The 60,948-nt window shown below is 41.6% G+C and overlaps 2 protein-coding genes, 2 non-coding genes and 1 pseudogene across 13 annotated transcripts; 3 read left to right on the top strand and 2 right to left on the bottom strand.

The window, feature by feature from the left end:
• Positions 1-1,822: 1,822 nt before the first annotated feature.
• ZHX1 (zinc fingers and homeoboxes 1) lies at positions 1,823-27,981 on the top strand. Of its 5 annotated transcripts, none has more exons than XM_063816026.1 (5): positions 1,823-2,550; positions 6,056-6,148; positions 9,299-9,412; positions 20,531-23,380; positions 26,400-27,981. In XM_063816026.1, exon 4 carries the CDS (start codon positions 20,756-20,758, stop codon positions 23,375-23,377), a length of 2,622 nt encoding a protein of 873 aa, XP_063672096.1. In that variant the 5' UTR covers positions 1,823-2,550; positions 6,056-6,148; positions 9,299-9,412; positions 20,531-20,755; the 3' UTR covers positions 23,378-23,380; positions 26,400-27,981.
• Positions 9,941-10,044, top strand: LOC112204306 (small nucleolar RNA U13). The gene has a single exon (XR_002937876.1). It is a non-coding gene; the product is annotated as a small nucleolar RNA U13 (small nucleolar RNA).
• LOC112204245 (U6 spliceosomal RNA) lies at positions 13,743-13,849 on the bottom strand. The gene has a single exon (XR_002937822.1). It is a non-coding gene; the product is annotated as a U6 spliceosomal RNA (small nuclear RNA).
• A 7,310-nt stretch (positions 27,982-35,291) lies between the features above and the next one.
• C8H8orf76 (chromosome 8 C8orf76 homolog) lies at positions 35,292-58,091 on the top strand. 6 transcript variants are annotated; one of them, XM_519936.8, is made up of 6 exons: positions 35,292-35,464; positions 38,741-38,836; positions 39,959-40,102; positions 46,280-46,737; positions 51,436-51,568; positions 57,781-58,091. In XM_519936.8, exons 1-6 carry the CDS (start codon positions 35,348-35,350, stop codon positions 57,973-57,975), a joined length of 1,143 nt encoding a protein of 380 aa, XP_519936.2. In that variant the 5' UTR covers positions 35,292-35,347; the 3' UTR covers positions 57,976-58,091. The 6 variants fall into 6 exon arrangements, 4 of the variants coding, with proteins under 4 accessions (XP_519936.2, XP_009454142.1, XP_009454140.1 ...); XR_001720402.4 differs by having other exon boundaries at positions 35,312-35,464; positions 51,374-51,568; XR_001720403.4 differs by lacking the exon at positions 57,781-58,091 and adding an exon at positions 51,650-51,757 and having other exon boundaries at positions 35,312-35,464; positions 51,374-51,568.
• LOC104007743 (ubiquitin-ribosomal protein eL40 fusion protein-like) lies at positions 40,599-41,053 on the bottom strand (annotated as a pseudogene).
• Positions 58,092-60,948: the final 2,857 nt, after the last annotated feature.

The following is a 60,948-nucleotide window of genomic DNA, read 5'->3' as shown; positions in this document are numbered from 1 at the left end:
GTGTGGTGGCTCACACCTGTAATGCCAGAACTTTGGGAGGCCAAGGAGGGCGGATCACGAGGTTAGGAGTTTGCAACCAGCCTGACCAACATGGTGAAACCCCGTTTGTACTAAAAATACAAAAATTAGCTGGGTGTGGTGGCACGCGCCTGTAATCCCACCTACTCAAGAGGCTGAGGCAGAAGAGTGACTTGAACCCAGGAGGCAGAGGTTGCAGTGAGCCGAAATCGCACCATTTCACTCCAGCCTGGGCAACAGAGTGAGACTCCGTCTCAAAAACAACAACAACAACAACAACAACAAAAGAAAACTTGTCATTAACTGTGTAGACAAAAGAATGAATTTCTCTATTTGAAGCATTTCCAGACCTCTTCCTCGGTCTAAAGAGGTTCCCAGCGAGGGCACTACTGCCCCTCAGGGGCATACTGAAATTTTGCCGGGACAGTTTTTGTTTTGCATTCTATTGGTGGCAGAGTATTTACATTGTGAAAACTCTGTTATTTTAAAATTTTTCTTGATATTAGTACATACAGTATTTTATTATGAACTACTTTCTCCTTTTTCACCTTTATTAGAACATTACATTGGTTTCTTGAAATTATTTGTAGAGATAGTTTGCATTAGGAATTTAACTCCAGAAGAGTAAAGCAGTGTTATATTTTTTGTTGTAAATACAGGGCATTGAATGTGGCAGGGTTGAATACCTTTGCTTATAAGATTAAGCCTTATCCTACACAAGTTTTAGGATTCCAGGATGAAACCTACAAATAAAAAGAATATTGTAGAACACTGATTTCAACGATCAGATTCCACGGCCAGGCGCGGTGGCTCACTCCTGTAATCCCAATACTTTGGGAGGCCGAGGCTGGCGGATCACTTGAGTTCAGGAGTTCAAGGCCAGCCTGGCCAACATGGCGAAACCCTGTCTCTATCAAAAATACAAAAATTACCCCGGCGTCAGGTGACGGGCCCCTGTAATCCCAACTACTCGGGAGGCTGAGGCAGGAGAATCGCTTGAACCCGGGAGGCAGAGGTTGCAGTGAGCAGAGATCGCGCCATTTCACTTCAGCCTAAGCGACAACGCGAGACTCCGTCTCAAAAAAAAAAAAAAAAAATCAGACTTCCACTTGAAGCAACTGCATCTTTTAGGATTAATGTGGCTCAGCGGAGCTCTGCTGTGCTTTTAGGATTACTGTGGCTCAGCGGAGCTCTGCACAAAGGGTCCGCGACTGGGATGGGGGTGGGGAGTGAACGTCAAGGGGCCCAGGAGCGCTCCAGCGTCCAAGGCCCGGCGTGTGGAGCGGCTGGAGGGTGAGTCGCCGCTCTCCGCTTTGGTTCTGTTCCTCCACGTTCTGACCGCGGTGCGGGGGAAAGGGAAAGTGACTGGGGAGGGGCGGCGACGCCGGGCAGTGTTCCCGAAACCCCTGGCCCTCGCTGGCCCCGCTGCGGGGCTGGTTCCCTGAAAGCCGACGGGATGTGATGCCCTCGACTCGGACAGAAGCCTCTGGAAGAGCGAGTGGCGGTTCGCAGGGAGGAGGGCGGCTGAGGGGCAGAGGGCGGCTCCGCCTTGCCTGGCGGTTCTGAGTGCAGCTGAACTGAACTTTCGGTGTCAGCGGGTGGAGCTGCGGCCCGCGGAGGAGCGGGGTCCGAAGCGAGGAGAGGTGGAGCTGCCGCTGACAAGGGGCGCGGCGACTTCTGTCAGGGCGCCGGGCTCCCGGCCGGACTCGCAGCAGCCCCCCGAGGGGCGGGGCTTCCGCCCAAAGGGGCGGGGCCTGGGTCGTGTCGCCCCAGGGGATGGGCGTGTGATGACAAGGGGCGTTTCAGTAGAAGCCAGCATGCTTACCTCTCACGATCCAGCAGTGACATTAGGAAGGCGGAGCGCAAGGAAGGCGGGGCTGCCTTCTGTGCTGACCCGAGAGAAGACCAGGCTTCAGTCGACAGCGGGCGGAGCGGTCGCAGGCAAAGGGCGGGGCCATTTCGAGCCCTGGGAAGGCGGGGCTTCTCCTGACAGGGGGCGGAGCTTCCGCAGTCTGGGGCGGGGCTTCTGTTGACAGGGGGGCGGGGCGCCTCCCTACCTCCCGCGGTACGCCAATCCCCGGACTAGGGGCCGGGGTCGGACCCCAGAGGAGTAGCAGGGTCTGGGCGTGGAGAGCTCGGCGCCGCACGGGGTGGGGGCGCGCGGAGGACGCGCGCGCGGGAGGGCCCCGCCTTGGCCGGCTCTCTCCCTTCCCCCTCCGCCCCCGGACGGCCGCTGGGGCGCGCGCCTCTCCTCGCACCCCCACCCTGAGTCCCCACACTCCGCGGGGCCACCGAGCTGCTGAGGCCCCTTTGCGGGCCCGCCGAGCGGTTCCGGGTTTAGGGTTCACAGGTCAGAGTTGACTCCCTGAAAAGTGCAGCCGGTTTGAAATGCAAGATGGCGGCGGCGTGGCGCTGAGAGGCGCGGCGGCCCCTGCAGGTAGTGGCGCGAGCCGGCTCCGCGACCAGCGGGCCCGGAGACTCTGGGCTGCGGGTGGGAACTGGAGCGCAGAGTCCGCGGCCGGCACGGGAAAGGCGAGTAGCGCGGGGCCTGGCGGGAGGAGGGCAGCCTCACAGCAGAGACCCCTGGGGCTGAGCCCGCTCGCGGCGGCGGGTGGCGGGGTGGACCCGGCGTGGGGCGTCCGAGGGGGAGGGACGGGGCCTGCCTCGCGGCTGGGTAGTCGCCGCAGAGGGACAGACAGACCCACAGCCTCCCTCGCTCTTTTTGGGTGTCTCCGCCACCGAAAGAGCTTGGGGGCGGGGGGCTCTCTGGAGGGCACATCTCAGCCCCCTGCCTTGGTGAGGACCCAGCAACTTAGGATTGTTGAGAGGAGTGAAGACTGCGTATTCCCAGCGGAGGGCGCCGCCGGAGGGAGCACCCCAGTAATGTTGGGAGTCCTAGAGGAGGTCAGGAGCGCTGTCCTCCGGGGGCGTGTGGCTGCCTCGTGGGGGACCCAGTCTCCCTGAGAGTAAGGAGAGATTCTCTTGCTGGAGCTGAGCGCACTGACTGAGGTTGGAGCCCCAGCAAACCCTTCAGGAGAAGTCTTTACCTCCAGTTCAAGGAAGGCTGTGCGCACCCGTTTCGGGGCCAGGCCATGTCCCAACTTTGGGAAAGACTGGGAGTTGAGTCCTTAAGAACCATATTACGATTGTGAGGAAGCCCTGGGATTTAGGGAGAAGTTAATTAAAGAGGATGGTAGGGGCGTGGGGGTGTGGGGGCTGACCGATGGGAATCCTCCAAGCCTTAGGGCCCACAGTGAACAATCTACTAATACCTCAAGGGGTATAAAAGGCTGGGAAGGAGAGGTGTGAGAGGAACAAGGTCTAAGGGCAGGAAAGAAGAGCCCTGGCAGATCCCCTTTCCTTATATATTTACACCAAAGTTGGAGGTAAAGGGACTTGGCAATTCTTTGTTTTAGTACCTTTCCTGTCCTTTCTCCTCCGTGGGTAACTGTAAGGAAAGAGCATAGCCCCTGAGAAGGAAAAGATTCCATTTGATATCCTTAGCTTAGGTTAGTGAAGGATCCAGCAGCTGGGAAGGCGTCAATGAGAGACAGCAGGAGGGGGAATTAGAACAGAGACTAGGGATGAGAAAAGAGGAATACAGGGAAGATATCGGACAGAGCAGGAATTCCACAGCCCTTTTCTGTCAACTCAGCCCAGCTATTAGAAAAAAAAAAATGCGAAGAGCTAATATTTGAGAGAAAAATGTAAAGGCTGAGACAGAAGTCGTGATGTGATTAGGTTGGGATTCCATGTAACTTAAGCAATTCTCTTGGAGGTTAATGTGATAGCACAAAAAGGAAAATCACAAAATTGGAAAATATACAGCGGTTCACGGTTAGGGAGGAAGAAGCAGTCTCCCCCCAGGAACAGTGAATATTTGGTTTGGGGTGTGTGTGTGTGTTGTGTGTATACATATATAAGAGCACTTTAGATTTGCTGGTGTTGGTCATTGTTTCTCAGTCTTTGTCTGAAAGCTTTAATTTGTGTTATATGGTGCTACATTAATTATCTTTGTTTCTGAAAAATTATTCTGAAAAAGTCATTTGTTTTTATGTCGGGAGCGAAGGTGAGCAGGAGTTGGTTTTAACAGGGAAATTGGCCCTAGTATACCCATCGATTATTTTAATTTCTAAAGTAGCAATTCTGACTCCTGATTTTAAGCAAAAGAAATGTGAGTGCTGCCAATGACAATAATGCGGTAACAGGACATAAAAGAAAAAGGGCTTTCATGAATATTTTTTTCCTTTTAGCTTTTCTCTCCTTTCCCAAAGCATGTTAAGGCTAAGCAGACTAATTTTATACAAAGTAAAATGTATAATCGTGGACCTTTTCGATATAAAATGATAGCATTTCAGTTATCAATGAATCTTTTTTGTTGAAGTACCTCTTCAGATGCCTTATTTAACAATCAGGATTAAAATGAGAAAGAGTAATACTTGGGTAACTGATGATAGTGATGATTCATAGAGATTTCTTGAACCATTCTTGTATTTTCGAAAGAGCTTTAACGTCTTCAATGGAAATGTTTTAAAGATACAGTTCAAGTAGAAACTAGTTTAGAACTTTACATTTGGAACATTTTATGCATGTGTGCTGTTCTTTGGTTTCCTCAATGTTCATGTAGCTCTGGTTTTATATTAAATTCTGAACAGATTAGGCTGGGTGAACCAGAGAGGCATTAATGCCAGATGGTTTGAAAATATGCTAAATCCGAAAACATAAATGTGCCTGTGCTAGTGAACACTCATTAGTAGATTTCTTTCCTTTATAGCTAAGCTTATTATTTCACTGGATTTGGGGGGTAGTTCATGCATGATGTAGCAATTATTTCACCTTTAATGATAATTGTAAGTTCTTTTTTTTTCAATAATTGGGGACAAAGTTTTACAGTTATTAGCGAAATTAATAGCATAGGAGAGGTGGTTCATTTTGAAGATTTTTCTCCCTTTTGTATTATTATATTTTATATTAAGATGGAAAGGTTATATTATGATGTATTATATTTCTTTCTTATGCTAATTAAGCATAAAATGTGATACTTGAGACTTAGTTTGCTGTAAATTATAACTTAATACTTAAATGAAAATGCTTTTAAAATTATTAAAATGATCACAAATGTAGCTGAGGAAATAACCCTTTTATTTGTGTTGCAGCATTGTGGATTTGGGCCCAAAGACTTTACTTAAATAAACAGTGTTGAAAGTTCAGCACCTAGTTTTTAATCTAATATCATAGTCAATGCAATTATTCAGAGAGATTTTTGGAATTATCTATTGTACTGTTTATGGTGCTAGCCAGTAATACACATTTTTAAAATCATTATAAATATTTATTTATGTTGTGATAAGCACATTTACTGTTAAGACTAAATTTTTTGAACTTAAAATCCTTTTAAATAATCCTATGTAGTTTCAAAAGTAAGTTATATTTCTGTTTTTAAAACTGATACTATCTTTAGAATAAGAGCCAATGTTTCTATACTATTATTGATAAATTTTATTGTATCCTTGTTGCTCTGATATATTTTTAGTCATCAATAACCAGATTTGCATGACTGAAGTTGCTGACTTAGATTATTAATCAGAATATACATTTGAGTTTACATTTTGGAGATCTGCATTTTATACAGGATATTCTTAAAGTAAATATTAATATGTAACTTTGTATGTAGTTGCCAGGTTTTGATCTTAAAAGATACTTAATCTTGGCATTTTATACAATCAGTTTCCAACTTAAGAGGTAAGACTGTATACCTTTGGTCTAAACAAATGTGATGATATACTTTGTAAAATAAGTATATATGAGCAGTTTAAGAATTATGTTTATTCAAGGGAGCCAGTTGAATACATTTTTTTTTTTTTTGAGACAGGGTCTCATTCTGTGGCCCAGGCTGGAGTGCAGTGGCATGATCATGGCTCACTGCACCCTCAAACTCCTGTGCTCAAGCGATCCTCTCTCCTCAGCCTCTTGAGTAGCTAGGACTACAGTCATGTGTCACCCACGCCCGGCTAATTTTTAATTTTTTTTTTTGTAGAGATAGGGTCTTGCTGTGTTGCCCTAGCTGGTCTCAAACTCCTGGCCTCAAGCAATCCTTCTGCCTTGGCCTCCCAACATGCTGGAATTACAGGTGTGAGCCACTGCACTCAGCCAAATAAATCATTTTTAATGCAAGATTTTAATTTTCAGTTCTTAGTTTTAGATTTTAAAAAATATTATTATCAGAATTTATCTTAACAAAATTAAAATATCGAAGTCATAGCCATATCATATATTATTGTAAATAAAATAACTCTTTCATTAAATTTTGGTGATTTCCTATTTCTCAAGATTTCTAACTTCCTTTTTCCCCTTCTTAAAAGTCTTTTCCTTTTTTGTTTTTTAGTGAGAAATGAAAGAAGATAGGAGGTTCTGATATTTCTAAGCACTAAACTAATAATTATATTTTTCTTCTAAGTTTATTCTCTTTTACCATCAAATATTCTTAAAAAGAAGTTTGTTAAAACTTTGCTAGACATGGGCTATACTTGGGAGTGGGGAAGATCATGAGAACAATTTCTCCTCGTTACTATGATAAAATTACTTATATCAGATGTTTGCTAGTTCTATGAAATACCCCTTAAATATGTCATACAGTAATGATTCATTTTGAAGCTAAGGTCAGAAAAAGTTTGTGGGGGAGAGGTTAAATTTGATTGATTAATATCTGCCTTTTGAAGCCAACTTGTTCCAGCATGATTTAATATGCTCAGAGGTATGAAATGGCAAATAAATTTTGTTGGTTGGTTGTTACTCAGATTCTTAAAGTATTTTATCACTTGTCAACAGTTAGCAAATTTTAAACAAAGATTTCTTTGCTAACATTCATTGTGTTCTGAGTACCAAGGAATATTCCAGAAACTTCACACGTGTTACCTATTCCAATCCTCACAACAACCCTATTAAGTAAATAGTATCCTATTAATATTACCAGTCCCATTTATAGATGATGGGGCTGAGGCACAGATAGGCTAAGCCATTTTTCTAAAGTCACACAGCTAGTAAGTGGCATGCTGTATTTGAACCCACTCTGTTCCAAATTCCAAGCTCTCAGTCTTTTTTTGTAATCCATCTACTACCAGAACAGCTTGTTCTGTTTTATTATATAATGTACATAGCTGAGATGAGCTCTTTAATTTTTGGAATTCACTCATACTAAATTAAGAAAAATACTTTGAATTAGATAGAAATGTTCTAAAGTAATCCCAGTATCAGGAATTTAAATAACATCAGGCAACTAGGATTTTCATTCAAAAGCACTGATGAGCTCATTTTTGCTCCTCTGGTATCCTGGTGCCTTTACATGTCTTGGCAGCTCTTCTCAAGAGACTCATTCGGTAAAATATCTTGCAATTACTGTGTGATTTTAAGAATGGATTGAAGTAGGTTACCAGTTTCCTAAAGTATTAATAATTCATTTTGGAAAATAATCTTCCCTCTTTGGCAGCTGTTTCCTATCTTCTCTTTTAGTCCACATCCTGTAGATTGATGGCTAACGAGTGGCGAAATGAGGAGATACCAGGAAATGAAATTGTAGAGTCCCAGGCTACAGAGATAATAAGATGCTCCACTGGGCCTACCAGGAAAATGCTCTTTTGCTTTTCGTGAAAATAGTGTACTTATTCAGCCTAAGTTTTAACTTAACCTAGAGGTATTTTACTAAAGGACTGGTGTATTTACATTGTTTCTTGATGTGAGAAGTTTCTTCATAAACTTGTATGTAATAGTAGCAGGAATCAAAAAATAAGGTTAATTGGGAAAATACTCTTCCTTAATATTTATTCATTATAGTTTACAGAGAATAGTGCTTAAAGAATACAACAAAAGGCCGGTTAGGGATCATGCCTGTAATCCCAGCACTTTGGGAGGCCAAGGCGGGCAGATCACTTGAGCTCAGGAGATAGAGACCATCCTGGCCAACATGGTGAAACCCTGTCTCTACTAAAAATACAAAAATTAGTTGGGTGTGGTGGTGTGTGCCTGTAATCCCAGCTACTTGGGAGGCTGAGGCAGGAGAATCGCTTGAACCAGGGAGTCGGAGATTGCAGTGATTCGAGATTGCGCCACTGCACTCCAGCCGGGCGACACAGTGAGACTCCATCTCAAAAAAAAAAAGAATACAACCAAAATTCTTTAACCCTTCAAAAGTGTTATTTATGACTGTTCTAGTAAGAGAAGCAATTGTAGCTTTATTAAACTTTTCTGATGGGTTTAACTGATCTAGATTATATACAACAACATATTTGGACAGTAATTGAATTTTCAGAGAATTATTTTCTGTTTATTTGATTGCATGATATTAATGCTTCACAGTGCACTGATTGTAAAGCCATTTGGTAGTAGCTTTCAGGCAAAAACGACATGGCTAAACACCAGTCATTTTGTTAGATAACCCCATGTTTGTAGATCAAGTACTACTAGTTTGTTTAACTTGTTTTGGCTTGTGTTGTCAGCATTAATAATCCTCTCCATTCTGATTAACATAATAAATTAGGATACAAATATCACTAGGTTTATGTACTAACACATAAGCATATACAACTACTCCCATTTCTTAGTTTAACTAAATTGTCTTCATAACCTTTGTATACTTATTTATTTATTTATTTATTTATTTATTTATTTAGAGTCAGAGTTTCGCTCTTGTTACCCAGACTGGGGTGCAATGGCGCAATCTCGGCTCACTGCAACCTCTGCCTCCCCGGTTCAAGCGATTCTCCTGCCTCAGCTTCCCGAGTAGCTGGGATTACAGGCATGCGCCACCACGCCCAGCTAATTTTGTATTTTTAGTAGAGACGGGGTTTCTCCTTGTTGGTCAGACTGGTCTCAAACTCCCAACCTCAGGTGATCCGCCGGCCTCGGCCTCCCAAAGTGCTGGGATTACAGGTGTGAGCCACCGCGCCCGGCCGGTATACTCATTTTAAAGAACTCCCAATTTCTGCATCTCAATTTTCACACTAGAGACGGCATATATTCACGTTTTGAAATTTTATTCAAAATGGTCTAATAGTTATTTAGTTGTTCTATATGATATAAATAGAGTTTTTTAATGTGTAGTTTTTGTGTTTCCTACCAATATTAGGATTGGTATTTAAATGGTTCTTTTAAAGTTTTGATGAGGGAATAAACTTTTTTTTTTCAAAATTACATTTATTTATTAAAAGCTAAGGCATTAAATTGTAAAAATTTCCTGACTAAGGCTAAATTATATCTAGAATAATAAAATACGACTTTTTTGTAGGAGAAGACAGACTGCTGCTTTGGACCTATTGGTAATGATGGCCTGAGCTAAACATCTAACTAGAAGGGATACCCTTCCATTTCAAAGAACAGAATGCTAAGGAAGCTGTGGCAAGTATGTGTTTCATTGTTTTGGTATGGTAAAACTCAGATACTGAATGTACTCACTTTAGATCCCATGATACTATATTTGTCTAAAGTTTTTAAAAGCTTTCCTTAAAAAGCAGCAGACATATGCTAAACACTTTTTTTTAAATATACTTTCAAATTTTAAGAGCTATAACTATAGGACTGCTTTAATTTGAAAGGAGACGGCATCATACTTCATAATAAATCTTGTATATTTATAATTGATTTTAAAATTAGTATTTGATGAAATCTGCTGTGTCAGGCACTATACCAAGTGCTGTGATAACAGAGGTAAACAAGACAAAATGTACCTTTGGTATGGGGAAATTGATCTAGAAATTTTGCTATGCTTTTGCCTATATCCAGAAAAATGCTTCAGGATGTACAAGAACAAATTCTGAAACTGTATTTTCAAAACGTAGGCTACTAATAATAGTTAATTATAAGAGTCAGGATATTAATTAAATACTCTTACTTATATTAACCATACCAAAACTTAAATATTTGAATATTGATCCTTTTGTAGTTCTTAAGTGTGATGATTGGGTTTTCATGCTTATGTGTGAAATGTGCCTTTCTCAAACCTTGTTATGACAGTGGCACATTACCTGTGTGACGTAAACAATATATATATATTTGAATGTATTTGTACATAATTGTTTTTATATTTTATCTGATTAATTAATTGGCTTTTATAAGAAGCATTTGTCCTATTGTTATTTTAGATGATTCCAGAAAATACTAGGAAAGATTTGATAAACATTAATGTGGTAGTTTTCATTTTTAAAAAATGGATAACAGAGTTCTTGTAAGTTGATATTACCAATACTGATTACTATTATCTTTCAAAGTATTTTGAAAAATCAAATCATTATATCCTCAGTGAAGTGGGTAACAGTTACCTTACCATTATAAATAGGGAAGATAATGACCAGATGAATGGTTTTTCAGTCTTCAAAGATAATCTCACTTGGAACTGAGAATAGCATTCTTGTGTTAGACTGGCTGTAAAAGACTTGACACACCTTCTTGAGAAAAGTAGGGAAAAATTGTTTTCGGTAGAAAATGACTTTTCAATCACATTCACAAACTCTTCACAAGATAAGAGATTTCATGATACTGCTAGTTTATATATCACTTTCAATGTATTTTACGTACTTACCTACCTACCTGCCAGCTGTGGGGAGAAAACTAGGATGTTAGTGTCCTAGGGAGAGACCTTTCAAAAAGACATTTCACTCCCGCAAATCTGTGGTCAGAGCTTGCCAGAAAAAAAATCTGTCCGATTTGGATTCTTCTTTTAATCTTTAGTGTCATTAAGGTCTGCTTTCTCAGATGGAAAAAAACAGATAGAGAGGATAGGGTTTCTTACCTTTCAGCCTTAATTAGCATTAGCAAAGGTATCCTCTGACATTTGATTATCTTTGACCACAATTTCTTAGATGCTTTCACTTTTATTATTTTTATTCCTGTTTGTATATTCACTTTAATACTTGATTTTCTATTGTCTTGAGACTATTTTTTACAGTTTTCTTGAGACTTATCTCTCAGGTCATGATTGTAGGTTACCAGCAATCTTTAAAAACATTTGCTGTGGATGTAAATTTGTGTTGTCAAATTCCTAATTTAATTTTTTAAGAACTTGATGTTTCTAAATGTTTTAACATTTTATTTTTATTTTTACATTTTAACTTTGAAAATACCTTAATTGTATAAAATCACCTTTATTTTTTTTAACACGGTGGATACCTTTTGTTTTAATGTGACCTAATTCTTTGTTCGTACTGTTTAGGCATTCCGTGATTTTTGTGGATTTGTAACTTTTAGTTTAATACAAACGTGTTAAAGTATTTTCAGCTGGCTAAACAGAACTCTTGACTCAGAGAGAAGTGAAACTAAATAGAATACAGAGTCCCAAACATTCTCGGTATATATACAAATGCAGATTCCAAGGGATTCTCAGTGTGTATATTTTTGCTACCTAAGAACAGTTTTATTTTTGATGCTACATCAAAATTAACATGATCCCTAAAAACTATAGTATCTTCTAAATGCTCTTTTTTTTTTTTTTTGAGACAGAGTTGTGCTCAGTTATCATCCAGGCTGGAGTGCAATGGCGCAATCTCGGCTTACTGCAACCTTCTTCTCCCAGGTTCAAGCAATTCTCCCGCCTCAACCTCCCGAGTAGCTGGAATTATAAGTGCACGCCACGACGCCGGGCTAATTTTTGTATTTTTAGTAGAGACAGGGTTTCACCATGTTGGCCAGGCTGGTCTCAAACTCCTGACCTCAGGTGATCCACCCGCCTCGGCCTCCCAAAGTGCTGGGATTACATGCGTGAGCCACCTCACTCAGCCCTAAATGCTCTTATTTGACTCAGAATTGTTGTAAAAAACAAAGTTTGTGGCCAGGCACAGTGGGTCATGCCTGTAATCCCAGCACTTTGGGAGGCCGAGGCGGGTGGATTATGATGTCAGGAGTTCAAGACCAGCCTGGACAAGATGGTGAAACCCCGTCTCCACTAAAAAAATACAAAAATTAGCCAGGCGTGATGGCGGGCGCCTGTAATCCCAACTACTTGGGAGGCTGAGGCAGAGAATTGCTTGAACCTGGGAGGCGGCGGTTGCAGTGAGCCGAGATTGTCCCAGTGCACTCCAGCCTGGGCAACAGAGTGAGACTCCGTCTCAAGAAAAAAAAGTTTGTTTTTATTCACGTAAAATCTTACCAAATAGCATGCTTTTGTGGCTAACCAGGCCAACATATTGTTATCTGTTAATCATTTAATTTGAAGTCCAAACAGCCAGAAAAACCAGAAGCTTGCAAATTCAGTGCAGTTGTGGCTCTGTTTAATTATAAAATATTTTAGACTTTTTTTTAGTAGTAGGTAAGCATAGAATTTGAAACAATCCACTAACTTCTTATAGTGTATTACATTGAGGACTTATTTTTAATCTTTTTTAAAATGTAGTAGAACACTATTAAAGTATAGTTTTCTCATAAAACAGAGAAGTAATGATTCTAAGTGCAAATTTGCATTTGCTGTCTTTATAATAACTATACCCTTTTCTCCTGAATTTCACTGCCAAAATCATTCTTTGAATGTTTTATCTCCCTTGTTTTACTCTTAATTCACAGATTTAAATATACTCAATTCATATATAAAACTGATGTATTACAATGACATTTTAGATGTTAGTAAATGTTTATTGAATGTTCATTGCTGTACTTTAGTAAATAGAATGTTTTAGATTCAAGGGTGTTTTAATATTCATGACTAAGGTAATTTTTATTAAGAATTTTACCATCGAAAGTAATCTATAGTAAATCAAGCACAATTGTTTTTATAGCTCTTCTATAAATGAGTGTTTAATGAAGTAAAATGTATGTAATAATACATAGTATAGTTATATTTAAAGATTTTTTTTTTTTGAGACGGAGTCTTCCTCTGTCGCCCAGGCTGGAGTGCAGTGGCGCGATCTCGGCTCACTGCAACCTCTGCCTCCTGGGTTCAAGTGATTCTCCTGCCTCAGTCTCCCAAGTAGCTGGGATTACAGGCACCCATCACCACACTCAGCTAATTTTTCTATTTTTTTAGTAGAGGCAGGGTTTTACCACGTTGACCAGGTTGGTCTCGAACTTCTGACCTCAATTGATCTGCCCACTTTGGCCTCCCAAAGTGCTGGAATTACAGATGTGAGCCACCATGCCTGGCCTAAAGACACTTTTTAGCAAACATTATTGGGGTCCTAATAAGTATTTTGTTGGGCCCTGGGAATATAGTGGATAGCTAAGTAGATACTCTTTCTGATCATAAAAGAAGAACTTGAATAAGAACTCTCAAACTTTTTAGACTGTGATAAAACACATTTTGCTTTCATTAAATGCTTTTCTGTAGAGAACTATTACTTGTAAAATTGTAAAAATTGTAATTGTTTTGATGAGTTCAGAATCATAAGTTGATTGATGGGTATCCTACCCTCAGGAGAAGATCCAGTATACAGATAGATCTACAGAAACTGGCTAGTCTAGATCTACACCCTGGAGATTGTGTTTGAGTGGTCTTGAGAGCTCTTAGAGCCAATCTGACTTCTCAGAGCTCCAAAAACTATACCTGAATGCTACATACTGAGGGATTCTTGCTTCCCTGGAAAATCCTTTTTTTTTTTTTTTTTTACTTTGATATTTCCTTCCTTCCTTCTTCCAAGCCTCCCTTCCCCTCCACTCCTCTCCCCTCCCCTTCCCACTTCTCTTCCTTCTCTTTCTTCCTTCCTTCCTACTTTCCTCTCTTCCTCCCTCCCTCCCTTTCTTTTCTTTCTTTCTTTTTTTTTTTTTTAACAAATTTGCATGTCATCCTTGCCCAAGGGCCATGCTAATCTTCTCCGCATGGTTCCAATTTTAGTATTTGTGCTGTGGAAGCCAGTACTGGAAAATCCTTTATGTAGCCATGTTTTTTGCCTTAATAATAGAAAAGAAACTTTGTTTCCAGCTTGACCGTAGAAAGATTGGTCATAAACTGGCCATAGAAATATTTTAGTCTATTTGCAATTTTAGGGTCTTGAAGCTGTTGTTTGTTGTACTTTATAATAAAGCAATGTGATAACAATATTAAAGAAAATTTGTAGGCTAGGCAGGATAGCTCATGCCTGTAATCCCAACACAGGGAGGCAGAGGTGGGAAGATTACTTGAGCCCAAGAGTTCAAGACCAGCCTGGGCAACGTAACGGGACTCTGTTCTCCCTAAAAAGGAAAAAAACAAAGCAAAAGAAAAAGAAAACTTGTGAATATCACACATAAAAATGTCACCCATAATCTCGTGAAATTTTCATTTTTTTACATGCTCTCATCTCATCTTTGTTCACATGCATACATATTTCCTCACAGTTATAATTAATATGCAAATTTTCTGAGTTTTAAAAAATTTAATAGTAAATGGGTAGTTTTTCCATATTCCTTAATTACTCTTAAGATTATCAATTTTAATGGCAGTATAGCAATTAAATTAATTTGATCAGTTTTCTAAAAACACTTCCCGTACTGAAAAGTTAACTGAAAGCAGTTTTGAAAAGTAATTACATTTACAGTGCTGGATGCATTGACAGCATACTTTTTTTTATTGGCCAACTTAATTTTAATTGTGTTTTAATTGCAGAGTCACCTAGCTACTGAGTTGTGCAACTGACCTCTAACCTCTTTTTATAGGTAAATAGTGCAAGCTTCCCCAAATTGATTTTGAGCCCTATTTTTAGTTGACCTTCAAATAGAGGATGTGATGCCTTCAGCTAATAGTGATTTCTATACAGCAATTTTCCTGTCCCAGTCCCATTGCACTTTAATGACAAAGGGAGATGAATAGGAACGACATCCTAGAAATTCTTATTCTGTATTTTTACTTTTACTTTTTCATCCAATTTTTGTGCATTTTCAGCTGATTAAGTTGCTAAAAAAAAGTGAGAGAATTTATAATATTAAAAAATGGTATTTTTTTCTGGAAAGAATTTTTCAGGGACTGAAAATAGCATCAATTAGGCACCTGCTTTGTATCAAAGTAAGTGAAGGAAGCATTTTTACTTCCTCTGATGTGGATACTACTGTTTCTTTTTCCCCCAGGGAAGCCTTCTCTGCTTCTTTTCTAGAAGCCTCCTGCAGTGTACTGATATCTTTCTTACTGCACTGATCATAGTTATTCTAAGTAATTGTTTACTGCTTGCTTTCCTTGCTTCACTGCTGGTACCTGAAAAACCAGAGACTGCCTGTCTTGGTCACCATTGCATCATTATTGCCTTTCACGTGGTTGACATTCAACAAATTTGTTGAATTGAAGAATCTTGGTTTTATACATGAGAAAATTGAGGTTGAATTGAATAGCTTTTCCAGGCACCTAACTACTAATTGACAAAGGTGACTGCAAAACCTGTGGCTTTACCCTATTCACAATGACTTTATGAATTAATTACTCTGAGCCTGGGATTCTTCTTCCATAAAAATGGGGCAGTTGTACTAAGATTAAGATCCTTGTTTCCTCCAAACTTATGACTTTATAATAATAATTCCGAGGATACCTTTGTTTGCCCTTTGGTCTATTTTTAGACTATACACATTATGCAGAATTGAGCTTTTGGACCAAATCTTGAAACTCTTTTGGGACTTCTCAGTCTCTTTTTAGAAATATGTTAAATAATACACTGACCTTACTTTTGTTAGCAAAATCATGGGGACCTGACAGTGGATTATAGCAAGCAAATAGTCTTTTTTTTGAGACAGAGTCTCTTTCTGTCACCCAGGCTGGAATGCAGTGGTGCGATCTTGGCTCACTGCATCCTCCACCTCCCGGATTCAAGTGATTCTCCTGCCTCAGCCTCCTGAGTAGCTGGGATTACAGGCGCCCACCACCATGCCCAGCTAATTTTTGTATTTTTAGTAGAGATGGGGTTTCACCATGTTGGCCAGGCTGGTCTCGAACTCCTGACCTCAAGTGATGCACCGCGCCCCCGCCAGCTTCCCAAAGTGCTGGGGTTACAGGCATGAGCCACTGCACCTGTCCTCTCTAGATGAGTTTTCAAATTTCATGGCTGAGCAATGGCTCAATGAGAGGAGGATTTTTGATGAAACTGATATATTGTCTTGAGATCTCTCTCTATATATATATGTGGGGTTTTTTTGTTTTTTGTTTTTTGTTTGAGATGGAGTGTTGCTCTGTTGCCCAGGCTGGAGTGCAGTGGTTTGATCTCGGCTCACTGCAACCTCCACCTCCCGAGTTCAAGTGATTCTCCTGCCTCAGCCTTCCGAGTAGCGGGATTACAGGTGCACGCCACCACTCCCGGCTAACTTTTATATTTTTAGTAGAGACGGGATTTCACCATGTTGGCCAGCCTGGTCTCAAACTCCCGACCTCAAGTGATCCATCCTTCTCAGCCTCCCAAAGTGCTAGGATTACAGGCGCATCCAGCCGATATGTTTAAGTTTTAAGCAAAAGGCTTTTAAACACATCTCAGAACCCCTGAAAGGTGGAAGTGGGGATTGTAAGATTCGTGGAATTTGGTCAGAGAGTAGTTTAGCCTCTGCCTCCTCCAACCAGATAGCTCCTCTTTTTTTCTTTTCTTTCTTTTTTTCTTTTTTTGAGACAGAGTCTCGCTCTGTCACCCAGGCTGGAGTGCAGTGGCTTGATCTTGGCTCGCTGCAACCTCCACCTCCCGAGTTCAAGTGATTATTTTGCCTCAGCCTTCCGAGTAGCTGGGATTACAGGCGCCCGCCACCACGCCTGTACGGCTAACTTTTGTATTTTTAGTAGAGACGGGGTTTCACTGTTGGCTAGGATGGTTGATCTCCTGACCTTGTGATCCACTGGCCTCGGCCTCCCAAAGTGCTGGGATTAAAGGCGTGAGCCACTGCGCCTGGCCGATGGCTTCTCTTTTATCTGTTTTGACCTGGGATTTCTCATAGCATTTTGTTTGATGAAAGGGCTCCCCTGCTTAAAACAAAAAGTTTGAAAACCACCATTTTGAGGAAAAAGTTTCAGAAAGAAACCCTCTTGCCTTCCAACTATTATTATACCCCAATTAAATATAGTCTCTCTCAGATTCCAGGAAAGTAACAGTCACAAAATAGGTTACTCCTCTGCCTTTCAACAATTCCCTTTACTGTTCAAAATATGAGTGCTGCTCATTTATTACTCTTCCACTTACTATTTTTTTTAGAAACAGTATCTTACCATGTTGCCCAGTCTTGAACTCGTAGACTCAAGGAATCTTCCTGCCTTAGCTTCCTGAATAGCTGGATTACAGATGTGTACCACCATGTCTGGACCATTTATTTGGAGCCATTTAAGGAATTCCCTGTTTCTAATGACAAAAAATGATCAAACATCTGTGTTGATACTTGAAAAAAAAAATGGCAACCCCTGTTTGATTAAAAGATAACATTGGCTTAGTTTATAACATTTGGTTAAGAAATAGTTGTAAATATCAGTGATTTCTTTATAATATCTTAGAAATCAAGAGTGTTTTAAAGAAAAAAAGAATGACATCTTTGAGAGTAGGGATCTGGATTATTAATACCACTATTATTTTTAAACTGATGCTCTTTATTTGGTAATATGGGAAATTAGGGAACAAAGGACATTTAGTCCAATTTTCCTTCTGCTACTTGGATGTGTAGTCTGTATTTGAATAATTCCAGTGAGGAGGATTTTACCATCCTTCAAAGTCAGGATATTCTCTCTTAGGACTGCTCTCTTTCCTAAAAATGTCTCTCCATTTACTGACTAGATGTATTGTCTCATAGGGACCTGGTTTTGCTTAATAATTTTTGAAGCAAACTCTCTTCTTCTCCATTCAGCTGGGATGCCAGTAAATTAAAAATAGCTCTAATTTGTGGTGGAGAATAAATGAAATCACTTACCCATTTTATTCATTTTCAGTTGGATTAGACTTCAGAAACACAAACTTTACTTAGCATAAAACTTTTTATTTTAAAAATTTTAGGTATAAAATTTATTTAAATATATTTTATGATCCTAATTCATTTTTTCTTGATTATTTAAAGTTATTATTGTGAATTTCAGATACTGTTCTCTATGGTGATGCCTCCTGCAGGTCCTGTTGAGTTTTGTAGGACTATTTTCCTCTTCATTCTAGTCAATTTAATAAACATTGAGTGATTACCTCCCTAAATTCAGGCTTCTTATATGCACTTGGGAATGCAACATTAATGAGATGTCAGCCAAAATAGCTCAGCTGGGAGAGTATTAGGTTGAAGATACAAAGTTCCTTGGCTCAATCCAGAGTTTTGGGGACTTTGTTTTATCTCAAAAAAGCTGTGTCTCAGTCTCTTTGTGTTCCTATAAAGGAATACCCAGAGCTAGGTAATTTAGAAAGATAAAAGGTTTCTTTGGTTCACAGTTTTGCAGACTGTACAAGAAGCATGGCTCCAGCATCTGCTTCTGGTGATGGCCTCAGGCAGCTTCCACTCATGACAGAAGATGATGGGGAATGCATGTGGGCAGAGATCACATGGCAAGAAAGGAAGCAAGAGAGACAGTGGGGAGGTGCCAGGCTCTTCCTAACAACCAGCTCCTGCAGGAACTGGTAGAGCGAGAACTCACTCATTACCACATGGACAGCACCAAACTGTTGATGAGGGATCTGACCCCATGACCCAGACACCTCCTATTAGGCTCTGCCTCCAAGATTGGGGATCGAATTTCAACATGAGATTTGGAGGGATCAAACATCCAAATTATAGCAAGCTGTTATTAAAAATGAGACACAATATCTAGAGTAAGGAGACCACAGATATGGATGGTGGTGCAGGGACAGAAATGTAACATTACTCTGCCATGTACAGTATGGTAAGTACTAGACTAGAAAATAAACGGGAGGAAATGGGACCAAATGAAAGGGAGAAGGTGATCTCTAGTAGGGGTCCCCAACCCCTGTGCCATGGACCAGTACCAATCCATGACCTGTTAGGAACTAGGCCGCACAGCAGAAGGTGAGAGGTAGGCAAGCAAGCATTACCGCCTGAACTCTGCCTTCTGTTAGATGAGCAGCAGCATTAGATTCTCATAGGAGCACAACCCTATTGTGACTGTGCATGCGAGGGCTCTAGGTTGCGCACTCCCTGTGAGAATCTAATGCCAGATCTGAGGTGGAAGAGTTTCATCCCAAAACCATCTCATCCCCTCGCACCGCGGTACGTGGAAAAATGGTCTTCCATGAGACCGGTCCCTGGTGCCAAAAAGGTTGAGGACTGCTGTCCTAGAGGGCACACAGATCAACACATCAAGTGTCCTAACCTAAGGAAGGGCCTGAGTAAGGGTCTGAAAGTGCATTGAATGTCTGTGGAATGGCAGCCATTTCTGGTATACCTAAAGCATAAGGAAACAGGAGGAAGGAAAGTGAGGTTAGACTAGGTTGTGAAAGGGATTATATGTCCTGCAAGGAGTTTGAACTTTATTCCTTCAACATTAGGAACCTGTGTCAGGAGACTGATGTGATTAGATCTGCTTTATAACTTTTGGTAGCATTGTGGCAAGTGCTAAGAATAATGTTTCTGGTAGGCCAGGCACGGTGGCTCATGCCTGTAATCTCAGCACTTTTGGAGGCCAAAGCGGACAGATCACCTGAGGTCAGGAGTTCGAGTCCAGCCTGGCCAACGTGGTGAAACCCCGTCTCTACTAAAACTACAAAAATTAGCCAGGCGTGGTGGCAAGCGCCTGTAATCCCAGCTACTCAGGAGGCTAAGGTAAGAGAATCATTTGAACCCAGGAGGTAGAGGTCACAGTGAGCCGAGATTGCGCCACTGCACTCCAGGCTGGGTGGCAGAGTGAGACTCTGTCTCAAAAAAAAAAAATAATAATAATAATGTTTCTGAAACTTTGATCATTCATCCTCCATCTTTGCTATTTTTGCCATACTTGAAGCATGCTTTTGGCTGATGAGATAGACCAGTAGGAAGAAGAGGACATAACTAATGAACTAATGGATTAAATTTCTTGTCTTTTTTTTTTTTTTGAGATGGAGTCTCACTCTGTTGCCCAGGCTGGAGTGTAGTGGCATGATCTTGGCTTACAGCAATCTCTGCCTCCTGGGTTCAAGCGATTCTCCTACCTCAGCCTCTGGAGAAGCTGGGACTACAGGCACCTGCCACCACACCTGGCTAATTTTTGTGTTTTTAGTAGAGACGGAGTTTCACCATGTTGGCCAGGCTGAATTTCTTACACACTTAATGGCCATAATATTTTAGTATCTGTGAATGCTTTTTATAGTGTTAAAGTTCCTCCCTTGTTAACATTGCCATTTCACATTAATAATAGTGTGCTTGCCAAAGCAGGCCCTTTCCCCCTTGTCTTCTAATATATAGCTGGCTAAAAAATTTAAATGAATAAGCTTGTGTCTGACCCAAGGTAAAGTACTTAACATTCAATGAGCTGGCCTGGAGAGATTTATTTTGATCTTTAGAGGACATTTTTTTCTGATTCTTATCTTATTCTAGATCTTTGTAACTGAGCTATCCAGCCACTTCATATAAGTGAACTATAACTATAATTTGTTTAAAAGATCATAGTTACTCATTTTAAAACATTTTTAAATTTATTTTAATGTAGGTGATTGGAGTTGTGCTTCAAAAATTTCAGAAATTCAGCAGTATTTTATCTGCCAACAATAAGCTCTTTACTTGATTGCACCATGAGAAAGCTGCTAATGAGACTTGTTGAGCACAAAAATGGACTTGAAGAACCAAAAGCCATTGTTTTCAAATGAAGAACACTGAACAGTTTTAAGCCTCGATGCTTTTTAATCACCACTGAGCTTTTCCTCATAACATCAGAATGGCAAGCAGGCGAAAATCAACAACACCTTGCATGGTCCTTGCCAGTGAACAAGATCCAGACCTTGAGTTGATATCAGATTTGGATGAAGGTCCTCCTGTGCTTACACCTGTAGAAAACACCAGAGCAGAGAGTATCTCAAGTGATGAAGAGGTTCATGAATCTGTGGATTCAGACAATCAGCAAAATAAAAAAGTTGAAGGTGGATATGAATGTAAATATTGTACTTTTCAAACTCCAGATCTAAATATGTTTACTTTTCATGTGGATTCGGAACATCCCAATGTAGTGCTAAATTCATCCTATGTTTGTGTCGAATGCAATTTTCTTACCAAAAGGTATGATGCACTTTCTGAGCATAATCTGAAATATCACCCAGGAGAAGAGAATTTTAAGTTGACTATGGTGAAACGTAATAACCAGACAATCTTTGAACAAACAATAAATGATCTGACTTTTGATGGTAGTTTTATTAAAGAGGAGAATGCAGAGCAAGCAGAATCTACAGAAGTTTCTTCTTCGGGAATATCTATCAGTAAAACTCCTATCATGAAAATGATGAAAAATAAAGTGGAAAATAAACGGATTGCAGTTCATCATAACTCAGTTGAGGACGTTCCTGAAGAGAAAGAGAATGAAATCAAACCAGATCGTGAAGAAATTGTAGAAAATCCAAGTTCTTCAGCTTCTGAATCTAATACAAGTACTTCCATTGTAAACAGAATACATCCAAGTACTGCCAGCACGGTAGTGACACCAGCAGCAGTTCTTCCTGGATTGGCACAGGTGATAACTGCTGTATCTGCTCAGCAGAATTCTAATTTGATTCCCAAAGTCTTAATCCCTGTTAATAGCATTCCCACCTACAATGCTGCATTGGATAACAATCCCCTTTTACTTAACACCTACAACAAGTTCCCTTACCCAACAATGTCAGAAATTACAGTTCTTTCTGCTCAAGCAAAATATACAGAGGAACAGATCAAGATATGGTTTTCAGCCCAACGTTTAAAACATGGTGTTAGTTGGACTCCCGAGGAAGTAGAGGAGGCAAGAAGGAAACAATTCAATGGAACAGTGCATACTGTACCTCAGACCATAACTGTTATTCCTACACACATTTCCACAGGGAGTAATGGTTTACCATCTATTTTACAGACATGCCAAATAGTTGGTCAGCCTGGTCTGGTCCTTACTCAAGTGGCTGGAACAAACACCTTGCCAGTTACAGCACCTATAGCCTTGACAGTGGCAGGCGTTCCAAGTCAAAATAATATACAGAAAAGTCAGGTACCTGCTGCTCAGCCTACTGCAGAAACAAAGCCAGCAACAGCAGCAGTTCCAACTTCTCAAAGTGTCAAACATGAAACTGCATTGGTAAACCCTGATTCATTTGGCATTCGGGCAAAAAAGACAAAAGAGCAACTGGCAGAATTAAAAGTTAGCTACCTTAAAAATCAGTTTCCCCATGATTCAGAAATTATCAGACTTATGAAAATAACAGGCCTGACGAAAGGAGAGATTAAAAAATGGTTTAGTGACACAAGGTACAACCAGAGAAATTCAAAGAGTAATCAGTGCTTACATCTCAACAATGATTCCTCTACCACCATTATTATAGACTCCAGTGATGAAACCACGGAATCCCCAACTGTTGGTACTGCACAGCCTAAGCAATCCTGGAATCCTTTTCCTGACTTTACTCCCCAAAAGTTTAAAGAGAAAACTGCAGAGCAGCTTCGTGTCCTTCAGGCAAGTTTTCTCAACAGCTCTGTACTTACAGATGAAGAATTAAATAGGTTAAGGGCACAAACCAAACTTACCAGAAGAGAAATCGATGCTTGGTTTACAGAGAAGAAGAAATCAAAAGCTTTAAAGGAAGAGAAAATGGAAATAGATGAAAGTAATGCAGGTAGTTCCAAAGAAGAAGCTGGAGAAACTTCTCCTGGAGATGAATCTGGTGCACCTAAGTCAGGGAGTACAGGCAAGATATGTAAAAAAACACCTGAGCAGCTGCACATGCTTAAGAGTGCATTTGTCCGGACACAGTGGCCATCACCAGAAGAGTATGACAAGTTGGCCAAAGAAAGCGGGCTTGCTAGAACAGACATAGTTAGTTGGTTTGGGGACACCCGTTATGCTTGGAAGAATGGAAACTTGAAATGGTACTACTACTATCAGAGCGCCAATTCAAGTAGTATGAATGGTCTGTCTTCCCTTAGGAAAAGAGGGAGAGGGAGACCCAAAGGACGGGGAAGAGGAAGACCGCGTGGGCGGCCTAGAGGAAGCAAAAGAATTAACAACTGGGACAGGGGACCATCACTCATAAAATTTAAAACTGGAACTGCAATACTTAAGGATTATTACCTGAAGCACAAGTTTCTTAATGAGCAAGACCTTGATGAACTTGTTAACAAATCACATATGGGCTATGAGCAGGTCAGAGAGTGGTTTGCAGAAAGACAGAGAAGATCAGAATTAGGTATAGAATTATTTGAGGAAAATGAGGAGGAAGATGAAGTTATTGATGACCAGGAAGAGGATGAAGAAGAAACAGATGATAGTGACACTTGGGAACCTCCACGACATGTGAAACGGAAGCTGTCTAAATCAGATGACTGAAATGTAAGTTAAGAAAATTTTTTATCTGCGTATATGTTCATCAACCACATACATTTTGAACAGTCACCTTGTTGTATCAGTCATCTTCATTTTTGATATTTTCTGAAGTAGTTTTTCTTTTCCCTAATAAGACTAGGTACCACTAGTATAGCTAAGAGATAAATGATTATCATGTGTAGTTTTATTATTATTATGTAGAGTTTAATGTCTTAATTATTATTTTTCATATGAATTGGGTTTTTTTTACTTTGTTTTGAAGGAAAGTTACCCAATCTCTATGAAGGGAGACTGGCAGGCGGGTTGAGGGGATTCACAAACAAATACTAAAGATAACTAAAATGTATTTTATTGCAATGCCCCCTTCACTAAAGCTTCATTTTTTGCCTATTTAAGGAAATAATTCAAAAATGAAAACTAAAAAGAAGGGGAAAAGTACACCAAAGGAAAGACTTACCACAGGGTTGAGGATTGTGCAGTTTTAGGAAACTAGGTGAAAATGGGTATCTTTTCTTCTTCATTGCATTGCTCCCAAAACTTTACTAGACTTTTAACTAGAGTTTAAAATGCTTTATGTATTTATGAAATTACTCAGTATCTTTTTAGTAATTTATAAAATTACTCAATATCTTTTTCTGTTAAAAGTCAAAGGTCTGTTTTAGGCCATATATAAATTCATGTTTGCTTAGGCGGCATCTGTCTTTGAAAACTGTGATATAAATTATTTCTGTTTTAGAGATCAAAAGGCAAATAACAGATTTGATATAAACCCAATTGCTTAAAATATCTTTTCATTCTTTGGTATAAAACAAACCTGCTACCAGCACTAACATTGTATTTGATTTAAAGTATATCTCTGTAGTCTTAAAAATGCAAATAAATATGGCTTAAATTTGAAAGGTTTTGGCATGTTCCTTAAATCTTAGTTCTTTTATAAATTGGATTAATTAAAGTTGAACTGTAGTTGCAAATCAGATACCTGCTTTGGAGTTAGGAATTGAATTCTTAATACTTCTGGAATTTAATAACATAGTTTTATTCTTTGCTATTCTTTGTTTTGGAGTGTTCCGGGGTAAAAGTACACTGTTTTGAAAACAATGCAGTTGTCATGAAATGTTTGTGTATGTCTGTCAGTAGTCCAAATAGCATCTTGCTATCAGAAATGACTGCAGTGTTCTCAAACAGTAAGGAAGGAAATGAGACGTAGACCCTCATTATTATTTTACACGTGAGCATGCTTGCTTATTTCCTTGGCTTTTTGCATCAGTATCCCATCCCCTACTTTTATGCTCTGTTATTCTGTGCAGTTTTTCCTTAATTCCCTTACATCTTCTCTCTGGTTTTATTTATTTTAACAATTATTTATAGAGAGCTTAATATGTACCAGGCACTATTCTTACTGCTTGGCAATCCTTTTTCAGGTTTTCTCCTTGTTAATATTTTTTAAGGGATAACAGATGAAACTAAAAATGTACCTGTTTTAATAAGCAGTATAAATATCATTCCAGGTTATAGGGTATAATGTAATCATTTTAGGTTATAAGAAGTTAAACAGTTTCATACAGCTTTATCCTGAAGTGCAGCCCTCCATTTCCTAATGTCAGAAATCTTCAGAGCAGGCTTTCTTCTGACCCAGATACATAAAATATTTTTAACAGGCATTTTTTTTATTGCTAAACACAAGAATGTGCACTCAGCCAAGATTAAATCAACAAATTTGTTGCTGCAGTGAATGTTGTTGTTGTAACCTCTGCAATGATTTTTTTGGGGAGTTGCAGTCTTCCAAAAATAATGTGAATTTTTCTGTACAGTTTAGTTTGACCTTTAATTTTGTATAGATAATTCTTATGTTATATATTAACACTGTAATGGATACTAATTCTGGTCAGAAAATTCATCCTAAAACTACAGTTTTCAAAAGACTGTATGATGTATGCTATACATGCCCTGTATTAGTCCATTTTCACACTGCTATAAAGAACTACCTGAGACTGGGTAATTTATGAAGAAAAGAGGTTTAGTTGACTCACAGTTCTGCCGGCTTAACAAGAAGCATGACTGGGAGGCCCCAAGAAACTTACAGTCATGGCAGAAGGCAAAGGGGAAGAAGGGGAAGCAAGCACATCTCACCATGACCGAACAGGAGAGAGAGCGAAAGGGGATGTTCCACACAACTTTCAAACAACCAGATCTCCTGAGAACTCACTCACTATCATGAGAACAGCCAGAGGGGAAGTCCACCCCCATGATTCAGTCACCTCCCACCAGGCTCCCTCCCCCGACACTCCCTGATTAAAAGTTATGTATGGGCTTATACAATTTCAAATGTAAAAACAGCCTATTTACATATGTTGAAACAATAAGATTTTGTGGTATCACTGTCCCTTAATAATTACAATTCAAGGTAAGATTTGGGTGGGGACACAGAGCCAAACCATATTATATACTTTTGTGATAGCATAGAAGCATGCCTTGCTTTTTAAATACACAAAAGTCTAAATTTCTGAAACATCAAGTTATCCTTGGCTGAGTAAAATAATTTTTCACTTGTAAGAGGATTCACCATAGCCTTCTCTAAATAGTTATTTCTTCATTTAAATATTGTTCAATTTACCAAAAAAGTTACCAAAACCTTCCCAAAATAGTTATTACAGGAAGTGAGGACATATATATCTTTTGCACCTTGTATAGAAATAGAAAAAAGTACAAGTCTTTAGATTTCATAGTCTGCTTATTACAGATACTGACAATGAAATATATACTCCCTGCTCATACAGTTTGAAATAAATTATTACATAAAGATGATAAATGTTTATAAGTATATCTAGCATATGAAGAACATATACATAGATGAGTTGCACACAAAGCCTAGTGTATTATGGAAGACATATGTGGCAGGTAATCTCAAGAGAATACAAAAGATGTATTTTCATGAATAATCGATACTTTTATTTCTAAAAGTAGTAAAAATTAAAATATGGTTTTCTTTAAATTTTCAGTTTTTTATGATGTTTTTCTTTTTTAGCTGCCTAAAACGTTGAAGGAGAATCAATTCTTCAACTCAAGATGTCTGATTTACTGTGAATTTGCCCAATCTTTGATGACATTGAAAACGTTTTGGGGCATACACACTCAAAAAGCAGGATCCAATACCCAAAAGAAATGGAACTTAATGTTGTGCCAAAGTTAAACTACTGCAGTTGGTGGAAGTTCTGCAATGTAAATAGAACACTAATTAAAAAACAACTTGTAAAAATGCAATTTAAATTTTAATACAGTACATTTTTATTCTAATATGATGGAGACATTCTGAATCTTAGACTTTCTGAGGGGGTTTAATGACCACTAGAGCTTGTCCTCATATTCAGTCCAGTTTAATACTGTATGTCTAGTAAGATGGGCTATATATTGCCTCTATTCTTTGAGATGTGATTAAGCTTAGAACTTTGACCAAAAATTTTACAGTAAAAATTGTTAGAAATGGGTAAAAAAAAAAAAAAAAAAACCCTGATTTATTACTATGTCTTATTTATCAGACCCTGCACTAAGATTAAAAGTTGTGCATGGGCTTATACAATTTCAAATGTAAAAACAGCCTATTTATATATGTTGAAACAATAAGATTTTATGGTTTCACTGGCCCTTAATAATTGGATCCTTCATTAAACACATCCATGAATACCACTGTTTCTACTGTTACTTGTTCCATTAGAAGCTGATTTGCTTTTTATTAAACTGCAGGAAATTAATTCTGAAGAAGGAAAAGAAACTGGCATGGTAATTTGGATAGGGTGAAGCTTTGAAATAAATACTGCACCAAAAATGTGAAAAAGAATCACGTAGTAAATGTATACTTAGTGTTTTCTTACAATCATGGAAATCAGAAATGTTTATACAGGTGTCAGATCAGAATTTTTAAGAGTTATCTTTCAGTGAAATTTTACTTTTATAACAGTTTCAGTGAATAGAGAAAAAATTCTGAACTGATCATAATGAGTTAAAAGTTAGCTTTTCACTTATGAATCATGGGAGTGTTAACTGTTAGCTCTTGCCGTATCAGGAGACTGAAAGTTCATACTAATTTACAAACTTTGTAAAGACTGGTGCTGTTCATTCATATTGGGAAAAACCCTTTCTTTTGTGACCATAGGACCATTTTTCAAAATGCGCTTTCTTCGTAGAAGAAATGTTCAGTTTAATTAGCTTTGGATTTTAACATGTTTTTCTGAATGACCAGATGTAGGCTTAGCCAGTTTATTTTCTCTAATTTAATGGATAATAAATATTAAGCTCTTGGTTAAATGTTTTTCAGCCATTGAAAATGTTATGAAAAAGCCTTGAATATGCATGCTGCTTTCATTTTTATAAACTTTTTATTTTTTAACTATAGCTTTATTAGTAATTCCAAAATGCTGCAATGTAGCTGATTTCCTCACTCAGACAGCTGGCTTTGTGGGTGGCTTTTTTCATACTACTGTTAACTTTTTTAAAAAAGAAGCAATGTAAAGACCGTAATGCACTAAGCTTTTTTTTTTCTTTTACACGTTTAAAAACTTCTTAAAGCACTCTGTAATATAATGATTAAATTGCTCCCTTTTATAAACATTGCTAATGTGGTCTGAGTTTTGTTTGACAATAATTTTAATGTTCTCAAAATTTGAAATGTCAAGTATTAGAAATGAAGCCTTTGAATATAGTTGTTTCCCTTGCAATATGTTAACTCTGTGTAGCTGTATATAACTATTAATAAATTTCCCTCATCTCTTTTATAGGCCTGATAAAACTCTTCTCTGACATTTGCTAGCTTTTAAATATATTTATTTGACAGAGCAAAAGAACCCTCTTCTGGTTGATTGTGACCTTGAATACAAAATAAAAGTTAGTAGTGATTAGTAGTTTACAGTGACCTTTTTTTTTCATTTTATTAACAAAGTCAATTTTTAAAACATTGTGGTAAAATATATATCACATACTATTTGCCATTATACCAGTTTTTAAGTGTAAATTCAATGGCATTAATTATATTCACAGTGCTGCACCACCTTCACCACTTTTCCAAAAGTTTTTCATCACCCCAGACAGAAACTCGGAACCATTAAGCAATAACTCCCCATTCCTCCCAGCCCCTGGTAACCTCTAATCTACTTTTTGTCTCTATGAATTTGTGTATTCTTGATATTTCAAAGAAGTAGAATCCTACAATATTTGCCCTTTTGTGTCTGGCTTATTTTAACTTATAATGTTTTCAAGGTTCATCCATGTTGTAGCATATATCAAGACTTTGTTTCTTTTCATGGCTGAATTATGTTTTATTATGTGTGTGTGTGTGTGTCTGTACACGTGCACTTCCCCCCACACACATTTTGTTTATCCATGTATCTGTTGATGGAAACTTGTTTTTTTCCCGCCTTTTGGCAGTTGTGAATAATGCTGCGGTGAACATTGGTATACAAGGATCTGAGTACCCATTTTCAGTTCTTTTGAGTATATCAAGGAGTAGTATTCCTGAATCATGTGGTATTCTGTGTTTAATTTGTTGATGAACCACCAAACTCTTCCACAGTGCTAAAATGTTCTCTGAAGCACCTGTACCATTTTACGTTCCACTAGCAATATACAAGCATTCCAGTTTCTCCACATTTTTGCCAACACCTTTCATTTTCAGTTTTAAAAAGTCATTATAAGCCCAGTGCGATGGTCTGTGTCTGTAGTCCCAGCTACCAGGGAGGCTGAGGTGGGAGGATCTCTTGAGCCTAGGTGTTTGAGGCCAGTGAGAGCAATATAGTGAGACCCCATCTCTAAAAATAAAATAATAAAAATTATAACCATCCTAGTAAGTATGAAGCAGTGTCTCATTGTGGTTTTGATTTGTGTTTCCCTAATGATGAGTGATAATGTCATTAGGAAAATGCAAATCAAAACTACATCTTTTCACATAATTATTTGTATATCTTCCTTTGAATATATTGAAAGTTTGTTCAATCCTTTGCCCAGTTTTTAATTGGGTTGCCTTTTTGTTGCTGAGTTTTAGTTCTTTATATATTCTGGATGTTACAGCTTTATCAGATACAGATGCTTCTTGACTTAGAATGGGGTTTGTCCTGATAAACCCATTGTAAGTTAAAATTTTTGTAAGTTGAAAATCCATTTAATACCCTGATGAACTCACCATAAACTTGAACTATCATAAACTATTACTATTTTTTGAGACAGAGTCTCTGTTGCCCAGGCTGGAGTGCAGTGGCACCATCTTAGTTCACTGCAACCTCTGCCTCCTTGGTTCATGCGATTCTCATGCCTCAGCCTCCCAAGTAGCTGGGATTACAGGTGCCCGCCACCATGCCCATCTAATTTTTATATTTTTAGTAGAGACGGGGTTTCACCATGTTGGCCAGATTGGTCTCAAACTCCTGACCTCAGGTGATCCACCCACCTCGGCCTCCCAAAGTGCCAGGATTACAGGCGTGAGCCACTGCACCCGGTCACAATCATAAATTATAAATCCATGTGTTTCTCAGTTTACTATGGGGTTAGGTTACCATGGGATTATGTGTTAGTAAATCCATCTTAAGTCCATCATAAGTTGGGGACTGTCTGTATTATGATTTGCAAATAAGTTGATCCTCATTATGGATTCTGTATATGCAAATTTGCCTACACATTAAAATGTATTTGTAACCCCCAAATCAGTATTCATAGTACTTCCTTGGTCATTCCTGCACATGTACAGAATGGCAAAAAAAAAATGTTCCCAGCAAAGGTCAACCAAAGAGATGCTTTGCCTTGTTTCAGGTCTCATACTGTAGAGAAGTGTGTGTGTGTGTGTCCATAGGAATGAAAAAGCATCCTTTTGTAGTCTATTTAGTGCTGTGTTTTCCATATTTTTCTGCTTTCTGCAGTTTAAAATGGTCCCAAGTGTAGTGCTGAAGTGTTGTCAGTGTTTCTAAATATTAGAAGGCTGTCACGTGCCCTATGGAGAAAATATGCGTTAGATAAGCTTCATTCAGGCATGAGTTACAGTGCTGTTAGTCGTGAGTTCAGTGTTAATCAATCAACAGTGTTAAATAAGGTGTCTTTAAACAGAAAAATACAAAACATGGTGATGTTTTGATTGATTGATAAATATATTGTGACCAGAGGCTCCCAGGACCCTAACCCTAGGAGCATGTGTTCAGGATTTGCTAATTCAGTGTGACTTTATAGAATGTAATAACTGTGAATAATGAGAATTAGCTGTATTTTTCCCATTCTGTAGGCTGTATTTTCATTTTCTTGATAATGTCATTGATGCACAAAAAAGTTTTAAGTTTTCCGAAGCCCAGTTTATCTATTTTTGTTGTTGTTGCTTGTGCTTTTGGTATGATAGCTAAGAATCTATTATCAGGCTGGGCGCAGTGGCTCACACCTGTAATCCCAACGCTTTGGGAGGCCAAGGCAGGTGGATCACCTGAGGTCAAGAGTTCAAAACCAGCCTGGCCAACATGGCAAAACCCTGTCTCTACAAATATAAAAAAATTAGCTAGGTGTGGTGGCACACTCCTGTAATCCTAGCTACTCAGTAGGCTGAAGCAGGAGAATCACTTGAACCCAGGAGGTGAAGGTTGCAGTGAGCTGAGATCGCACCACTGCACTCCAGCCTGGGTGATAAACCGAGACTCTGTCTCAAAAAAAAAAAAAAATCTGTTACCAAATTCAAGGTCATGAATAATTTTCTTCTAAGGGTTTTATGATTTTTAGCTCTTATATTTAGGTTATTAATCCATTCTGAGTTAATTTCTTAATATGGTGTGAGGCAGGGGTCCAACTTCATTCTTTTGCATGTGGTAATCCAATTGTCCTAGCATCATCTGTTGAAGCAATTATTCTTTCCCCCATTGAATGGACTTGGAACCCTTGTCAAAAACCAATTGGCTATAAATGTGTGAAGGTTTATTTCTGGACTCTTAGTTCTGTTCCATTGGTCGATATTTCTATCCTTATGCCAGTACCACACTGTTTTAATTACTGTAGCTCTGTGGTAAGCTCAGGCTAGAGAGGCCATGTTTGGGATGTGTACAAACAAGGCAGAGAAAGCCATTCTGCCTAGACAAACAGAATAAATGAGAGTACCTAAGGTGCTAGAATATGGGGCAGGCAGAACCAGCCAGTGACAGACAGTTCTCCAAGTCTCCATGAAGCTCTGCCATTTTGTTTTTGGGGGATATTTAACAACATGTCAAATAAAGTTAACTTTGAACTGATCTGCTCACTGCCTGGGACTTTAGACAGGTTACCTCTCAGATCCTATTAATATTTCCTCATCTATAAAAATGGGAATAATAGTATCTAAACTCAGAGAGATTATGAGAATAAATAAAAACAATAGGGTGCCCATAGCATGACCTCATTATAGATGCTCAATAAGTGTTGGTTCTTTCCCTCCCCTACTTGCAGATAGGACATGAACAACTGACTTAGAACTGAGAAGTGCTCCTCTGTTCCTTTTGCCATTTCCTGGTTCTCTCTCTCTCTTTTTTTTTGAGATGTAGTTTCGCTCTTGTTTCCTAGGCTGGAGTGCAGTGGTGTGATCTCAGCTCACTGCAACCTCTGCCTCCTGGGTTCAAGCGATTCTCCTGCCTAAGCCTCCTGAGAAGCTGGGATCACAGGCATGTGCCACCACGCCTGGCTAATTTTGTATTTTTAGTAGAGATGGGGTTTCTCCATGTTGGTCACACTGGTCTTGAACTCCCTATCTCAGGTGATCCGCCTGCCTCAGCCTCCCAAAGTGCTGGGATTACAGGCGTGAGCCACCTTGCCCGGCTCCTTTCTTTCATTTACCCATTCACCCATCCATTCAACAGGATTTGGATCTCCATTAAATCAAAAAAACACATTTACTGCGGTGGTCTGGGCCAATCCCTGACTGGGGGCTGAGTTGACAAGAGTGAAAAAGACACCACCTCTAACCTCCAACAGTCCACAGAGTGCTAAATGCCACCGTGGATGGATAGAAGCATGGAAGAATTACAGGAAAGAAGGAGGGCTGCCTGGAGGAGGTGCTGGTTACCTTGTGATGGGGAACTCAATCAGTCACCTCAATCAAAAATCAGATTTTTATAGATAAAATTCTACAGAAACAGGTTTTAATCACAACCACACAATTTTGGATACTTGCAGAATTCCAGTTTCCTAACACTGCCTAACACTTGGCATTTCCTTAGTGTATAAGGTGGATTTAACAGTTACAGAGCATATAATACCCTTCTATTTTGTTGGTTTACTTTTGAAAAATGACATTACCCTAGCACCTCTCTATCAAATGAGGCAGTGGTGTGTAACTTGGGGTCCCAGACCCCTGGTCCTCAGTAGTGATAGGAGTCTTTGAAGTGTTTTCATTATTGCCAGAGGTCCGATGCTAATCATATTTTACTTTTCTTCAGGCTTCCCAGGGCCCTAAGAGCTGGTGCTTTGCTTTCAAGTGGAATTCTAATGTGCAATGAGGCAATGCCAGTAGACTCAGGCTGGGTAGAAGTTTGGATTGGCTGTTATATAGGATCTGGATTCTATTTTTTAAAGGAAAAATAATTATTAGCTAATAAATGCTGTTTTATTTTGTATAGAAATCCTCCACAACTTTCAGGGAGAAACTGAAAGGGTCATTAGTGGTAAAAAGGCTGGAAACACCCGAGCCCAGGAATCCTGAGTCTAAAGGGCAAATAACTACCTTTTATCCATAAGCACCCTGACACTTCCTGACCGTTTCAGCAGAAAAAAAAAAATTTTTTTTTTTTTTTTTGAGGCGGAGTTTCGCTCTTGTTGCCCAGGCTGGAGTGCAATGGTGTGATCTCAGCTCCCGCAACCTCCGCCCCCCAAGTTCACGGGATTCTCCTGCCTCAGCCTCCCAAGTAGCTGGGATTACAGGCATGCACCACCACACCCTGCTAATTTTGTATTTTTAGTAGAGATGGGGTTTCTCCATGTTGGCCAGGCTGGTCTCGAACTCCCGACCTCAGGTGATCCACCAGCCTTGGCCTTCCAAAGTGCTGGGATTACAGGCGTGAGCCACCACTCCCGGCCAGAAAAATGTTCTTAAGTGGATCTTGATGAATTCATTCATCAGTAACTAATGCCTGGAGGCCGTTCAGCTGGAGCCTCCCACCTGAGGCTGCTGGATAAATGAGCTGGTTCCAGATTTTGGCAATAATTAGCAGAGAGATGGATTCTGAAACCTGGGGTTGTGGATTAGGTGAGTTTGTGGAGGAAAAAGTTGGGTTGAAGAAAGAACGCTGAACCTGGTCAACATGAAAGAACCCCTCTCTACTGAAAATACAAAAAAGTAGCAGTGTGTGGTGGCCCGCGGGAGGCTGAGGTGGGAGGATGGCTTGAGCCAAGGAGGTTGAGGACGCAGTGAGCCGAAATTGCGCCTCTGCACCCCAGCCTGGGCGACAGAGCGAGACCCTGTCTCAGAAATAAATAAACAGATAAAATAAAATTTTAAAAAAGAAACCTGGAAGACAGATAAATGGTGGAAGAGAAACTGGTGAGAGTGAAGAGGAACAGGAAAAAAATCGGGGAAAACCTTTATGTTTATTTCCTACTGTGTAATATGGCACAATATTGTGCTGTACAGTATTGGCCAGCATTTTGTCAACAATCTTTACTTTCTAGAGTCAAGAAATATCTTAAAAGTATAAGAATTGTAGTAAATGTTAGTCTTAGAATTTTGAGATTTGGTGTTCTCCAGGTCGAATGAATTCTCCCTGATCTAGCCTCCCACGGTATATTTCTGTGTCTTTTCTTTCATAAATGCGTGAATGACTCCGGTCTTTGTTATTGGTGGTAGTGTCTCTTGTCCGGAAGCACGGAGAGTACGCATTCATTTCTGTATTTCCCAAGTTTCAGCCACATAATGACCGAAACTTAACAAGTTACTTAACCTCTCCAAACTCCAATATCTTCAAAATAGGATTTGCAAAATGGGAATCACTTTGGCTTTCATAAGGTGGTTGTTAGCCGAAAAGAAAAAATGTGCTTAACACAGTGACAGGAATGCACAGTGGTTGACAATTGGTACTTGCACCGGGCTTAGTGGCTCACGCCTATAATCCCAGCACTTTGGGAGAACGAGGTGGGCGGATCGCTTGAGATCAGGTTCGAGACCAGCCTGGGCAACGTAGTGAAACCCAGTCTCCACAAAAAATACACAAGTTAGCCGGTCATGGTGGCACGCGCCTGTAGCCCCAGCTACTTGGGGGACTGAGGCGGGATGATAGGTTGAGTCTGGGAGTTCGAGGCTGCAGTGAGCCATGATCTCACCACTGCACTCCAACCTGGGCGACAGAGCGAGACCCTGTCTCGAAATTATTTTATTTTATTTTATTTTATTTTTTATTTTGAGACGAAGTTTCACTCTTGTTGCCTAGGCTGGAGTGCAATGATGCGATCTTGGCTCACCACAACCTCCGCCTCCCGGGTTCAAGCGATTCTCCTGCCTCAGCCTACCGAGTAGCTGGGATTACAGGCGCGCGCCACTACGGCCGGCTAATTTTTGTATTTTCAGTACAGACCTGGTTACTCAATGTTGGTCAGGCTGGTCTCGAACTCCCGACCTCAAGTGATCCGCCCACCTTGGCCTCCCAAAGTGCTGGGATTACAGGCTTGAACCACCGCGCCCGGCCTCTTATTTTAATTTTTTAAAAGGTACCTGCGAGTTTTAAACAGCTACTCTGGGGTCAGCGTGCTTTTTGATGGGTGCAGGTAAGGATCATTCTGTCCATCTCCTGACACAGAGAAGTCAAAACCTCCTTCCTGGGGTTCGGTCAGTTAGTGGGTCAGATAATCATCTCAGCTCAACCACTACTCCCAACCAGCAGCGGCCACGTCCCCGCGTCGCCCTCAAAGACTACAAGTCCCAGCGTGCCGCGCTCTGGGCCGTGGAAGCCCCGCCTTTTCCGGCGGGCCCCGCCTCCTCGTTGCCCCCGCCGCGGGCGCGCGATGGATTCCGGGTGCTGGTTGTTCGGCGGCGAGTTCGAGGACTCGGTGTTCGAGGAGAGGCCGGAGCGGCGGTCAGGACCGCCCGCGTCCTACTGCGCCAAGCTCTGCGAGCCGCAGGTGAGAAGCTGGGGCCTCTTCGCCTTATCCCGGGCCCCAGGCCTCGCCCTCCGCGGGGCCCCGGCCCCGGCCTCGGCCCCTCCGCCCGCGCGAACGCAAACCCTGGCAGGCTCCAGCGCCCGCCGCGTCCCCCGCCGTCCCTCCTCCTCCACGGGGAAGCGGCTTTCCCAGGCCCCATTCCGGGTCCATGGGCGAGAATCCCCGCGTTGTCAGCGGCTTGACTCCCACTTGGCATTTGGCCGGCCTGGCTGCTGCCGGCTGGTCTCAACGCCCCTGCCCTGCAATCTCCGGTACCTCCCGTTTGTCTTCACTGCTCTTACAGCCGGGCAGTCAGGCCTCCCAAAACGGTGACCTCCGGCAAACCCACTCTCCCCTCCCTCTTCGGCGAGCTCCCCCTGCCCGTACCAACCCCGCGCTGATGGTTAAAGTCCTTCAGTTATATCCGTTTTTCAAGGCACATCTTAAATGTCATCTCCTCTAGGAAGTCTTTTCTGATTTCGTCTTCCAGCCAAATATTTTTGTCTTTGGCCCCCTTCCCTCTATTTAGCTTCTACTTAAAGCACTTGTCAGTATTCCCACAAAGTCCTGAGACCGGGAGTGCTAAATGATCGCACCAGCATGAGTTCTTGATGCCCTTGGCAGTGCCTAAGAGTTTTTATTCATAATAGTGACTCCGCGAATATTTTTGAATTAGTAGAGTATTACTTCCTATTCTTTCATGAGTGTAAATAGTTCATCAGTCAAAACTAATATTTATGGAAAATACGGAAGTGTTCCGGGCACTGTGGTGGGTTCCTTCGCATATACTGTCTCATTCGTTCCTCACAATTGTACTGACAAGATGCCAGGCACTCGATAATTACTGAATTGTGTTTTTGGTTATTTCAGTTGTATTTTCTCCTTATCACATACGATCTTTCAAAGTTACCTTCAGCCCTGGATCATGTAGACTCAAAACAGGGATTGGGCTTGGAAATCATGTGGCAGAACATTAAAAAAACTCTGGTTATGAGATAGGACTCTTGAATTCCAGTGTTGGCTTTACCACTTGCCTTGAAGGTGTCAGCTCCTTATTTGTCCCTTCAGAAAAATAATACATGCTGGCTCACAGAGTTATCGTGGGAGTGAAATGAGATAATGTATATGAAAATACTTTGTCAGATCTGATGTGCTGTACAGGTGCATAGAATTTAATATAAATTCTAAAATGAAGTGATTTTTTTTTTTTTTTTTTTTGAGGTGGAGTTTGTTGCCCATGCTGGAGTGCAGTGGCGCGATCTCGGGTCACCCCAACCTCCACCTCCCGGGTTAAAGCGATTCTCCTGCCTCATCCTCCCAGCTAGCTGGGATTACAGACGTGTGCCACCATGCCGGCCTAATTTTGTATTTTTAGTAGAGACAGGGTTTCTCTACTGTTGTTAGCCAGGCTGGTCTCAAACTCCTAACCTCAAGTGATCTGCCCGCCTCGGCCTCCCAAATTGCTGGGATTACAGGTGTAAGCCACTGCCTTTCCCTACATTATTTATTCAATAGTCAAGCAATCTCAGTCTCACTTTCCTTTTTATCCATAGGATTTAAATCAGTAGAAAAGCAAATAAAGTATCCCAGATGGGTATTTCCTCAGACTTCTCTCCTACAGGTTTTTGGTATTTGGTTGCATTGGAGCCTCCTTCTAGCCTTAATTTCTGTCTCCTTTGCTGAAATTCTAGTTTTTTGCCATTATGACATTTTCATAATAGCACCATAGCTATAATTCTTCTTTCCTATGTCCTTTCAGTAAAGAATTGTCAATCCCTATTCCAGTCACACTAAAATTTATCTACAAGAAAGCATGTCTCATTTTAAAGAACCAATGTGGGCTGGGTGCGGTGGCTCACACCTGTAATCCCAGCACTTTGGGAGGCCAAGGTGGGCAGAGGCAGGATCACTTGCACTCAGGAGCTCAAGACTAACCTGGCCAACATGGTGAAACCCTATCTCTACAAAAAAAAAATACAAAAATTAGCTGGGTGTGGTGGCGCGCGCCTGTAATACCAGCTACTTGGGCGGCCGAGGCATGAGAATTGCTTGAACCCAGGAAGTGGAAGTTGAGTGAGCCGAGATTGTACCACTGCACTCCAGCCTGGGCAACAGGGTGAGACTCTCAAAAAAATAAATCCGTAAATAAAGAACTAGTGTGAACTATGCTAGATAAATGTAGGTTCCCAGGCACCACAGCCCTATGTATTGAAAATGCTGCAGATAAAACCATACAGTTGTGTGCTGCTTTTCTAGAGAGGTATCATATTATTGATGTGCTTATTACCTGTGATAATTTTTTTTTTTTTGCTTATTAAATTTATTTTTAATTGAGACAGGGTCTCACTCTGTTGCCCTGGCTGGAGTGCTGCTGTGATCTGAACACAGCTCACTGTAGTCTCCAAGTCCCAGACTCAAGCAGTTCTCCCACCTCAGCCTCCCAAGTAACCACATCCCACATCTGGCTCCTTTTTTTTCTTTTTTTTTTTTGTAGAAATGAGGTCTCCCTATGTTGCCCAGGCTGGTCTCAAACTCCTGGGCTCAAGCAATATTCCCACCTCAGCTTCCTGAGCAGCTGGAACTACAGGTGCATGCCACCATGCCCAGCTAATTGGGTTTTTTTGTTTGTTTGTTTGTTTTTTGAGACAGTCTCGCACTGTCGCCCAGGCTGGGGTGCAGTGGGATGATCTCTGCTCACTGCAACCTCCACCTCCCGGGTTTAAGCAATTCTCCTGCCTCAGCCTCCCAAGTAGCTAGTATTACAGGCGCCCGCCACCACACCCAGCTAGTTTTTGTATTTTCAGTAGAGACAGGGTTTTGCCATGTTGTGCAGGCTGGTCGTGAACTCCTGGGCTTAAGCTATCCAGCGGCCTCGGCCTCCCAAAGTGCTAGGATTATAGGCATGAGCCACTGCGCCTGGCCTGCCCAGCTAATTTTTAAATATTTTGTAGAGATAGGGTTTTTCTCTATGTTGCCCAGAGTGGTGTCAGACTCCTGGCATCAAGCATTCTACCCACCTGGGCCTCCCAAAGTGCTAGGATTACAGGTGTAAGCCGCTGCACCTGACCAGCTTGTGAACATTTTAATAAAAACAGCCATAATTAAAATGTTCATTCTTTGTCAGTGTGTTTCTCTTGAGTCTCATCTTGAAGAAGTCTTTTTTTGACGTTTAATCAATTATATTATGGGAAATTGCTTCTGAATATGAGGTGGAAAAGCATAGCTCACTCTGTAATAGGCTATTTTCATGATTTCAAGTGGTTTTATGAAGAAACAGAAAGCAGTGATGATGTTGAAGTGCTGACTCTCAAGAAATTCAAAGGAGACCTGGCCTACAGACGACAAGAGTATCAGGTAGAATTCAACATATAGAAGATGGTGGTGCTTGAAGTGGGCTCTTGTTTTATCAGTTATGGCATATGTAAATAACAGTGTACCAAGTTAGTGTGGTGTTTATGAAGATGAGTTTAATCTTTTGTGATGTGTGTTTATAATCTGAGGCTCCCAAGTTTCCGTTCTTTTCTGCTTGGCTCTGTATGATTTGTTTGTTTCCTGTAACTCCAACAAAAGGATCTCTTTGGGGTCCTTGTCCTTGTAGGTTTATTCCTCAAGGTTCTGAATCTCCTCATTACTTAGGACCCTCTAGCACAGACATTTCACAGTGCCACAGGAGCAAATCACCCCAAAATGTATAAGAAAAAGAACTAACAACTAGATGTTAGATTGCGTTACATATGTATCTCATTTCATCTGCATGAGAATCCTGTTTTTATTTTGCTGATGAAAAGGTTATAAAGTAAGTTAGTGGCAATACCAGAATTCAAAGCCTAGTATATTTGGTCCCAGAATGTTCTTTCTGCTATATCATGATGCTTTCCATAGTAGTAGTGATTATATTCTCTAGCCATTCCTTCTCTACCTTTTAGGAAAGTAGGATTGACTAGATGTATTAGTCCATTTCCATACTGCCATGAAGAAATACCCAAGACTAGATAATTTATTTAAAAAAAAAAAAAAGAGGTTTAATGGACTCACAGTTCTACATGGCTGGGGAGGCCTCACAATCATGGCAGAAGGTGAAGGAGGAGCAAAGTCACGTCTTACATGGCAGCAGGCAAAGAGAGTGTGTGCAGGGGAACTGCCTTTTATGAAACTATCAGATCTTGTGAGACTAACTACCATGAGAATAGCATGGGAAAAACCCACCCCCATGATTCAGTTACCTCCCACCAGGTCCCTCCCACAACATGTGGGGGTTATGGGAGCTGCAATTTAAGATGAGATTTGGGTGGGGACACAGCTAAACCATATCACTAGAATACTGAAATCTTCTTTAATTCATTTAAATATTCATGTAATTCATTGGTCAGTTATAACATTACTTTCCACCTAGGAAAAAAAATCACCCCTATTCTGAATCCTTTTTTCTGTTATGTTTTCCTCCTTTCATTTCTTTATTTAACAAATAATTTCCAGAAAGCACTGCAGGAGTATTCCAGTATCTCTGAAAAATTGTCATCAACCAATTTTGCCATGAAAAGGGATGTCCAGGAAGGTCAGGCTCGGTGTCTGGCTCACCTGGGTAGGCATATAGAGGCGCTGGAGATTGCTGCAAACTTGGTGAGTGATTTTATTGCTTATTTTCACACACATTCCTATAAGGGTGGTCGAATGGTGTATTTTTTGAAAACAAAACAAACTTCTTGCTAGCTATGGGTTTGGATAAGCAGAAGAAAATTGTCAGGGGTGTGAGAGTTTTATTATGATGAACAACTTGGAACCTAGACATAATCATTTTCTTGTAATATTTTTCTTGTGTCATGCTCAAAATTCTGTATTGCCTGAAAATCTCCTTTGCAGAGGTTTTTCTCTTGTTAGGAGTAACATTCAGTGTGGAAGGACTATGAGTGATCTGTTTTCTTCGTTAGATTGTTTTTAGACGTTGTTCTCCAAAATTTCTACAATGAACAGTATTTTTCTAAGCCAAAAAAGGTCCCCCCCCAAAATGACTAAATACTCATTACCAAGCCACACTTAGTAGTCCTTTTTATTTTTAAGTGGAATTTGCAGAATTTTTTTTTCTTTTTCCTTTTCCCCAGTCAACGAAAGGGACACTTTATGACACTTTATTGAGGCCCCAGGGCCATGAGGCCTGGGCAGGACCCCGCTCTTTGGGGAAGGAAGAGCCTTCTTTGTCCTTCGTCTTGGGGTACAGGTTGTTGGTGTGGCCGCGCTTCTTGCAGGAGTTGACAGCACGGGGTGGTGCAGGCGGGCACAGCACTTGCGGCAGATCATCTTGTTGTAGTTGTATTTCTGGGCGAGCTGGCGGAGGGAAGGCTCAGTAATGCCACCTCGCAGGCGCAGCACCAGGTGCAGAGTGGACTCTTTCTGGATGTTGTAGTCTGAGAGAGTGCGGCCATCCTCCAGCTGTTTGCCCGCAAGTATCAGACGCTGCTGGTCAGGTGGGATGCCCTCCTTGTCCTGAATTTTGGCGTTGCTGGGCTCGATCTCAAGGGTGATGGTCTTGCCTGTGAGGGTCTTCACAAAGATCTGCATCTCTGCGTCTGGAGCTCGGCAGCCTCGCTGAAGAAAAAGAGGGAATTTTTCTTTCTTTCTTTCTTTTTTTTTTTTTTTGAGACAGAGTCTCACTCTGTCACCCAGGCTGGAGTGCAGTGGAGTGATCCCGGCTTGCCGCAACCTCCGCCTCCCGGATTCAAACGATTCTCCTGCCTCAGCCTCCTGAGTAGCTAGGATTACAGGCATGCACCACCACGCCCAGCTAATTTTTGTATTTTTAGTAGAGACGGGGTTTCACCATGTTGGTCAGGCTGGTCTCAAACTGACCTTGTGATCCACCCGCCTCGGCCTTCCAAAGTGCTGGGATTATAGGCGTGAGCCACTGCACCCGGCCTTCTTTTTCTTTAAAAAAAAATTTTATTGCCTTTTTCCACACGTTCTAAAGCGGAATTTTTTTTTAAGGGATAAAGAAATGTAGTTCTTTCCAGTTCTAGATTTTATTGCTTTTGTTTCTAGGTTAAGGCATTATTTGTATTGATTGTTGTGTAAATTTTATATGGGAATTAGTCTAAATGGACTAGTTTTCTTCCTCGGAGGGAATTAAGGAGACACTGTGGCACCGATTTTGAGCTTTGTGGATGTACCGCCCAGCGATCAGCCTAACGTATGCACACAATTGAGCTGACATCTGCCATCTCATTAACTAAGAGAAATCCCTAACCTTTGTTTGCTTAAGCCTTCACTGCATAGGACCTCAGCCTCTTGCAATTCGAGGAAACTTTGGCAGTAATTGTTCTAAGAACATGGAAAACAGCTGTGTTTTGTTCTTTCTTTTCTGTTCTCTACTAATTGGGGGTTAGTGCTTAAGCTGAAAGATAGATAAATCGACTTCTTAAGGAAGCGTTTGCATGAGCAGTTAACTTGATGGGATTTCATTGTGTTCATTTCTAGTCTTCCCCAGTCCGCAAATTAACAGTGCTCTTGGCCCTTCCGGTGCCTTTCTGTAGCCTTTATTACTGTCCTGCTCGTTCGGCGTTTCTTGCACGTCACTGTTGTGCTTCCTCCTCCTCCTCTTTGATTGTTGAAGGTAGTGGCAGCTGGATTCCTGGCAGGGGTTGGGTCATCTCTGGTTCCTTCTAGCTTAGGGAATCTGTTTCGGTGGCTCAGAGAAGGATCTGTTGCCAATCAGCCGATGCCAGGTCTCCGGTGCTGGGGATGGTTACTAGGCAGGAGAAACACCAGTCAGAAAACCCTGGACTTTCAGAACTGTGCATCAGGCGTCCTGGCAACCTGTTGGGCAGGACTGTCAGGTGGAAAGTGGGCTCGTGGGGTTCGCCCCTTTCTGTCGGCTTCACACATGATCTCAGCGGACCTTGCGTGTCTGCACGGCATTCTCATTTCCTGGTAAGCTGTGTTTTGTTTTGTTTTTTAAAATTTCTTCTCTACCTGAGGACCCTCGCCTTTTGTTACTAGCTCTGGCCCATATCTGTTTTTTTTGTGACGGTGGTTACTGTCTTTTCACATTCTGTAGGGGGACCTGTCGCAGTATGTAACATTGAACAAAATAGACAGCAAGTCCCGGGGTGGCCATCAAGATTCGAACATTTTCTGTTCACAATTTCTGCTGAAATTCATTCACCTCTTTTCATGATTTTTGGATAAAATTTATAGTAGGACTTATTTCTTAAATAATTACAACATTTTCTTATAGTGGTTGGTATGCCTGTGTGGTAACTGTGGTAAGAAAATGACTTTCTGGTAGTAAGTGACTCCTTTTCATTTATCCACTCAGCACTCAACAAACATTTCAGTCCTACTATTTTCCTGGTTCTGGGTTCGATGCTAAGGAGACAAACAATATATCGTGTACATGCAGTGCTCATCTAGTGTCTGGTCGGTTTAGCCAGCGCACATACATATCAGCTCTTTTTTTCTTTTTGAGATGGAGTCTTGCTCTGTTGCCCAGGCTGGAGTGCAGTGGTGCGATCTTGGCTCACTGCAGCCTCCTCCTCCCAGGTTCAAGCGATTCACCTGTCTCAGCCACCCAAGTAGCTGGGATTATAGGCATGTGTCACCACACCTGGCTACATTTTTTTTTGTTTTTTTGTTTTTGTTTTTGTTTTTTTGTTTTTTAGATGGAGTCTCGCACTGTCGCCCAGGCTGGAGTGCAGTGGCGCGATCTTGGCTCACTGCAACCTCCGCCTCCTGGGTTCAAGCGATTCTCCTGTCTCAGCCTCCCAAGTAGCTGGGATTCGAGGTGCCCGCCACCACATCTGGCTAATTTTTTGTATTTTAGTAGAGACGGGGTTTCACCATATTGTCCAGGCTGGTCTCGAACTCCTGAGCTCAGGTAGTCCACCCGCCTCAGCCTCCCAAAGTCCTAGGATTATAAGGATGAGCCACTGCACCCGGCCTTTTTTGTATTTTTAATAGAGACGGGGTTTCATCATGTTGTCCAGTCTGGTCTCGAACTCCTGAGCTCAGGCAGTCCACCCGCCTCAGCCTCCCGAAGTACTAGGATTATAGGGATGAGCCACTGCGCCCAGCCTTTTTTGTATTTTTAATAGAGACAGGGTTTCACCATGTTGGCCAGGCTGATCTTGAACTCCTGACCTCAAGTGATCTGCCCACCTCGGCTTCCCAAAGTGCTGAGATTACAGGGGTGAGCCACCTTGCCCGGCCATATCAGCTCTTCGTAAGTACCTTTTATTCCTTGACTTTTAGTATAACTGACTGTAGCTCTCCTGCTTACCAGCCATATTATGGCAGGCAAGTTATCTAACCTCTCTGTGACCCAGTTGCCTTATCTGTAACATAAGGAAAATTACTGAATCTATTTTAAAGCACTGTCAGGAGGATTAAATGAGGAAAACACTTAGAATAGTGCCTGGCACTGCGTAAACACTCAGTAAATGTTAACTGTCATCATCATGTTATTGTTACAGAAAGAGTTGCAGTATTCTGGAAAAATCACTCACTCATTTAAATAGTTTTTTTTTTTTTTTTTTTTGAGATGAAGTCTCGTTCTGTTGCCCAGGCTGGAGTGCAGTGGCGTGATCTTGGCTTACTGCAAGCTCTGCCTCCCGGGTTCATGCCATTCTCCTGCCTCAACCTCCTGAGTAGCTAGGACTACAGGTGCCCGCCACCACACCTGGCTAATTTTTTGTATTTTTAGTAGAGATGGGGTTTCGCCATGTTAGCCAGGATGGTCTCGATCTCCTGAACTCATGATCCGCCCGCCTTGGCCTCCCAAAGTGCTGGGATTACAGGTGTGAGCCACCACGCCCGGCCTAAATAGAATTTAATTTCCAGAAAGGAGTTTACTAATCCACCTCTCAAAACCCTACTATTGACAGGGCGCAGTGGCTCATGCCTGTATTCCCAGCACTTTGGGAGGCCGAGGTGGGCGAAGGTCAGGAGTTCAAGACCAGCCTGGCCAACATGGTGAAACCGCATCCCTAATAACAATTTTAAAAACTCTCTTGGTGTGGTGGTGGGCACCTGTAGTCCCAGCTACTTGGGAGGTTGAGGTGGGAGGACTGCTTGAACCTGGGAGGTGGAGATTGCAGTGAGTCAAGATCACGCCACTGCACTCCAGCCTGGGCAAAAGAATGAGACTCCATCTCAAACAAACAAATAAAACCCTGTCATCAGGATCATAGTTTGTGAGTAACAGCCTCCACCCTAACACACACTTGCTTTATCAATATCAAAATGTTTTTGAGGCTGGGCACAGTGGTTCATGCCTGTAAGCCCAGCACTTTCAGAGGCCGAGGGGGGTGGATCACTTGAGGTCAGGAGTTCGAGACCAGCCTGGCCAATATGGCTAAACCGTGTCTCTACTTTATGCAAAAATTAGCTGGGTGTGGTGGCAGGCACCCGTCATCCCAGCTACTCCGGAGGCTGAGGCAGGAGGATTGCTTGAACCAGGGAGGCAGAGGTTGCGGTGAGCTGAGATCGCACCATTGCACTCCAGCCTGGGCGACGAGAGCGAAACTCTGTCTCAAAAAAAAAGTTTTTGAACAATATAAAGCCCTATAGACTGGTTACAGAAGAAGGGTAGCATTTGTTACAGATGTAGTCTATACATGTTGTTTTCCTTATAAATGACATGATTTGACTTTAGAAAAGTCATTACTCAAACGTGATTTAACATCTGTGATGGCCGAGGAGCTGTGCTCTGTACTAGGAATTTACATTGAACAAAAGCTCTTATGGAGCTAAATGGTCTGTTGGGAAGGACAGATGCTGAACAATAGTAACAATAAAACGAGATGTGTTCTGTCTTTGGGAAGGTACAGTGTCACCAAATCAGTCGTATGGGGCTTTATCTCCTATCTTTTCACTCAATGTGGGAATATTTAGAGCTGCCCGCAGGCCTTCACTTGCTGGTGTACAGTTTCCTGGGGCCGTACACCAGGTAGTTTTGCTCATGTTTCATGCTCAGTGTGGTTCTGTGAGGGAGCCTGATCTGGACGCTTGCAGGCCAGGCTTTCCTTAGACCTCACATCAACTTGAGGGTAATTTGAGTCTGCCATCTGCTCTCCGCAAACTTCAACTTAGAAAAAGCAGGCCTGTTTTTACTAACCCAGAGGACATTTGCCATATGGCAAGTTAGGCAAGAGATGGTGGCGCTGGTTAAGGAGATTTGAAAAGGATTTTCTGATCAAAAGGAAACTAAGCAACCCCTTTTGGCCAAAAATAATAATTGATCTTGGTAGTGGTTACCAGGGAAGGCATTTGGATTCAATTAGAATGCGTCATGAAGCATGGAGAGCTTCAGGGCTATCCTGTTTAAAATGTCTAAGCCAAATAAAATTTGGAAGTGGAGTTTGTTCAAATCCTCAAGGAAATTACCATTTGGATTTTTAGAAAGCCTTGAATATTACAATGGAATCATTAGGCCAGGATCTAAGAAAATTGGCTGGGTCTTTCAGATATCTGGCTGAAGACAGTAAAGATTATAATAAAAATTGGAAATAAATGGATATTTGTTTTTGATGCTGAACATTTGGCAGGCCACCATCTAGGAATTGTTAAGTTATTATGACATTAGGATGTTTGGGAATGGCTGGTGACTCTTTCTCTAGGTAGCATATATCTCTCTGGGTTTACGGTTTCAAACATGAGATATATTGAAATATATTTAGGTCACTCGTATAGCTACTGAAAGATACTTCTAATTTATAACATATACAACTTGGTTTTTTAGGCATTCTCATTTTATATGGAAAATTCTTTGAAGTTTAAACTTCTTAACCTTTTTTTTTTTCTCCTTAGGAAAATAAAGCAACCAACACAGACCATTTAACCACGGTACTCTACCTCCAGCTTGCTATTTGTTCAAGTTTGCAGAACTTGGAGAAAACAATTTTCTGCCTGCAGAAACTGATTTCTTTGCATCCTTTTAATCCTTGGAACTGGGGCAAATTGGCAGAGGCTTACCTGAATCTGGGGCCAGCTCTTTCAGCAGCACTTGCGTCATCTCAGAAACAGCACAGTTTCACCTCAAGTGACAAAACTCTCAAATCCTTCTTTCCACACTCAGGAAAAGACTGTCTTTTGTGTTTTCCTGAAACCTTGCCTGAGAGCTCTTTATTTTCTGTGGAAGCGAGTAGCAGTAATAGCCAGAAAAATGAGAAAGCTCTGACAAATATCCAAAACTGTATGGCAGAAAAGAGAGAAACAGTGTTGATAGAGACTCAGCTGAAAGCATGTGCCTCTTTTATGCGAACCAGGTAAGCTGAGAGTCACTGAAGCAACGCTTGGTAATCAGCTCAGAGTAAAGACTTTATTTTCTAATTTTAAGCTTCAGAAAGTTCTAGGCTAGACATTTGGTATATATTTTTGAATTTTTCCTATGGTTCTGTTAAACGTTTGTCATTCTAGTGTGTAATACTTGGAAACAAAACTACATTTGTTTAAGAATACAACCTGTGTTAGCTGGTGTGGTAGCACATACCTGTAATCCCAGCATTTTGGGAGGCTGAGGCAGGTGGATCGTTTGAGCTCAGGAGTTTGAGACCAGCCTGAGCAACATGGTGAAATCCCATTTCTACAAAAAATTTTTTTGAAAAGTTAACTATGCGGGCCGGGCGCGGTGGCTCACGCCTGTAATCCCAGCACTTTGGGAGGGTGAGGTGGGTGGATCACAAGGTCAGGAGATCGAGACCAGCCTGGCCAACGTGGTGAAACCCTGTCTCTACTAAAATACAAAAAATTAGCTGGGCATGGTGGCACGTGCCTGTAGTCCCAGCTACTCAGGAGACTGAGGCAGGGGAATCGCTGAACCCGGGAGGCGGAGGTTGCAGTGAGCTGAGATCGTGCCACTGCACTCCAGCCTGGCGACAGGGCAAGACTCCGTCTCAAAAAAAAAAAAGAGTTGACCAGGCATGGTGGTGCGTGCCTGTAGTCCCAGTTACTCAGGAGGCTGAGATGGAATGATTGCTTGAGCCTGGGACGCCAAGGCTGCAGTGAGCTGAGATCACACCACAGCACTCCAGCCTAGGCAACAGAATGAAACTCTGTCTCAGAAACAAAAAGGAATATAACCTGTGTCATTGCCCAAGATGGAATGTTAAGATTAGAAAACATTAAAAAATTAGGAAAATAAAAATATATAAAACACTGAAAAAGGGAGAGGAGATATTTTAAAGAAGGAATTTTCTGTTCGTATATTCCACAGAAATCTACTAAAGAAGAAAATTAGCTCTTGTATTTGAATTGCTGATAATGGGAGTAGATGATGCTTAATTCATTCTACAGAGAATTCCCATGGTTTGTGCCTAGGGATACCAAGTACTTTTTATCCTTAAAGTATAAGAGTTTGAGGGAAGGGTAGGGAGAATACACTTGACCAGTTCTATAAATGATGAGAAAAGAAGCAGACTCTCTCATGTTTCAAATGGTACCAAAGAATGTACAGATTTTTTAACTCAGGAGGATTCAAGAAATATTAACAGTGAGGCTTACTGAGAAGTGGTATCTATTTGGCAAATTTTATTTTATTATTATTATTTTTTTGAGACGGAGTTTTGCTCTTATTGCCCAGGCTGGAGTGCAGTGGTGTGATCTCCACTCACTGCAACGTCTGTCTCCAGGTTCAAGCAATTCTCCTGCCTCAGCCTCCTGAGTAGCTGGGATTACAGCTGTGCACCACCACACCTGGCTAATTTTTGTATTTTTAGTAGAGACGGGGTTTCACCATGTTGGCCAGGCTGGTCTCGAACTCCTGACCTCAGGTGATCCACCCGCCTCAGCTTCCCAAAGTGCTGGGATTACAGGAGTGAGCTACCGTTCCCAGCTATTTGGCAAATTTTAAAATGTATTCAGTGGATGCTTGTTTAGATTGACCGTGTCACTAATTCAGAGGCACATTGAATGACAACCGTGTGCCAGACATGTGCTTGGTGCTAGGATCACAAAGATCATTTAAAAAGCAGTCCCTTATGCCCCTCACTCACTCAGAGAAATGGTATGTCTAGCCTGTAACTGCCAGCACAGGTGCTAAATAGTATATCAGTGCTGTGAGCAGAATTCTGGGGGGACCAACGTCAGGGAGCTGTTGGCGTGGCCAAAAGAAGGAAGCCTTTACAGAGGGGATGATGCCTCTGCTGAATGGTCCCTGTAGGAACCCTTGTCAGTTGACTGAGTGCTAGATGCTTTGTATACATTATTTCATTTTAATCCTCATGACTCTGGGATACCTATTGGGATCCCACTAGATGGATCAGGAAACTATTAAAATCATTCCCAAAGTGGTGCAGCTGTGAAGTGCAGGGCCAGGATTTGGAGCTGGTCTCTGATTCCAGACCCGGTCTCTGATTCCAGACCCATTCTTTCAGCTTATCTTGCTCACTCCACGTTAATATTCCCCACGTGGGAAGAGGCATGCTAGGTAAAAAGAAAGCACCGCCCAGAGGGGCAGAGGATCCGGATCGTTCTAGAACAGTGTTGTCACATTGTCTGGTGGTAAGAGCAGCATTGGTGGTAAGGGCTCAAGATAGGCTATGGCCACAGTGCCAGGGTGGCAGAGGAAGTAGGAAGTAGGACTTTGGTGTCAGAACTGGTTTTGAAGAACTTAGTAAATTGCTGATGCTAAGTGGATGAACCTGAACTCTTGCAAGCGGTCTGACCTTGCACAGATTCCTTAAACTCTGCTCTCTAGTTGCTTAATCTTGACAGATGGAGAAATGGGGAAAATGCCTGCTTCCTGGGGTTGTAGAATTAAAGTATTTAAAGTACTTATTGTCCTGCATGGTATGTAGTAGGCATTTGGTAAATGTTAGATTAGTACTTTTATTTTTGTTGTTTTTATTGTTAACACAAGATGTTTGGTGTCACAAGGGTTTGGTCTTTGTGCCGAAGGCCTGAAGAGTATTTGCAGGTTTTAAATACAGGAGCATGTGATAAGACTGTGTGTGTGTGTGTTTTGGGTTTTGGTTTTTTTTTTTTTTGAGACGGAGTTTCACTCTTGTTGCCCAGGTGGGAGTGCAATGGCGCGATCTCGGCTCACCGCAACCTCTGCTTCTCAGGTTCAAGCAATTCTCCTGCCTCAGCCTCCCGAGTAGCTGGGATTACAGGCATGCACCACCATGCCAGGCTAATTTTGTGTTTTTAGTAGAGATGGGATATCTCCATGTTGGTCAGGCCGGTCTCGAATTCCCGACCTCAGGTGATCCACTGGCCTCGGCCTCCCAAAGTGCTGGGATTACAGGCGTGAGCCACCGCACCTGGCCAAAACCTGTGATTTAGAGAGCTCTGGTGACTGCGATGCTGGATTAGAAGGAGGAGCTAAGGACTGGAGGTTGTGGAGTAATTAGTGGAAGATGATGAGGGCCTGACCTAGGCTGGTACAGTGGTAATAAAAAAAAGAAATGGATGTCACTGCACGATAGAATAGACAGGACTTGGTGACCAGCGGAGTGTGTGGGAAGGTTGAGGGTGAGGAGAACGGAAGAGTCTCTACAGAGTCTCTCGAGGATGCACAGGTGGATGGTGGTGCCTTCCGCTGAGATAGGACACCTAGGAGGATGAGCAGAGCCGATTTGGGGTGGAAGGCAATGATTTTAGGCTTGAAGTACCGAGTCGCAGGTGCCTGGAGTATATCCAGAGGGCAGAAAGCAAGTTACATCAAAGGGGTAACGAAGGTGAATGCTTCCCGAGGCCGGGTAGGTGATGTCAACAGGTCAGACTGAAGCAGACAGATGATCATTTTACCTGTGAGTCAGGTCAGGCTCCTTTCTGAAACGTCCAGATGGCTTCCCATTGCACTTACGTCAATTCCGCATTTCTTTCCATGGCCTGCAAGATCTGATTTGAATTGGCCCTGCCTTTTTTTCCCACCTCATTTACTACACAGTTTTCTCTCTGTGTTCCAGCCACAGTGATCTTAGTGATTTTCAAGCATATCAAATTTGTTCCTGTGTCAGAGCCCCCTTCTCCCTGGCCAAGCCCTCGCCACCAGATGTTCCCCCACTGGTTCCTCATCAGGTAGCTCGTAGCTTGCCTGGTATCTCAAGGAAGCCTTCCTGCCTATACCACCGCATCTGAAGAGGTTACTGTGTCCACCCTGTCTTGGGTTTTTTTCCATAGCACTTGTCACTACCTGAAATACTTATGTGCTATCTCCCTCCTTCCATTCATTCCATGAGGCCACAAGTGTGTTTTGCTCATCAGTATCTCTCATTGCCTAGCGTAGTGTTGGACATGTTCCACAGCATGGAGAGCCAGTGCTTCTGGGCATTGCAGTAGGTACCAGTGAGAAAAAAGGGGAAAATCTGCATATTGAGTATTTATTAAAAAAAAAAAAAGGAGCCAAATGAGGAAGACAGGAGGAAGTTAAATGAGAGAGGAGACCAGCTATGATCATGACGGGGAAGTCAGTGGTAAGGTATCGCAGAGTGGTTGTCAGAGGGTCATCAAAGATTTGGCCCTGCTTGGGGTAATTGAAGTGTGCTAGCGAATCTAATTAGTCCTTGCGGTCAAGTTGCTGTGGGGTCAGCGAGATGGAAGGGTCACAGAACACTGACTTCAAAGGAGCAAATCCAGAGGGCCTGTGTGAGAGGAGTCTGATTGGGAGGCTCGTTCCTTTCACTCCAAATTACTTATCCTTTCAATCCCTTGACTTCCACAGGAAGCTCTTTTGAGGCCGGAAGCTCTTTTCAGGTGTTGCTCTCTGAAGATTTCTTTGAGCAGTTTTAGTCTTTATATTTTAGAAAAGATGAATCTCCAATGTAAAGTTGGGCAATTGATTCCAAGTCGGAAGCTTTAGGGATTGAAATGATAGTTCTAGTGAGGGTGGGTACCTGCTTTTTAACCTGGTGGGACTTGCAGCCGACTCAATACCTGGGCTCTCTGAACGTTTCCTCGCAGCTTTCCTTTATCTGGAAGCGTTGGGACTTTTCGCCACGCATTGAGACTTTTCGGTTTTTCAGGCTTCTGCTTCAGTTTACCCAACCTCAGCAAACATCGTTTGCTTTGGAGAGGAACTTAAGGACTCAGCAGGAAATTGAAGATAAAATGAAAGGGTTCAGCTTCAAAGAAGACACTTTGCTGTTGATAGCTGAGGTGAGTGTATCCCTCGGGTTTATGTGAAACGAAGCATCATAGATATTTTCCCTGGCTCTGATAGCATTTTTTAAAAAGCAGGGCCAAATTTAATCTACTGAAGGACTTGTCTCCCTCCTCTGTGTGCCTTTGGATCACTCAGCAATCACCAAGGCAGCCTCTTGATCGGCATTCCCCTGCAGCGTGCGGGACCGCAGGGGCTGTGTTTCATGTACTTGTCAGTGCTTGTTAGCACCTGCCTGCCTGAACATCATCAATGCCCAATAATTGTTTGTTTCAGTGCTGAATAAATGAATGAATGAGTGCTTACATTTGTGTAGCAGTTCTGTTTTTTTTCCTCCATTCATCATAACAGCTTGTGAAGATGAGTAGAGCTAGAATTGAGGCTCAGAGAGCTTGTGACTTGCCTGCGGTCAGATTTTCAGTGGGAGAGCTGGTCTGGAGCTTGTGTTTGGCAGCTGCAAGTCCATTTTATTCCTGCTCTACCCTGTTACTACTTTGATGGTTGCATAGAAATTCAAAGGTAATTTTTTTTAAACTAACATGTAAACCTTCCTTGACTTTTTTTTTTTTTGAGACAGGGTCTTGCTTTGTCGCCCAGGCTGGAGTGCAGTGGCACGATCTCGGCTCACTGCAACCTTTACCTCTTGGGTTCAAGCGATTCTCATGTCTCAGCCTCCCGAGTAGCTGGGATCACAGGCATGTGCCACCACGCCCTGCTAATTTTTGTATTTTTAGTAGAGACAGGGTTCACCATGTTGGCCAGTCTGTCTTGAACTCCTGGCCTCAAGCAATCTACCCACCTCAGCCTCCCAAAGTGCTGGGATTACAGGCCTGGGCCACCATGCCTGATCTCTTCCTTTTACTTCTGAGAGGCTACACTGGTTTGTTTTTCTCCTGTGTTTCTTAATGTTCCTCTGCCTCTTGGGACTCAGCTGGTTTCTTCTGTAGCGTAAGTAATGGCATGCTAAAGATTCCCCTGACCTCTCTGTTTTCTACTTTTCTGTCACAGAAATCATCACCACACCCCTAGGTTCCATTGTCACCTCTGGGTTGATTACTCTCCAGTCTTTATCTCTAGTCTCATCTCTGGGACATGTGTCTCACATCAGATTAATTGCCTACTAGGTGGTTAACCTGGGATAATTATTGATTACTCTTCTGTCACTTCAAGTACAAAATGTCTAAAATGGAACTACTCATCAGAACACTTCCTGTAATCCCAGCACTTTGGGAGGCCAAGGTGGGTGGATCACTTGAGGTCAGGAGCTCAAGACCAGCCTGGCCAACATGGTGAAACCCCATCTCTACTAAAAATACAAAAAACTAGCCGGTCGAGGTGGCAGGCACCTGTAATCCCAGCTACTCGAGAGGCTAAGGCGGGAGAACTGCTTGAACCCGGGAGGTGGAGGTTGCAGTGAGCCAAGATTGTGTCACTGCACTACAGCCTGGGCAACAGAGGGAGACTCCGTCTCAAAAAACAAAACACAAAAAAACACTTCTGGTCAGTCTTTTAGTTCTCCCAAGTTCCACATCCTCCAGGAAGCTTTTCCGGAATATTCTGCTCTGTGGTCATTTCTCCTTCCTCTGAGCTCAGATAGTGATTGCTTAAATAGATAGCTCTTTGGGCCCTAAGAAGACATAAGAATGTGTCTTATGTTTTCAACTAGATACTAGGTTCCTTATAAGTAATAGTATGTTTTGGCATCTTTGTATTCTTCACCATGCTCGATAAATCTGTTGGTTGGGTGGAAGGGTAGTTTCCTGTGTAGACAATGCATGTGATATACCAGTGGAGCTTTTTAAAAAGATGGAAAATGTCTGGGCCCTCGTTAGGATTGTAATTAGGATTATAATGTACATTTTGTTTTGTGCTTGTTTTTATTTTTTAAAAGGTCTCATTCTGTTACTCAGGCTAGGCTGCAGTGCATAATCTTAGCTCACTGCAGCCTGAAATTCCTAGGCTCAAGTGGTCCTTTCACCTCAGCTTCCCAAGTTCGTAGGATTACAGGCACCCACCACCATGTCCAGCTAATTTTAAAATTTTTTGTAGAGGCAGGGTCTTGCTATGTTGCCCAGTCTGGTCCCAAACTCCTGGCCTCAAATGATCGTCCCGCCTTGGCCTCCCTAAGTGCTAGGATTATAGGTGTGAGCCACCATGCCTGGCCTTTATTTTGTGCTTTTAATTTTAGTTGACTTGTAATAACATAGCCCCATATCCTTAAATATTCTATGATCACATGCTTTTTTTTCCTGTTTGTAATTCTTTTATTTGAATTAGGATCCAAATAAGGTCTAAATACTATATGTGGCCCTTTTGTCTCATGTCTTTTTTATTCTATAACAACTGCTCTTCTCCCTCTTTCTTTTTTACTCTGATAAAATATGTAACTTAAATTTGCCATCTTAATCATTGTTAAATGTACAATTCAATGGTATTAAGTATGTATACAGTGTTGTGCCGCCATGACCATTATTTCCAAAATTTTTTCATCACCCCAAACAGAAACTCTACCCATTAAGCAATAACTCCCTATTTTCTTCTCTCTCTACCCGCTAGAACCTCTAATCTACTATTTTTCTCTGTGAATTTATCTATTCTAGATATTTTAAATAAGTGGAATCATACCATATGTGTCCTTTTGTGTCTGCTTTATTTCACTTAGCATAATGTTTTCAAGGTTTATCCATATTTAGCATTTATCAAAACTTCATACCTTCTTATGGCTAAATAATATTCATATATATGTACATATCTCATTTTGTTTATCTACTCATCTTTTGATGGATACTTGAGTTGTTTCTACCTTTTGGATATTGTGAATAATGCTGCTATGAACATTAGCATATAAGTATGTTTGAGTCTCTTTTTTTGTTTGTTTTTTTTGTTTGAGATGGAGTCTTGCTCTGTCACCCAGGCAGGAGTACAGTGGCACTATCTCGGCTCACTGCAGCCTCTGCCTTCCAGGTTCAAGCAATTCTCCTGTCTCAACCTCCCAAGTAGCTGGGACTACAGGCGGGTGCCACCATGCCCAGCTAATTTTTATGTTTTTAGTAGAGACGGGCTTTCACCATATTGGCCAGGCTGGTCTCGAACTCCTGATCTCAAGTGATCTGCCTGCCTCGGCCTCCCAAAGTGCTGGGATTACAGGCATGAGCCACTGCACCTGGCTAAGTCTCTGTTTTTAATTCTTTTGGATATATACCTAGCACTCGTGGAATTACTGCGTCATATATTAGCTCTGTTTAACTTTTTTAGGAACTACCAAACCGTACATTTTATTTTCTGTTTTCTGATATTTACCTAACATTATGACATGGGCATGACCCTATATCCTAAATATTATTTGAGTACATAATTTTTAATGACTGGATAGTAGTCAATTTTTGGACAAACTATAATTTACTTAGTTCCCTGTGTTGAACATTTAACAAATACTCAGTACCTATTTTAATAAATCCTTGCAAGAAAATCAATATGTGCCTTTGTACCTTTTGGAACAGATTATTAGAAATAGAATTGCTGGATTTAAATATATGAGCATTTTTAAAGACTTAAAGCACATTTCCAAATTGTCATTTAGAAAGGTTAGTTCAATTTATATATCCTCTAGCAATATGTGAAAGCATTGTTTTTTCTACCCTGATCCTGACTATTAGATTGAACCATGTGAAATCAATCATTTTGACCTCTGTTTTATATAATTTAACTTAATAATATTACTTTAAAAATTGATAGCTTGGTAGATAAAAATGTAATGTTTTTAGCATTAATGTTTATTTCTTTACTATTAAGATGAACAATTTTTTCATGTGTTATTGGCCATTTGTATCATGTCAAATGCCTAGTCTTGCTTTTGCTTCATTATTCTTTGTTTTTCGTAGCAATTTTAAGAGTTCTCTCTATATTAGACTTAAGTATCTTTCTATAGTTACTATATTTTCTGAAGTTTATGATTTTTTTTGGCATATGGAAGTTTAAAATGTTTATGTGGCTGAATGTTTTGGCAGATTTTTTGACACCTGTAAATATTGTGCCTGTCTGTCCCTCTTTGGGAATAGTGTGTTGTTTGGGTCTTACTATTATTCATTTATCTTTTTTTAAGAAAGGCATTTTTGGTGTTTTATCCCAGATTTTAAAATACTACATTTCACTGAATCCAGGAAATCATCAGTTTTAAGACATATCATTTGATGTGTCACTAAAAGAAAAATAAGATGCCTGCCGGGCGTGGTGGCGCACGCCTGTAATCCCAGCACTTTGGGAGGCCGAAGCGGGTGGATCATGAGATCAGATCAAGACCATCCTGGGTAACACGGTGAAACCCTGTCTCTACTAAAAATACAAAAATTAGCCAGGCCTGGTGGTGCACGCCTGTAATCCCAGCTACTTGGGAGGCTGAGGCAGGAGAATAGCTTCAATCCAGGAGGCAGAGGTTGCAGTGAGCCAAGATTGCACCACTGCACTCCAGCCTGGGCGACAGAGTGAGACTCTGACCCCCCCCCCCTCCAAAAAAAAAAGAAAAATAAGATGCCATTTACACTATCACATAGAGCCTCACTCCAGTGGTTATCAAATACATTTAAAAAAATTTTTTTTGGAGGCGGGGTCTCACTCTATCTCCCAGGCTGAAGTGCAGTGGCACAGTCATAGCTCACTGCAGCCTCCAACTCCTGGGCTCACGGCATCTTCCCACCTCCGCCTCCCAAGTAGTTGCTGGGACTATAGTTGAGTGCTGCCATACCCGGCTGATTTTTAAAAAATTTTTTGGCCGGGCACAGTGGTTCATTCACATCTATAATCCCAGCACTTTGGGAGGCAAAGATGGGTGGATCAGTTGAGGTCAGGAGCTCAAGACCAGCCTGACCAACATGATGAAACCCCGTTTCTACTAAAAATACAAAAATTAGCTGGGCATGGTGGCACTTGCCTGTAGTCCCAGCTACTTTGGAGGCTGAGGTGGGAGAATTGCTTGAACCCAGGAGACAGAGGTCGCAGTGAGCCAAGATCGCACCACTGCACTCCATCCTGGGCTACAGAGCGAGACTCTGACTCAAAAAAAATGATAATTTGTTTTGTAGGGACGGGGATCTTGCTCTGTTGCCCTGGCCGTTCTCTAACTCCTGGCCTTAAGCGACCATCCTGCCTCGGCCTTCCAAAGTGTTGGTGTTACAGGTGTGAACCACCACACCTGGCTCAGATACATCTTGATTTTAGAGATGTTAAAATACAAAAACAATAAAGTATCTTAGAACTGGTGAAATACCAGGCTTTAGTAAGTACTGACTGTTGCCTAGTGAAGCTTGGCTCTCATTGGCAATTTCCTCAAACAATATGTAATCTTTGAAGATTTAAACCCAGTCCGCAAAACCATTATTTGAGCCTGCTTCTAATTCATTATAATTTGAGTTTTCATGAACACATTCAATATCCGGGTTTGCAGGAACCTTGGAGATTATCTAATGCAAATCTATGTGGAACTTAAATTCCCTCTACAACATCCCTGCTCCATGACTACATAAGCTTTCGTGACAGATGGTATGAAATGTTTTGGAACTTAATTTTAGTTCATTGTCATTACCCAAGGGCAGTCTGCTTACTTAGTGGGTTCAGGTACAAGCTTTCTACAACCTAACTTTGTGATGTCTTCTCAAAGAAACTAACCCAGAATCTTGGGACATGACCCTGTGTTCATCTGGGCCTGATTCTGACCAGTAGGGAGCAGTATTGTACCTTCATTGGTAACCGGCTCCTTAAATCCCCAAGATTGCTTTGGTTATAGAGGGATTAGAGTCCTTTTGGGTCAGGAAAAGGTGGGCCCAGCTACATGCTACAGTTGCATTCTCACCAACAGAATATGCTCTTTGAAACAAAAAGGGTAACTCAGTACTCCTGGCAAGCCAAATAGTACTGCTGCTGCAGCAGCACCAGAGTGATTCTTTCACTTGGGGAGAATGAGGGTAGAAATATGGGATATTTTATTTGTCCTTGGATAACTACTTCTGAGATCAGATGAGATCGGGCACAGTCAGGGTGGTATGGCCATAGACGGATAACTACTTCTAAACAAACATCTTTTCAATGTGTTGGGAATGTCCCCTGGCTGCTCAAGTATTTTCTGCCTTTGAATGAAAGCCTTCACAGTTGATAACTAGCATTCCATGTCTGCTGCCTCTTTTATTGGGACAGTTTTTTTTTCCTCCTGTTACAGGTTATGGGAGAAGATATCCCAGAAAAAATAAAAGATGAAGTTCACCCAGAGGTGAAGTGTGTTGGCTCCGTAGCCCTGACTGCCTTGGTGACTGCATCCTCAGAAGAATTTGAAGACAAGTGGTTCAGAAAGATCAAAGACCATTTCTGTCCATTTGAAAATCAGTTCCATACAGAGATACAGATCTTGGCTTAGTGGGTTATAAAAAACAAAACCACAAATATCTTGTACTGTATTAATTGTCCTTGTTTACTTTAGACAGTATCCATTGCTAATCATGGAGTATAAATGATTATTTATGTTTTATAAAACTGGCTTCTGTCTCAAATGATTTCTACTGCATTCAGTTTATGTTTTGTTTTCTTTTTGGATTTCTCCTATCCCGTTACAAGTACTGTATCTTAGGACTATTATGCCTTTGGAAGATAATCTGTTGCGGAAGTGTATCAAGGAGGCTTTTAGATTTGTGGTCTTTTAAAAACAGTTACTATATTGTAGCCAGCAGCATAAGAATCCACATTGGTTAGGTAAATTCAGTGGGAATGACCAAGAATGTTGAGATGTGAAACTAAGCTATTTCTAAGAAGGGTGTGCCAAGCACTGTGAAGGGTCTGAGATCTTACCCTACTTGTAAGCTAACAGCTTAGCCTCTCCCGCTTTTCATGGATGCTGGCAGAAAGGAGACTCCTGGGTCAGAGACAAAGGATTTTATAACCCATGGCCCAGCAAGCAGTATAAACTTCAGTGTATTTGCATCAGTTTCTCTTGCCTCCAAGTCCCAAGGGCACATAATAGGCACAGAAGGAATGCCTACGCTCACATACAGTGAATGTGCATTACCATGTCTCGTGATGCAATATGACTGGTTGCCGTACAGGAGAGGAGTGCTGAGTTTGGGAAACTCTAGTCTTTGATAATGGGCAGTGAGCATGCTTGCCCTTTGCTCCAGAGGTGGATGCTGTCTCCTTTTTAAGGCTGCTCGCCCTGCAGACATCTTGGAGAAGATAGTCTGGAGCAAAGAACACTGAGTGCCTCTCTCACAAGATGCACAGAAACACGAGAGAGCTGTGGAGCTTTGTCTGCCAGCTTGATCATCCTGTCCTTTTTCAGCCACATGACTTTTAATCACAGTCTGTAACATCATCTTAAATACAAAGGGCGATTACCTTACTCAGTGGATTAGCTGGGATGGAAGAGCTCCCTGATGAGGAATTTAATAATAAATCAAAAACCAGCAAATGTCCTGCACAACTTTTTTTTTTTTTTTTTTTTTTTTTTTGAGACAGAGTCTAGCTGTTGCCCAGGCTGGAGTGCAGTGGTGTGATCTCGGCTCGCTGCAACCTCTGCCTCCCGGGTTCAAGCGATCCTCCTACCTCAGCCTCCCAAGTAGCCGGGATTAGAGGCATGCACCAACATGCCTGGCTAATTTTTGTATTTTTGTCCCGCACAACTTTTATTTGATCTCTCTCAGCAGAGGAAGAGAAAGCCAGCCATGGGCTAAAAGGTGCAGTCATCAGGGTTTCCCTTCCACACTCTTCTGTCTCACTCGCCCTTTCTAATACTCTCCTCAAAACAGGCAGAGAACTGCTCTTCTATTTTGAACAACTCTTTTTTTTTTTTTTTTCTTTTTGAGATGGAGTCTCACTCTGTTGCCCAGGCTGGAGTGCAGTGGCACGATTGCGGCTCACTGCTGCAACCTCTGCCTCCCGGGTTCAAGCAATTCTCCTGCCTCAGCCTCCCAAGTAGCTGAGATTACAGGCATGCACCACCACACCCGGCTAATTTATGTATTTTTAGTAGAGATGGGGTTTCGCCATGTTGGCCAGTCTGGTCTCAAACTCCTGAACTCGTGATCCACCTGCCTCGGCTTCCCAAAGTGCTGGGATTACAGGCATGAGCCACCGCGTCCAGTTGAACAGTTCTTTTAGTGACTTCGATAGCATGACCAGCAGTTGCACGTTTAGTCTTTAATGTGAAGCCAAAGACTGTATCATTAGTAGACATTTCAATTTTAGGAATTAAAAATTGTGAAGATCCTTCCACAGCACCTCATTGGTGTCCCTCTATGCATTCGGTCGTTACCTGTCAAGTATTGAGCTATGATGTGTCAAGCATTGTGTGGTTGCTGGGGAGACACTGGTTATCGTGGAGTTTGTGGTCTAGCTGTCGATTGCCCTCGGGATGGGACATAGACTCTAGCATGGCTTGCCAAGCCCTTCATGGTACAGCTCTGGCTACCTAGAGCCCCATCCTTCACTGCTGCTCGCCTTTAAATGGACTGTGACCTTCACCTCAACCCATCCCCGCCCCCATCCAATGGCTAATTCACATTCATTTTTCAGGTCTGGTTTAGATGTAGCTTCCTGGAAGTCTTTCTGACCTGCCGGTGGTGGGAGGTTTCCCACTTCTGTGCTCCCTTACTGCTCGTTCAGTCCTATACTGACTCTTATTCCTGTGTTTTGTATTCCATGTTTGCCTGATGGTTTGCCACTAAATTTTTTAAAGTCAGGGACTATGACTGTTTTGTATATATTTGTGTCCCCAAGGCAGAATAACCTGGCATCTCACTAAATATTTTTTGGAAGAATTACTGAATGAATTGGCCAGCATCTTAATTTTGCAAAAGGTGAATACCCTGCAGATCTGATACTGTGCTGAGGCAGTCCTAGCACTCTGCCTGTTTCTGTCTGTAGCTAAACCTCTTCCTTCTGTCCATGTGATCTCCCTAGAAATGCCCCATTTTTTTCCTCTAATCCCTCTCGGCTTCTGGTCTGTATCCTAGCCCACTTGCCAACTTGGCCCTTGCTTTGAGCATTTCATCTTCTGGCTTTCCTCTCCAACTTGCTGTCTGCATCATCCTGAATGCCCAAGTGGTCTTCACAGATCCTACTCACACCTCACTTCCGCCTCGCCTCGCCTTCCTGGCAGCAGTGTGTTGACGCAAGTGAGAACCTGGCCTCTTGAACTCTGATGCCTCTGCTGTAATAAAGGGTGGGAAAGGACACCCAGGAATACTGGGCACCTCTGGGTTTCATCACACAAAGTCATCACAATCATTTCCAGCACAGATGGTGAAGGTAATTGAGCAATGATTACACTAAAGAAAAACCTTCAGGCCTGCCAATTCAGACATCACTACCCTTAACAGTGAGTGAGTCACTTAGAAGG

Source organism: Pan troglodytes, chromosome 7 (assembly GCF_028858775.2).
Source record: "Pan troglodytes isolate AG18354 chromosome 7, NHGRI_mPanTro3-v2.0_pri, whole genome shotgun sequence".
In the NCBI taxonomy this organism is placed as follows: domain Eukaryota; kingdom Metazoa; phylum Chordata; class Mammalia; order Primates; family Hominidae; genus Pan; species Pan troglodytes.
The sequence above is the reverse complement of the archived record's forward strand: the minus strand, read 5'-3'. Positions and strand labels throughout refer to the sequence as shown.

What these genes read in the sequence shown, in the direction of transcription:
- C8H8orf76 (XM_519936.8), top strand. Translation starts at nt 35,348, where the DNA reads ATGGATTCCGGGTGCTGGTTGTTCGGCGGCGAGTTCGAGGACTCGGTG. An exon ending in ACAGACGACAAGAGTATCAG is followed by an intron (nt 38,837 to 39,958) that starts GTAGAATTCAAC and finishes AATAATTTCCAG; the next exon opens with AAAGCACTGCAGGAGTATTC. An exon ending in TGGAGATTGCTGCAAACTTG is followed by an intron (nt 40,103 to 46,279) that starts GTGAGTGATTTT and finishes TTTTCTCCTTAG; the next exon opens with GAAAATAAAGCAACCAACAC.
- ZHX1 (XM_063816026.1), top strand. Translation starts at nt 20,756, where the DNA reads ATGGCAAGCAGGCGAAAATCAACAACACCTTGCATGGTCCTTGCCAGT.